Source organism: Pinus tabuliformis, chromosome X (genome assembly GCF_031772625.1).
Source record: "Pinus tabuliformis cultivar Carrire ecotype Pingquan chromosome X, CPIR1, whole genome shotgun sequence".
NCBI lineage: Eukaryota > Viridiplantae > Streptophyta > Pinopsida > Pinales > Pinaceae > Pinus > Pinus tabuliformis.
In genome coordinates this window covers 1,092,443,884-1,092,515,972 of record NC_142308.1, presented here as the reverse complement: position 1 = coordinate 1,092,515,972, position 72,089 = coordinate 1,092,443,884, and the positions used below count along the sequence as shown (strand labels likewise).

General features: G+C 38.7%; 1 pseudogene; it reads right to left on the bottom strand.

Moving 5' to 3' along the window:
* Positions 1 to 53,656: 53,656 nt before the first annotated feature.
* Positions 53,657 to 66,333, bottom strand: LOC149143633 (DNA replication licensing factor MCM7-like; annotated as a pseudogene).
* Between the last annotated feature and the right edge of the window lie 5,756 nt (positions 66,334 to 72,089).

Genomic DNA, 72,089 nt, shown 5'->3' with positions numbered 1-72,089 from the left:
TGCCAAAGCTGGAGTCCAGGGGAGTTTGGAAGAAGAAACCTCGATGATGGCAGCTAAGCATACCAAGCTATGTTTTTTATTTCAATGTTGGAAATTAAATGCACTTTGTAGTATTTCCCATGATCCCTAGGGTGGAAACAAAGCATTGAGAATCGTAGCATGGATCCTGTTTTAATAGATTTTTTTATTTCAAGCATGTATTAACACTAAAAACTTAGAGAAGGTAAGGTGGTTCACACACATATAATCATAACTGATTACACGACGTGTGTCTATACAAGGAACCATCTACTGAACATGCATGTAGAATGTGGGAGTTTGGTTGAGGAGCATGAAATAACACCTTTGGGAGCATCAAATGATTGTAATGTTACGGTGCCAGAGTACAAAAGGTGTGACACAAGGCTAGCACGGTGGTCGTGGCACAAGATGGGCGTACCATCAACACCTTGCATGTGAATCATAAGTAGTGGACACAAAGCACTGCAATGGACCACCAACATAGAGATGAAGTAAGTATTTTCGTATCTACAATAATAGAAAGGATATTCCCTGTTATGATGTGACAATGCCATCATGCACTCAACACATCACACCACATTTGTTTGCCAAGGCATGAATCATCGGGAGAGTTGAATCGTTGGTCAAATTTCAACCTCCCCAAGGTTGTGAAGCCGCATCCTAGAGTCACAGCTAGATACTCATGATTGCAACCCTGAGGTCACTAAGTCGCAGAATCCCTTGTTGCAAAAATACAATCGCTGGTGTGACTTGTGTGACTATGCGATCTGTCTCCAGGTCACAAGGTGTGCCTTCTGATGTACTACGGAATGCGACCTCAGATGTGATTATACTTTGCGACTTGCCTTTCCCTAAGTTTATACAATTAATATTGCTACTCCTCCACCCTTAAACTTGCATCACGCGAGCGACCCATATTCGTGATTGTGCCAACATACTATGGGAAGGTTGTTTAATGAATTAGAAGTGGTTCTGAGTATTTTTCAAGCACTAAACACTGGCAAAAGGGTGACATTAAACAAGGTTCATTTTGAATGGTGGCAGCACATTATTATGGTGCAATCAAAGCCACAAACCAACGTCAACATTGAGGAAAGACTACAGGAAGTACAACCTAACCAACACACGACAATGCAACCCTAGCAAGTCGAATTTCCACCTAGGTCGCATCATCACCTTTTATGCCTCAAGGAAGCAACCTACATATGCCACTTTGTTTTAATATGACCATGCAACCTTCGTGGGTCGCAAAATATCTCACATTTCTCCATCTCCCTCAAAGGTCGTGATGTCTGCAACAAGTCGTGATTTCATTAAACTTCCTCGATTCAGATTTCCAAAACTTATTGATCTATGGAGTGCAAAGATGTTGTAGCTACAACTGGGTCACGAAGGTGCCATGGTCACCACATTAAAGCCTGCATCTAGTAACAATAAAGGTATTTGTTGGAAAACTTTGGAACACAAATCAGACATCGTTGTGCACATGATTGATAAACACACTGCCATAGTGACAATCATGTAGTACCATAGTTAAAATCACTCTTGGATAGAATGACCTATGGGAAAAGGAAATATTCTCAATGTCCAAATGATGAGGAATTTAGAGAGGGGTCATAAATAGAAAAAAAATCAAGGGAGAACAAACTTCTTAATAGAGTCTTCCATTATTTGAAATACTAGAAGTTACATCACTGGTTTCACGTGTGCGAGGTCATCTCTCTGGTCTACTATAATGCTTGGATTATGAATGAATCTCTGTCGCATTTTTAAGAAACCTTTGTAGCTTTCCAAAAGAGGATTCAATGAGGCATACCTCACGCATTAGAGTAATTGAATCCCAAAGTCGAGGGATCTATATGCCTCTTGGAACTACATTACCCCCCATAAGAGATAACAAATCTTGAGAACCTTCACCTTGTACACCAATGGGTGAGATTCGTTCAAGTTAAAGGATATGGTCAGAAATCAGATAACAGTGTGGCATTGACAGGGACTGAACATGGGTCCAAATTAGTGTTTCATTCTTACTAAGTCATTATTTTAATCTTTCTGGTATTATTCTATGACTACCAGTATGTATGTGGATAATATGGTTTGTTTGATTACAAATCGTGGGAGAAAGCAAGAATGTGACCTAGATGAAGGGAGCTAGGGTTTCCGCAGAACCCACACAAATAGGGTTTCAACGAAGAACACAATAGAAATATTTGATTGGGTGTAAGAAATGCACAATGACAGGCGCTCCAATAATTCATGTCTTCATGGTTTCACAACAGTGTCAACAACGAGATCTAGCATGGTTTATCAAAACTTTCGTTTTCTCCTTACATCCTCTCTTCTATCAATATGTAAAGGTTCTCATCCTAGTGTCAATGGTTATGTTGAGATCAATTGAGCATATACTAGGCAGTTGGCATGAGAGGGTAGTTGAGGAGGCTCAAGAGTGATGAGGGTAGCTGAAAGGGCATCATGGAAGGTTAAAGGTCACAGTAGGTGAACAAGCACCTAACCTCTATAAATGTGCCCTCCTGCATCATTAGAAATGGGAATTTAGCACTTGAGTTGAGGCTAGGATTGGAGAGGTGATTTATGCTTGAGAGCTAGAGCCACTCAACTCTTGAAATCTAGTAGAGTGAATTTTCACTGGGGCTAGGTTTTTGCATTAGGAAATGATAAGAGTAGCCCATGTTCCACTATTAGGTTTTCACGAATTGTAATATATGTACTGAAGTTGCAACAACATTATTATATGTTCTCTCTATTTGGCACTAATTCCCATGCTTACTCATGGTGGTTGTATTGGTTGTCTAATACTTCACTATATTTGTATGTGTGCTTTCATATATGCAATATGTTATGGAATGATACATAGTAGTTGCATGTATGTTTTTCTTTTGAATCTATGTTTACTTTTTCCTTTCCATGTCATTGTTCCATTGTGAACTACTTTGCAATTAACTTCTAAAATGTTCCTATTTATTGTATGTCGAATTGGGTTTTAGCTCATTTATCCCTCTCACGGCATACCTCTTATTATTGTTTTTGAGACTTGGTTGTACCTCTTTCTAAAATATGTCAATCTTGGGCTGAGTTTGTTTCAATGTCTGGTCATTTCGTTCTTGTCCCCACTCAGACACCTTCTCACTTGATAACCAAGAGCAGAAACATTTAGGGTTCTAGTCGGGCCAACATACCGGTTGGGGCTCCTATCCCAAATGGTATGAGTTATAATTGGGACTTCGCACCGGGAAGACCCCCTATTTGTTGGTGGTACATTTCAGCCCGTTGACAGTTTTATAATATTTATCTTCGAGTTTATATACCTTGGGTTTATAATATTAATCCTATGGGTTTAATATTATTCCCTTGGGTTTATAATCCCTTAGGGTTTTATTATTAATCCCTTGGGTTCATTATTCCCTTGGGTTTATAATCATGGTCAACCATGGTGAAACATCACATTGAGACAAAGATTGTCTCAATATGAAAATCAACTATGCTCAACCATCATCAACCATGGTCAATAATGGTCAACCATGGTCTAATGTCAACATTGTGACAAATATTGTCTGAAGCATGGTCAACCATGGTCCAACGTCACATTGTGACAAAGGTTGTCTCAATATGAAAATCAATCATGGTCAAACAATGACAACCATGGTCCAATGTCGCATTATGACAAAGATTGTCTCAATATGAAAATCAACCATGGTCAACCATGTTTGTTTTACCGTTTATAATATTTATCATAGGGTTTATATACCTTGCTTTATAATGTTTATCTTAGGGTTTATGATATGATTTTCTCAATATGAAAATCAATCATGGTCAACCCATGTCAATCGTGGTTAACATTGGTCAAACATCGTCAACCATAGTCAACCATGTTCAACCATAGTCCAAGGTTACAATATGAGAAAGATTGTCTCAATATGAAAGTCATTCATGTTCTATAATTGTCAAGCATGGTCAATAAACATGGTCACATTGTGACAAATATTCTCTCATGGTCCAACATCACGTTGTGACAATCATAGTCAATCATGTCATCCATGGTCCAATGTTGCATTTTGACAAAGATTGTCTCAATATGAAAATCAACGATGGTCAACCATGGTCTAAAATCTTATTGTGATAAATATTGTCTTGATACGAATATCAACCATGGTCAAGCATCATCAACCATCGTCAACCATGGTCCAACGTCACATTGTGACAAAGATTGTCTCAATATGAAAATCAAACATGGTTAACCATGGTTAATCATGGTCAACCATAGTCGACCATGGCTAACCATGGACCAACGTTGAATTATGACAATGGTTGTCTCAGTATGAAAATCAATGAGGGACAACAATGGTGAACCATGGTCCAACATCGTATTGTAACAAAGATTGTCTCAATATGTAAATCAACCATGGTCAACCATGTGTTATGTTAGTGTTTAAAATATTTATCATAGGGTTTATATACCTTTTTTTATAATATTTATCTTAGTGTTTATCATAGGATTTTCTTGATATGAAAATCAATCATGGCCAACCACAGTCAATGTCGCATTGTGACAAAGATTGTCTCAATATGAAGACCAACCATGGTCTAATTTCACATTGTGAGAAATATTGTCTCGATACGAAAATCAATCATGGTGAACCATTCTCAACCATGGTCTATCGTTACATTGTGAAAAGCATTGTCTCAATATGAAAATCAACCATAGTCAACCATGTTTATTTTAGGGTTTATAATATTTATCTTAGGGTTTATATACCTTAGGTTTAATATTATTCCCTTGGGTTTATTGGGGCTTTAGTATTAATCCCTTGGGTTTATTATTCCCTTGGGTTTATAATATCAATACCTTAGGTTTATTAATCTAAAGGTTCATATCCATAGGGTATAATATTATTCATATGGTTAATGATATTAATCCTAGGGTTTAATATAAATCGCTTGAGTATATAATCATGGTAAACCATGGTCAACCATGGTCCAACGTCACATTGTGGCAAAGATTGTCTCAATATGAAAATCAACCATGCTCAACCATTATCAACCATTGTCAATCATGGTCAAACATTGCCTAATGTCACATTATGATAAAGATTGTCTCAATAAGAAAATCAAGCATGGTCAACCATGGTACAATGTCACATTGTGACAAAGATTGTCTCAAAATTAAAATCAATCACGGTCAGCCATGGTCCAACGTCGCATTTTGACAAAGATTGTCTCAATATGAAAATCAACCATGGTCAACTATGGTCAGCCATGTTTCTTTTACCATTTATAATATTTATCATAGGGTTTATATACTTTGGTTTATAATATTTATCTTAGGGTTTATCATAGGATTTGCTCAATATGAAAATCAATCATGGTCAACCATGGTCCAATATCACATCATGGCAAAGATTGTCTCTATATGAAAATTAACCATGGTCAAACATGTTCAATATTGGTCAACCATGGTCCAACTTCGGATTGTGAAAAATATTGTCTCAATATGAAAATAAATCATGGTCAATCATGGTTAACTATTGTCAATCATCGTTAATATGAAAATCAACCATGGTCCAAGATCATATTGTGACAAATATTGTCTTAATATGAAAATCAATAGTGGTCAACCATCATCAACCATGGTCAATCATGGTCAACCATGGTCAATAATCATGGTCACATTGTTACAAAGATTGTGTCATGGCCTAATGTCACATTATGACAACCATGGTCATTTGATCCAGGTGGATATTGGTGGCCATCCGCTTATTCCACCTAGACCTCCAGTTGGTTTCCTCAGTTTCCTTGATGATAACAACATTTACTATTTTTAGCAGCTTTTCGAGTCCTAAACTTCCAGAGTTGTTTTGGCCCCCTAAAAGGCGTTTTTTTGAGATCCGAAACAAGCTCGTATTCATAAATAGGGTCTTGTCACAATCCTGTAGTACCCGGAGAGATATTTACAACGAGGTATGTAGATTTTTACTATAGATTCAACAACTTATGTGATATGCTAAAACACAAGACAAAAATCTACTCTACTCTTCAGTGGAAACCAAAATTGATTGATGAAAACAATAAACAAAAAAGGAAGGATATCAATCGCACATAACACAATATTTCTCTAGAGAAAGCGACTGCTAAAAAACCAGACTATCTATTTTTCATTAACCATAATATTTGAGAATAAAATACAATGCTTGTTCAACCCAAACAATTCCTGCACAAGTACAATCTATCTCTTTGCCTCACAAGCTAGCTGAAGCCAACACTTAGGTAATTGTGTTGCCTTCCAAGCCCTAATTCCTTGCGCAATTCCTGAGATAATTAGCCCATATTTAATTGGGAAATTGACTCTCCTTGAATGCACAATCCATCCATAGGCCCTAGAGTAATTGCATGCACCATCTGTACAACTCGAAAAATTATACAACTGATAGTACACTATCCCTGAACTCTAATATCAACTAGGTCTTCCTCTAAAATGACATGCATGAGTTATTTATGAGTGAATATTCGGTTAACTGGTGTGGTACTAAGGATGAACTGGTGCCTGTCCCCACTATTAGACCTCATTCTAGTTCCTCCAACTGTTAGAACTAGTATAACTCACTATAACTGAGTTAGACTGAGTTATCTAATTACAACTCAAAAGTACTCAACGTGGGCCCCAAAAATTTATGGATCACTCTACATGACTCTAGTTAGACTTCCAACTCAAATTTCCTAAGTCAATTAAGTAAATTTAACTTAATTAACTATTACAAGTTTCTATGAGAATAGAATTTCGATCTAATTCACAATTTAATTCAAGGACAAATTAAATTGGAATTTCTTATTGTTATTTTTAAAACTCCCTCTCAACAATAAAGGGATTATCTACTACCCTGATCCTACCTCTGTGAAACTCAAATTTGCATCTAGATAATTCTTTTATCAAAATATATGCATCCTACTCCTCCATGGGAATGTACTCCAACAACATAATTATCCTCTGCACTCAATCTCGAAGATGATGATACCGGATATCAATATTCTTGGACCGATCATGAAAAATAGATTCTCATAGAGTTTGATACAACTCTAGTTGTCACATAAATCACCTATGGATCCATCTGCTGACCAAACATACCAACAAGAATCTTCCTAATCCGGATAGCCTCACAAGTTTCTTGATTAGCATCCATGTACTCTGCTTTTGCTGAATTGAGTGCAACTGGTCTCTGTTTCTTGTTGTACCAAGAAACAATTGTTGACCCAATACTAAAGATACCGCCTAATGTGATCTTCCTATTGGATGGACTCCCTTCCCAATCTACATCAGTGAAGCCTTGAAGCTTCACTCCCTCTATCTGTATGTACCATAACCCATACTGAGTAGTGCATTTGAGGTATCTCAAGACATGTTTGAATGTCTTCCAATACAGCTTGGTCCCCTTAACCATCACTTGACTAAGCTGTTTAACTGCATAACACATGTTCGGTCGTGTGTTCACCAAATACATGAGTGAACCCACAAGCTGCTTGTAAATAGTAGCCTCCACTACTTCATGGGAATTAGCATCCTCCTTCCTCCAGTTACCTGCTAGAGGAGTCTCCATGATTTTACTACTCTCCATGTGGAACCATTTGAGTATCTCTTTGGCATACCTTCCCTAAGAGCCAAAATGTTCCTCATCACCTTTCCATACTTCCATACCCATAAAGTAGTGCATGAGCCCCAAGTCCTTCAGTTCGAACTCTCTTGCAAGATCCTCTTTACAAGACTTGATTATCTTATCATCATCTGTCAAAATCAAATCATAAACATATAAAACAATAATCAACAATTTACCTTAAACCACAATATGGTAAAGGTTTGCATCTGCTTCACTTTTGGTAAATCCCAACCCAGTGAAATAACTATCGATCCTAGTGTACCAATCGCAAGGTGCTTATTTCATCCCATACAACGCTCACTTGAGTCGGCACACATGTGAGTCTCTGTTGAAGGTCTCAAATCCTTCAGGCTTCTCAATATACACCTCTTCCTCAATCATGTCATTGAGGAATGTTTTTTTTACATCCATCTGATGTATCTTCCATCCCATCTGTGCTAATAATGCTGAAATGGATCTGATTGATGAGTACCTTTCAATAGGAGAAAAATTATCATCATAATCAATCCCCTCCCCCTAAGAAAAACCTCTAGCCACAAACCTGGCCTTGTGTTTCTCCACACTACCATATGTTGTTTGTTTTAACTTGTAAAGCCGTCTGGAACTCACTAATGACTTGTTTGTTGGTCTTGGGACCAAATCCAAAAAATTGTTCCTAACAATGGAGTCATACTCCTCAACCATGGCATCAACCAAAACTAGTTGTTGCATTGCTTCCTCAAAATACGATGGCTCGGTATCTACACATCCGCTCATCAGAGCCATTTAGCTAGTTTACCTCTCTAGTGACCTCCTTTGCCTATGTTATGATGTGGGTGCTCCCACATTATCTCTGGCATCGTGCAATAACTTGTGAGCCTCTCTGGTGCACTTTCTCCCATCTCTGGAAGACTCTACATGAGTGGGTGTCTCCACTCCCTAATCCTCTACATGTGGTTGCTCCACATCATCCTGAGTCTCATCCGTAGGAGCTAAAATATCCTCAACCACATGTAGCTGAAGCTCCCTCTCAGGGGAAAATCTCATAGTCTTCTCTTCATCGAATTTTACATTTCTACGAACCATTGTCATCCTATTAGTAGGTAGGTACACCTGATAGTTTTGGGGTGTATCAGTGTACCCCACAAATATCCCCAACTCTATTATTGGCTCAAGATTCTTCCGTGCAACATTGGTTACATGGCAGTAGACCGATGAACCAAAAATCCTCAAGTGTCCCACATCTGGGTTCTTCCTTGAAAAAACCTCTTCCAGTGTAGTCATCCCAAGAATTCGATGAGGCGTTTTTTTCTGAAAATAAATAGTTGTGTTGCATGCCTCAACCCACAAGTGTATTGGTAGGTCCTGATCATGCAACATCACTCATGACACCCCTACATTATGCTTCTATTTTTCCTTTCAACCACCCCATTCTACTATGGGTTATGAGGTGCTATCAACTCCTGTCGGATGCCTTCTGATGCACATAAGTTTTTGAACTCATTCGACACATACTCTCCATTGTTATCACTCCTAAGAGCTTTAAATTTCCTGCCAGTATCTTTATTGACAAGTGGTTTAAATTCACAAAAGTTTACAAAAGTTTGATCTTTCTTCTACATGAAGAATATCCAATACTTACAAGAAAAATAATCAACAAATATAATCTAATACATGTGCTTGGTCATGGATGCTATTGAGAATGGTCCACGCACATCTTAGTGAACTTGATCAAAGATCACCTATGCTCGTTTTTCTTTGTCATCGAAGGAAACTTTGGTGTATTTTCCCAAGGTACATCCTTTGCATGTGTCTACCTACTCTAGTGTACCATTAGGAAGACCGGTAGAAATTTGATGCATGATCTTCAAAGCGCCATGGTGCAAGTGACCCAAACTCCTGTGCCACAACTCACTAATGTCTTGGATCAGAACATTCTCTACTTTCACGCTCAAGGCAGCACAATATTCTACCTCCAACTTGTAGAGGTTCTTTACTCGAACCCCTATCCTCTTCACCTGTCCTATGGCTATGTGATGAAGGAATGCCTTTCCCTTACTAAAGATCACATCATAGCCTCTATTCTCCAACATGGCAACATATACCAAGTTCTTCTTCAAATCAAGAACATACATAACACCTCACAAAGTGTGGGGATAACCTGACTCCCTCTTAAAGGTAAGTATATTGATACTGGTAGCGTTATACCTCCCATAATCACCCATCTCGATATGCATCTGGAGATCCTTCTCCTCCAAGTTACTGGAGAGCTCTTTGTTACCAGTCATGTGGAAAGAAGCTCCACTGTCTAGGTACCATACATTACCATCATCGATGACACCATACAAGAGATGACGATAAAGTCCAGCTCGAATTGTAAAGCAAGAACCTCACCAACCGCTCCTCCTGAGGGCTTCTTACCGACCTTATTGAGCTGACACTTTGCGTCAAAATGTTCCAACTCATGATAGTGAAAGCGCTTTTCTTTTGACATGTCCTTCTTCTTACCGCCCTAACAAGAATATGATTTGGAATGAGATGCCATCCCCTTCCCTTTCTTTTCCTTACCTACTAAGGCACAATTCTCCTCCTCATCAGCCTTTGACCAAGATTTTTCTTTGGTGTTCCACTGAATCTTTTCCTCTACCAAGTCAAACCACAACGGCTCTCAACTGGTAGCTTCTCCCTCCCATTAAATGAGTCCTGGTAATTGTGCCAGCTCTTGGGAAGTCCTAGAAGAGTTAGGCTCACCATATCGTCTTCAGAAACATTAATCCTGACACTTCCAAGCTCATCTCGATAATGGGTAAACTTGGTCATGTACTTCATAATTGAGTCACCCTTCTCCATCTTGATCTTTCTAAGTTTTCCTTGAGTGCCAACTTCCTATGGTCACTATTATTTTAAAATAGGTATGACGTTGCGTATGGAGTGTCCTTACCATGGAGACTCGAGACAATGTGATATCAAACTCCTTCTAGGATAATCCTTCTCACTTTTTCCACACACTTTCTCCATTCAGCCAGATCTTTAACATCATATGTTGGAGGATTAGGAATGTCATGATCTATGAATTCCTTAAGGCCATTATCTTCCAGCACTACCTCTATATTGTCCTTCCAAGATATGTAATTCTAGTTGCCCTCCAGGGCATACTCAAGTCTCAAACCATAGAATGACATATCGCTGACTCTCAAGTATGAAATTGCAAATTCAATTTCACCTGCACAAAAAACTCGAGTTCTCCTCTTCTATACTATCTTCAACTCCATACCATGTAGATTTTTACTATAGATTCAGCAGCTTTTGTGATATGATAAAACACAAGACAAGAATCTACTCTACTCTTCAATGGCAACCAAAATTGATCGATGAAAACAATAAGAAGAAGAGGAAAAATATCAATTTCACATAACACAATATTTCTATAGGGAAAGCAACTATTAAAAACCCTGATTATCTATATTTCATTAACCAAAAGATTTGAGAAGAAAATATAACGCTTGTTCAACCCGAACAATTCCTGCACAAGTACAATCTATCTCTCTGCCTCACAAGCCAACACATATGCAATTCTACTTCCTTCCAAGCCCCTACATCCTTGCGCAATTCCTAGGAGAATTAGCCCATATTTAATTGGGAAATCCACTCACCATAACTGTGCAATCCATCATTGGACCTCACTGATTGCATGCACCATTTCTACAACTCCAAAAATTATACGACTGATAGTACACTATCCCTGAACTTTAATCCCAACTGGTTCTTCCTCTGAACTGACATGTATGAGTTATTTACGAGTGAATCTTCAGTTAACTGGTGTGGTACTGAGGATGCACTAGTGTCTGTCCCCACTACTAGGCCTCCTACTAATTCCTCCAATAGTTAAAACTAGTTTAACTGACTATAACTTAGTTAGACTGAGTTATCTAATCACAACTCAAAATAACTCAACCTAGGCCCCTAAAATTTAGGGATCACTCTAAATGACTCTAGATAGACTTCCAACTCGAATTTCCTAAGTCAATTAAGTCAATTTCACTTAATTAACTATTACAATATGCTATGAGAATAAAATTTTGATTTAATTCACAATTTAAATGAAGGAAAAAATAAATTTTAATTTCTTGTTTCTATTTTAACAAGGTATAGTACGCTCCAAAAGGAGATCATATGACCAATTTTGACCTCAGGAAGTTGGCTACCCAACTAACTCGAATGGGGTCCACAAACTCATGTCGTTCCACCTTTTGAAGTTAGGGTTTTGGTTGTTTAGGGTTTCCCTTTGTTGTTCAATAATAAAAAATTCCCTTGAACCTCATTGTAACACAGTTCAGACGCATGTAGCTGCCACATCTCTTCTCAGAGGTAAGCTACCATCACCTGAGCTAGTTTATTTATATTATGTATGTAAGCATATTTTAGTTCTTTGATGTTAATGAAATGAAGTTTTACTTCTTCTACATCTCTATGTTTATGTTTATATCTGTGTTCTGTTGCGTTCCTCCATAAGTCTAGATCAATGGTATCAGAGCATTCTTTTCTTTCTCTATTTTTCATTGCATGTACCCAATGAGGTCAGTATATAAGGAGTTAGGGCTCGAACTGGTTGAACCTTAGCAAGACCATCCTCACGGACCTCGACAGCCTCCCATGGTAGAAGAAAAGAACGACAAGGGAGCAGGAGATCCTTTCAAAATATAACTCGAAGAATCCCTTATGTGACAAAGGAATACTTTAGCGGCTAGCTACCCAGGTGACACATCTTCATCCAGCAGCCATTTTGGAGGCGCCACTCCCTTTAAGGTAAAAGTCAACTTTGAAATCCCCATATTTGAAGGCTAGATAGATGCAGACACCATTTATAGATGGTTAAATCTATTGGATGGATATTTTTTGGTTCATTACTTTTTCAATCGGAACATATTAATTTTGCACTCCTCAAAGTTGCCGCCCATGTCAAGGACTAGCGGAAAACCTACTGTGAACAGAAGGACGAGAGGGAACCCTCATTGTTTTTAGTCACACCCACTTGGAATTCTTTTTGAGATGCCATCAAGAAACAATATTACCCCGTCGGGAGCTATGAACATAAATACATAAAGTGGACCATGCTGCTGCAGACAAGGGACCAAGATGTGCCACAATTCACAAATATTTTTCATACCCTTCACATGAAGTTGGGTATCAAGGATTCTAAGTAGCATTTGGTACTCAAGTACTGCAATTGTCTACACAAGTACATCTAGGACGAGATGGAGTTCATGTACATTTCCTCTCTTGGCGCTTCCTATCGATACGTTTTCAATATCGAGTATAAATTTAACCATAAGAAGCAAGAATTTGGATTTGTGAATCCAAAGTAAGGGAAAGGCACCCCAAATCATAGAACAAAGGAAAAATCCAAGGTGGAGTGACCCAAGACAACCCGTTAAAGCTACAAGAAAAGAACAACACCACAAAGACAAACAAGGACACAATAAAATGGTATGAGTTCCATAAGAGCCCCACTCACAACACAAGTGAGTGTCAAGCCAAGAAATGACTAGTGGCTAAGCTGAAGGCTTCTATATCAGATGCACGTTCTGACTCTCAATTAGAACCTAACAAGAGGAATGACAAAGGGAAGAATATTATTGATGTGAAGCCCAGTTCCTCTGTTTCCACAAACAAGATCTAGAACATTAAGCCCAAAGATCCAAAGGAGGGGGAATGACTCTTCCACTCACGATTGTGGGTGAAGGGTTCTCCGTTGTAGTTTATTTTTTATAGTGGAAGCCAAAAGAAGCTCATTTTAGCAGAGGTTGTGATGCAGTTGGGCCTACCGACCACACCACATTCATATTCATACACCATCGGGTGGCTTCACCAAGGACGAGATATCTGCGTCAGCCAGTAGTGTCATCTTCCCTACAGCATCAAGCCCTTCAGAGATGAGGTACTTTGTGATGTTTCTCCTCTTGAATTTTGTGATGTATTATTAGGCCAACCATACTTGTGGAATTTTCATGCTTTGTATGAATCTATACCTCGTACTATGATTATTAATTTGGGGAATAAATTATACAGAATATTGGAGATAGCATTGAATATTTCCATATCTTTGATCTTTGCAAAGCAGTAACATCACTTCCTAGACCAAGAAATTTTTATCCTTATGATTCTCCCTTAGGGCAAGAAGAATATTGTGGCTACATCCACAGCCCCTAAACAAGGCTCCTCCTCACGGTAGCAACAAATGGACAAGGTTGTGGAGGAGTACAAGGACACCTTCACCTCATCCATAGGGGTACCCCTACACTATCAAGTCAAGCACTCCATCGATCTGACCTCGAGCGGGCCACTACCCAACGGATCTATCTATCGATGCTATGTTGTGGAGAATGATGAAATCAAGAGGCAGATTTAGGAGTTGTTGCAAAAATGGAACATCATGCAAATTTCATCACCCTGTGGGAGTCTGACCATGTTGGTACAGATGAAGGATAAGACCTGGAGACTCTCTATTCACTATCAGAGGCTGAATAATATCACTGCCTAGATTACGTATCCAATCCCATGGATTGATGAAATTTTGGACTAGCTCAAGGGGGCTAAATATTTTAGCAAGGTTGACTTGAAGTCTAGTTATCACCAAGTACCAATCGAACCCTCCGATGTAGGGAAGACTTCCTTCAAATCCAAGGAGGGCCTTCTTGAATGCTTGGTCATGCCTTTCAGGTTGATGAATTCTCCTGCAACCTTCATGCGGATGATAGATGACATCTTTTGACCCTTAACTAACTCGTTCATGGAAGTGTACCTAAACGACATCTTGATATTCAACCGGAGTTGGGAAGAATACATACACCATATCCGACTGGTCCTCCAAACCCTGCGATAGCATAAATTGTGTGCCAATTTGGAGAAATGGACTTTTGGTATGACCCAGGCTTAATATCTAGGGTACATCATTGATGAGTGGGGTGTGCATGTGGACTCAACAAAGATACAAGTTATTTGGGATTGGCTAGCCCCAACCACTCTAACAATGCTCCACATCTTTTTAGGTCTTACCAATTTCTTTCACAGGTTCATGTTCGAATTCTCTCATATCACTTGGCATCTTAGTCAAGTCACCAAGGGCAGAGCGAAAGAAAATTTCTTTTGGTCTGAATCTCAACAAAAGGTTTTTTCAAGTTGAAGAATCGCCTCTTCTCTTCACCAATGCTCATATTACTAGACCTACAACAACCTTTCGAAATTGAGACAAATGCCTCTGACTATGCTATTGGTGCAATTCTTACTTAGCAGGGGCATCCGATTGCATATCACAGTGAGACATTTTCAAATACAATCTGAAAGTATCCCACTTATGACAAAGAGTTGTATTCCTTTGTGTAGGTTTTCCGACAATGGAAGCATTACATTTTGGGGAAGGAAACACTCATCCACATAGAGCACCGACCCTGCAGTTCATATAGGCACACAGAAAGTTACATAATGATCATCATTACAAATGGTACACATATATGGAATAGTTCCATTTAAACATCAAGTACAAGAAGGGAAGCACCAATAATGTTACATATTGTCTCAATCGACCACCGGTTATGGCACTGACTACTATGCTAAATTCTTGTGGACATGAGACTTTGGGGTGGCCACATCTTTACAAGAGCGATCCATAATTCAACAACAAATCCTGAAAGGCAAGCAATTTCCATATTTTCACCTCCAGGGTGCACTGTTATGCCACCTGGGACAACTTTGTGTTCCTTTAAGCGAGCATGCTAATATGATTTTGGAGGCACACTACAATTGGGTCGTTGGACATTTTGGATTAGAGAAAATAGTGTTAGTGATGTAGAAGTATTTTAATTGGCCGAACCTTCGATAAGATCTTTGGAAGTAAATTAGACCCTGTACTGCTTGTGTCATTTCCAAACCGACAATCAAGAAGAAAGGCCTATATACTCCTTTGCCTACTCTTAGTCAGCCTTGAGAATCCATCTCCACAGATTACATTTCAGACCTTCCTTCTACTAAGCATGGCAACAACTTCATTTTTGTGGTCATCGATAGATTCTCTAAGATGACCATTCTAGCAGCTTACAAGAAAAGCATCACAACAGAAGCCACTGCTAAGATCTTCTTTGACTGAGTGTGAGTACACTTTGGGATCCCACTGTCCATTATCTCAGATTGGGACAGTAGATTCTTGAGTACATTTTGTTCAAACCTCTGGTCGATGTTGGATACCAAGTTCATTAAGTCCACGGTCTTCCACCCTCAAACTGATGGCCAAAGAGAGGGCTTCAACAAGATGATCGTGAACATTTTTCACATCTACAACTCAAATCATCCATGCACATGGGATGAAATCCTCCCCTATGTCCAACAGAACTACAACATAGCTCTCCATAGCTCAACTAGCCACAGCCCCTTTCAGGTGGGGTTTGGACTCTAGCGACTATGTCCCATTAATGTGGCCATACCATTTGCAACTAGTCAAGAAGATTCCACTCATGTTCAATTCGAAGATGACAAGGCTAACAACTTTATTCAACACATTCAACAAATCCTCCAGCAGGTCCATGACATATTTGACAGAGACAATGTTCATTACAAACAACATCATGATCAACATCAGGTGCCACACAAGTTCTAGGTAAGCGACACAGTTTGGTTCATTTGGAGAAGGAGTGCCTCATTGGGCCTCACTGCAAGCTTCATCCTCTTTGATATGGGTCGTACACCATAACCAAGGCCGGAGGGGACAATTACTTCGATCTTAGCATTCCACTATTCCTTAGCTTGAACCCTGTATTCAATGTGGTCCAACTATGACCATACTCTCCCCCATTATTGGACACATCCGGTGTTTCTGAGAAACTGACACCAATAGAGCTCAACCCAAGCTTCATCGAACAGTCCAAAACTAACAGGATCATGGAAACACATATCAATAACACTCACCAACAAAGGATCCATCTATATCAAGTTTCCAAAGCAGGAAAACTCCTTCAGGAGGAAAGGTGGTTCACCAAGGACCTAGTTCAACAGAAATTTCTTCAACTCATGGAGGATCTGCATGCAATGGGGACCATTAATTCCTAAGGTGGGAGGATTGATCCAGGTGTATATTGGTGGCCACCCACCTATTCCCCCTAAAATTCCAATCGGTTTCGTCAGTTTACGTTATTATAGCAGCATTTACTATTTTAGCAGTTTCTCGAGTCCTGAACTTCTGGAGTTGCTTTGACTGCCTAAACGACATTTTTTTTTATGTTCATAGTAAGCCCATAGTTGTAGGTAGGGTCCTACCGCAAATATTGTAGTAGTTAGAGAGATATTTCCAATGAGGTATTGTACGTGCCAAACGAAGGTCATATGACCAAGTTACGACCTCGAGAAGTTGGTTTCCCAATTAACCCCAATAGGGCCCACAAACTCTTGGCATTACATCTCTTGGGTTTAGAATTTTGGTTGTTTAGGGTTTCCCTTTGTTTTTCAATAATAAAAATACCCTTGAGCTTCATTGTAACATAGTTCATAGGCATGTAGCTGCCACATCTCCTCTCAGATATAAGCTGCCATTGCCCGAGCTAGTTTATTTCCATTTTGTATGTAGGCATATTTTAGTTCTTTGATGTTAATGAAATCAATTTTTTTTTTTGCATCTCTTTGTTTATGTTTATATCTGTGTTTTGTTGCATTCCTACATAAGTCTAGATCATGATGTGATAATTTGACTCAGTTGACTCTTCAAATGATAGATATTTATCATGTTGCAACTCTCTTGCAATACTCACTACAAGGATAATGCCTTCTAGTGGAGGTTATAACAAAGGTTTTTAGTATTATAAAATTGGCAAAATTTGTCAAAAAACATCTGCTAAAGCATCCATTTGCGATAGTGGATGTTTTAGCAGATAATTTAACGAAACTTCATCACAACTAAAAAAACTTGGGCAGTTGAAGGTTTTAGTGGATGTTTTTTTTGCGGTGTGCTTAATGGAACAAGTATCACTGGTGCGCTACATATATAAAATCATCGGGATACATAGATAACTAAAAGAAATGAGACATTGAATGCAAAGAACCCCTGTGTGTAATATATACGAGATCGGTGGTAATAAATAAAAAAAAGCCTTGGACCGTTATTATAAGGAACAACACCAGGGTATGCAAAAAATAAATGGCGTGTCAATGCTTTTATTTAAACTTGCAGCACCGATGTGTATCATTTTCATAAACGCCTCAGTGTGTTAGTTATATAAAACAACCGGTGTTGTTAGTTTTCATAATGCATTGGGGCTAGAAATAATATTTTGTACAACATGGGTGTTAGTTATATGAAAGCACTAGTTTGTTAAGAATTACAATTCACGGGGGCATTAGTTTCAAACAATACCGGTGCTTGAAGAAATAAACGCCCTAGTGCTTTTGTTTTCCGAAAAGGAACTAGTCATGAAAAAATATGTCGTCATGGTGCTTTTATATAACATAACACACCAGTGCATTTTTATGTTATGGATGCACTGGTTTTTTGTATGAGAGTTTGTCCTTTTTGGAAACATCGACTTGTGATCAAAAAATCGACACATATCTTATAAGAGTATTAATATAAATTAAAATTTTCTTAGTGCATTTGTATATTATTTTTGGATTAATTTGTTATATTATCAAATTTCACATCTCTTCATTATAATATTTAATCAATGGTGTAACATTTCATAGTGACATTGAATAACACAATAGAATAAATTAACATGTATTTAATTATAGATCAATAAGAGGCTCTTTTTCATGCAAAATGGGTTTGTTATTGGTAACCCTTTCTCTTTCAATTGGCACACTATGTCCATTGCCTTAAACAAAATGTCTGATTTTTACAGACAATTATTTGAAAAAATACAATAGGTTGCATTGATATCCAAATAGAACATCATTCTTTGCTAGAATTGTTTTCATTGATTGAGCTAATTCCATGACTTGGGTTATTTGGAGAACGTTTTGTTGATTGCATTGATTGTTTTCATCTTCTTGATCTTGTTCCATCTGCAAACATAAAAATAAAGTGTAATGAGTGTATCTACATTAGTGAGAATAATGAAAATTGAAATAAATAATATACATCAATGTAAATTGAATAGAAATATACTATAACAAGAAGTGACCCATAAACTTTGCACATGGTTTCAAAACCAAGTCTCATGCCTTGTTGCAACAAGTATTTTGCTAGCATAGTTCCATACTTTATTTCCTGCAATTTTTAGACCCCATTATAAATCATAGATTTAATATAAATGTTTTTTTTTTGTTCTATTAAATACAAACTCCAAGAAGTAAAACGAAATAGATACTTACAAATTCCACAATTAAATTTTGATATGTCAACATATACTCAACCCTTATTTAACCCAATGTCAATCAATTCCTCTGATGGCTCTTCTTTGTATGCTAGCACCTATTTGAAGACATTCAAGAATGGTTGTTGTAAAATAACTTAAAATATACAAAAATTAAATCTTGAGTTGTTATAAGGAAATATTAACAATTACTCATACACTTTGAAATCAACCCTTTTCTTCCTCGTCGTCTCATTTTATGTGTTGAATGAATTCCATTTTGTTTTCTTTTTTGCAAGAAAATACTTGAAAATTAATTTTCAATGCTAAATTATTTTTTTCATATGTACAAAGTCAATCGTGATCACATACATTTGAAGCACATTATTGTTGAGATGGCTCCTCCTATGATGCAATTATGTCCATTTCTTTGACCATATCCTTGTACACCTTTTTGGACATTCCTACCAGCATCTTTCACATATCAGCTTGTTGATAATTTGAGTTTTTTATAATCTTCCTGAAAAAAAGTGCTAAACTATTTTTAAATTGATATATGAAAACTAAATATAACAAAATCGATATTAATAAACAAATTCTTTGTAGTAATATATACACATAATTCTAGAAAATTATTTTAATTAGGAATATTCCATTTTGAAATATTCTTTTTTGTTGTTGTATTTTTTTGCTATTTCAAGTCTGACATATCTCATTAACCATTTCTCTAGAAACACGTCCTATAGTGTAGATATAATTTGGTTCGTAGAATCATTGGATTGATTTTTTTATTGTAATTGGAAAGTAAGTTTATACATTCATTCAACTAGATCCCTCATAGTTTTGTAAAAAAAATCCCCATTTCATTAACCTCCAACACCACTCTAGATGAGTTAAGGACCAAATCATCGTCATTTACATTTTCTATAATCTTTCTTTTCTTAGAACATATTGATATTTTCCTTTGTTTTTATCCTTGTAGAACATTAAACATATATAGATTAATTAAACATGTATGAATTAATATATTGTTTGAAACATGTTATCTAATATTCTTAAGTATATTATTAATGAAAATTGAAAAAAAAAGACTCATTGAATAGTATTTTCTCATTCACATGATTCATCCTTCTGCAATTTTTCTATCAGGATTTGATGCTCTTCTGCACTTAGATTAAAAATAACCTTAGCGACTTTCTTCATTTTGTGGCTCTGCATAACACACACCATCTAATACATATTAGTTAAACTTACATATAGTTCAAACATATTAATTTTGAAAAGAATTTACAAAGAACTCACCTTCTCTTCTTTTTTTGATGTGTTATCATTGTATCGATCAATATTTTTGTTACTTGACACCTTCTGAGATATTTTTTATTAATATACAACCTATACCATTCAATACATAAGCCATTAAATATATTTTACAAATAAATCAAATACTTTTCAGCAAAAAAAAGCTCTCGTAACACAAGGGCTTCACTCAATGAACCTCTGACATAGCACGTGTGTTCATGGCATACTATAAAAAACCCTTAATTTGACTACATATTGGAAAATACCTCTAAAACTCACTTTATTTAACCCCCTACCAATACTAACCCAATACATTTTCCCAATTTAAAAAACCCCTACTTTCACTAGATATTGTAGGTATCCATTTTTTCATTAACATTTTTTATACCCCTTTATATTTATATCCCTAGCATAATGACATGATGCCTCTCTTATTACCCCACATGCATTCTAAAATTCACCTTTATTCTTTTGATACACATAGTAGATGCATATTAGTATTCCCACAATGGGACTACTCAACCCACACTCAAGCACATCTCACTATGATTTGTGGCATTTAATGGTCTAATTTTGATCTGTAGATGATGTGACTATGGCCTATCCATCTCATAAACATGGACACTTTCGTGGAATTAATTAAAAAAATGTGTTCTCTATCAAGTTAAGCTCAAGGATTCTTTTCCAACAAGGATGAATGAGTGGCTCTATTTGGTCAAGACTAGTTGGCTTGGTTCACTGCTTGTATTTCCAAGGCCGAGGATTATTCAAGAAATGCAAGAACCCTATATTTAATGGAAAACAACTAAAAAACTCTATTATGTTAAGTTAATAAATGCAGTCTAATTTTTAATGTACATTCATAGCACTTCACTCCATCCCTCTCCTCATTCACAATATAATTAATTGATGAACAACTACCTGGCATTGAATTTATGGCATTACTCAAACAAATGTTTTCCCAAAATACATGGTTGTAGCTTGATATGATGCAACAGACTCATGATCTAATGTTCTAGGAAATAAACCAACATTGATTTAATTGAAGAGACCACTTGGCAACTTGGGTGATTTCTAATTTGGGCAATGTGTAGCCTTGAGGGAAAATTGCTTAGCTACATCTCATTGGATATTCCATTCTAGTTGCTTCTTGGATATTGTGCACATTCCTCATTTTGTCCTCATTATGAGGATAATCTCTATACAAATGATACCCTTCACAACCCTAACATTTGACTAGAAGCCTTTCCCATTTTCCCCAAAGATTATTCCATCTTGAATCCATTCTAGATTGGTTGACTTTGACAATGTGTTAGGATTATTTTTAATGAAAATAATTTTAATTCCCTTCTTTGTTTGATCTTGTTGGTTCTTTTATAATTCTACTTCACCCAAGTTCTAATCATACAAGTAGTTTTTCTTCTTGATTGTCTTATCAAGAGTTTTAGGCCCATCACATCAAATCTTGTCTCTATAGAATGCAAGTGACCCACTGAAGAACCTATGTATCTTTACCTATGTAATGCTCAAAAAGTACTTTCAAGCTACTCTTTGATTCTTCAAATGTGAGACATTTTCATTGAATAAGATGGTGAGTGGTGATGTTTGAACTCTAATAATACTTCTTAAGTGCATAGAGGTTTCCTTGAGACACCCTATTTGAATATGCTTTGCGTTCCCCCTGTTATCACTCTAGGAAGCTCTCCTAGGTTGTAGCTCGGAGATGCCTGATAACATATAAATCTTCAATATTGTTCTCTAAACTATTGGAATGGATGATGGTTTGGATCAAGTCAGGTGACTGCTTCAACACTGTTTTCACTCAAGACATGCATGAACACCTCAGCTTTACAAGGCTTTAGACCACTAATGCTCAATAGTTTATAGATTCAATGGATAAATGGAGAATACTGACTGTACCAGCAGATGCATACATAAACACATATGAATGGCTAGCTATAGAAAGAAAATGAAGCTTGCAAATCTAATTTATCAATGCAGAGATAAGATGACAGTTATCTGGCATTAGACACAGAAGAAAACATGAATAACCTATTCAAGTGCAAGCATAGAACAGAAGAGAAAATGGGAATTGAACATGTAACAGCAAAAGAAGCTTATATTGTTGGAATGAAGATGAGAAGCTAGAGGAGTAGAGTCTCCATAGTCTCCAAAAGTTGAACCTTTGTTACTCTGAACTTTCAAATATTTATAGGCCTTTTACAATGCTCTCGAGCCTTCTGAGGCTCGAGAGGTCTTAATCTATCCCCTCTGTCTTTAACGACTTGATGCCCTGACTAGGCACGCATGGGATCGAAGGTTTCTTCTTCTAACAACAGAGTAACTGCATTCTGGTAGTTTGTTGCGCTGTCAGGGAGCTCGCTCATGCCAGTGATGCTCCATGATCACTTCTATTGGTTTTGGTTGTGTTGCACTGTTGTCTTTCCCCTTCCAGCCTTCTGTCTCCCAGTACCTATCTCCCAGCCTCTATTATGTGATGGAATGGGTCTGTGGGCCTTTTGAAATCCTTTCAAATGCTAACAATGATTGTTTTCTATTTTACACAGAAAAACGCTGCAACACTGTGAAATCCTGTCAAGCTCTGTTTATTTCGGACTTCACAAGTCCTTAAACACTATCTATTCCTCTATCGGGTTTGCCCTCAATCGCTATCGCAAGTCACTTCGGCCTTGTTTCCAAGCTTCCCTTTCTATTTTGAAATATGTTAAAAACACTAAAAATCATGAAAAATTTGCTTTGGCAGACCTGAAATATTATATATTTTCATTTCCAAACCCCTTCGAGTCTGGGTTTTATCGCATCAGTGCTGCCCCTTTCTATTTCGTTAAATAACGAAAATACGTAAAATACATAGGAAAATGCCTTTCGGCGGATTTCAAATTTTATGCAATGCAATGTATATAACTGTTGGGTCCGGTTAATCACATCGCATATATACATGTATAAAGGCCCCGCTCTATAATGATTCCCAGATTGCAATCCACCAATGTGATTGATCGCAATCGCATATTGCTCATGCCCCGAGCCAATGGTGAGCACTCTGTTGTGTTCTCTGATAGTGATCCTGCGATGCGACGTGGGCCGTCAATCTGCGCGCTTGATCGACAGTCCACGTTGCATCGCCGATCGCCATCACAAGTTCCATACAGTCCGCCCCCAATCCACTGATTGCCTCCACCGATTGTGACCCGCCGATCAGATCTGGACCGTTGATCGGCCAGATCTGACGGCTGCTGTGCATTTCACTATTTATGCCTCCAATACTTGGTTTTTCACTATTTTTATGTGTTTTTTCCTCCCGATAGTGCTTTTCCACCATTCCAAGGGTTCTTCTCTTGTGTTGGTTTTGATATTTGGCATGATTTTATTGGCTTTTGAAGACTTAAAGAGCATATTTGGATCCATTTGGATCAGGATCCGATGTATTTATAGATGCGAGAGTAATATTTTGAAGTTTGGCTTATGGCCAAAGCGGAGCAAGAGGAGATGTGGCCGTCAGAGCTGAAACAGGGGACATTTCCACTAAAAATAATAACACTGCACCTTAGGACTAACGCTAGCTCCTTCTGGGGATGAAAGCCTCCCTGTAAGGTTTTAAGAACCACAGACCAATGCCTTTCCTGTAAAACCAAAATCAAATCTATCTCCTGGTGTTCCATTGGGCATGGAGTTTATTTTGCATAAAAAATAAAAACTGAAAAACATATTTACAATATCAAGGCTTTAAAGCCTTAAATGAAATAAAGTTTCAAGAACCGCCCATTGACTGGGCCACCAAAAACATCTTCTCCTTCTAGACTCTACAGAATAAAGGTATTGTTCTGTTGAATTTGAGTGATGACAAATGAACCTGTCCATAAGGAGTCAAACTTACCATGATTACCTTTCTTTTCCTTCAATGCATCCCATTTGAGAACCTAGTCACCAACTTGGAAATTTTCCACTTTTTCCTTCCTGTCAAAGGTTTCTTTGATCCTCTTCTGATGAATTCTTGACTTCTCAACTAGCTGCTCTCTTATCTGCTGTAATTCAACCAGGTTATTCATTCTCCTTATCATGTCATTCTCTTCATCATGTTCTTCTTGCAAGAATTTGGCCACAGGGAGAATCAACTGGATAGGAAAAACAATATCAACACCATAAACCAGCTTAAATGGAGAATTTCCTATGGACTTTTTGATGGTAACTCTGTGTTGAGGCCTCGAAAATCGCTGTCACAACAAAGGGGAAACCACCCGGTCCGGACCTTAGTACAGCTCCTTTTCCGTTTGGAATAGTGGCTCCGACTGGGGATAATGGGACCAGTTTCCCAATAATGGATAAAAGTGGGATGGATGAGTAACTTATGAGGTATGATAGTGATAAGTGAACAACTAAAACTATCAGCGAAATATATATTAACTATAATCTAATCCCGGGACTTATCAATCTTTCAAAGCGTAGCGTTTGATAATCTATGCTTTAAGGCAGGCATATAGATGACTCTAACACTAAAGCATAGACGTTTAAACCTTTTAAGATTGCTCTGCATAATTAGTTATGCAGAGCGATAATAGCAAATTACTACACATTGTCATTCATATCATTGCTACATGCATGATTAAAAGAAAGGCATATCGCAAAACATCCAATAGTGGAATGAAATGAAGATTTGCTGTTACAGCGCATACATGTATTCAACAATAGCAAAAATAATAACACAGCAATTCATATGAAAGGAAAGAGGACAGATGCAAATAAAAGTACCATGTAAGCTGCTCAACAATCCATTATATAAATCGCTATGTCGCAGTCCTTTCTTCAAACCAGAAAGCATTCCAAACAAGAGACAATAGTGCACAAATGCATAAAACAGCCTTCTCGTCAAATTAAGGACTATCGGTCGAGTTTCACAAAAGAATATAGGCTGAAGCACAGTAGTGCAAACTTCAGCCTTTAAGTCTATTACAAAATTTTACGACCCTTTCCAAAACAATGAAAGGGTCTATAAATACTAATCTAATCTAAATATCTAAGAAAAATTGAACAGCTATGAAATTGGCATCAATAAATATTTCTCCATCTTTCTTGGCGATCTGGCAGTCGGCAGCAATGCTTCATTCGGTGGGCTCTTTGCCTTTAAACCTCAACTGACATATCGCCAGCATTGGCTCTACTTCCGGTGGAGTGTTGAGACGCGACGTGAGCTGGGCATCATATGTGGCATCCTGAATGTCGGGGATTAGGCACTTGAGAGCATCAGTTAAACACTTAAGAGCCGACCTTTGAGTGTGCGGCTTAAATAGAAAGAGCCAATATGCATCGGAGGTTAAAGTATTTACTCCAGCGATTAACTTTCTTTTTTCCTCCAGTTCATGATAACTTGTTTGTTCAATCATGTTCGCCGTGGTTATGCTTCCAGGTGTGCATTGAGAGATCATGTTGGCCAAATAGAGTGTATTGTTGACCAAATCAATCATATTGTTGGCAATCATTTTACACCTTGAAGCTGCCCTTTCTGCTTTCATCATCTGAGTGCTCCATTCCGTGAAGAGTATGTCCTTGAATGGCTCATAGATCCTAGGCAAGTTTGTCGCTTTCCCCACATCAGTATCTTGCCAATCAAGATATGAGGCTATGGTTTCTTCGGTCTGATCTAGCTCATTTCTGGCTTTTTCAATTTGCTGACATACTGCTATAGATACTTCACATAATGGCTCAGCCTCAGTTAGTTGTTGGCACAAGAGTCTAACCTGAGAGATTAATGCACTATTTATTTGAGCTGCTTCTGCTCTGAAATCTTCGACTTTCTTGGTGCCTTTGATATCTTCGAGCTGTGCTAACAGTTGAGCGATTTGCTCATCCTTTGACTTCGTCATTAGCTCGTTTGCTGCTCTCAATTGTGCCAATGCCTCCGTTAATTCTTTCTGCTTCTAGATTGCGCACTGGTCAATCCTCTGTTTTTCAGTCTGCAGTTGCTGGGTTAATACATTGTTTGCTTGCTGTTGTGCCAGCAACTGCTCTTCTACCTGTGTTGCCTTGTTTCGCGCCTCGGCTACTTCTGCTTGCAATGCACAAATTTCCTGGTCCTTAGTCTTTAACAAAAGACTTACCTCTGATTCTTTATCAATAGTTGCTGCAGAATAAGCTCCCGCATACTGCGATAGCTTGGTTAGATCATCGGAGGGGTCCAATTCCCCCTTCCAGACTACATTCCCCGTGATTGTTTGTTCAGGAAAGATGGAAGGTTGATCAAGCCTTCGTCTCTTTCTTGAGCGCTTAACAACTGCTTTGTGCCTAGGGCTGTAGAAAACATCCAGGGGAGGAATATCTTCCACCTGGAGGACAATTTGATCAGAAGGGTCTATAGTAATTACCTCGACATCCTTTGAAATGGGTGGGTCGCTGGTTCCACTTAGAACCTGAGAAGAAGTGGTATCTGGTGCGTCGCTCGTCTTAGATGTGCCTGTGTCTTTGGAGCCCTCCTTTCCACTGATAATGGAATCGAATTGGTTCCATTTTTTAAGCAATTCGGGATCAATGGAGGTCTGTTTATGTTGCTCTGTCTGGGATTTGCCCCGCTCTTTTTCTTGCTCTAACCTCTGCTGCTCCTCTAACTCTTTTCGCTGATGCTCCTCTTCCAATTCCTTTTTCTGCCTATCTGCCAGTTCTTTTTTCTGTTTTTCTTCTTCTTCTTTCTTCCTTTGTTCCTCTGTCTCCTTCTGTTTTTTCTGTTCTTGATCCTTCTGCGCCTTTTGCTGTTTTTCTAACTGCTCTTTTTTCTGCCTTTCAGCTTGCTCGCTTCTTTGCCTTTCTGCCTGTAGCTTCTTTTGTCTCTCTTCCTGCTGTTTCTTTTGGTCATTAGTTGTAACAGGAGGTTGGTTTGTTTGTTGCTGACCAGGCTCGCTTGAGGAAGACGCTGGGGTTGTTGCCAATAAATCTAGAGGCAGAGTTTGCAACCTCTGTTCTCTAAGTTTATTGAACTCAGTTAATGTCTCATCATTGTATTTCATCCTAGCAAGCTCTTTGGCACCCCACAGTGTTTCGGCAGAGATGAACAGGTCATCAAATGTGTCCTCTTGATGGACGACTTTGGTTAATTTAGCCTGTTCTAGGGCATTGTAGGCAGTTTTATGTGGATCATAGAGTCTGCTTGGGAGAGTGGCTAGGGATAAAGCTTGCATCTTTGTTGCCTCTTTTTCTGCATGTTTGAAATCATGCAGAGTGAAAACACCAATTCTTAAGGGAAAAGAGGGCCAGCCCCTCTTCTTCTCTTTCTTGAGAGTTTGAGTGACACTCTCGGCCATAATCTGATAAGAAATTTCTCGGGCCAACAATTTGTTTGGAACATATAAAGGGAGAACATGCGGTCTGGCTTGGCTCCCATAAACTCTGATATAGGTGAAACACTCCTCTCCGAACCAACTTGCTACAGCTGGTAAGTCGAAGGAGGCGAGATAGGAGATTTTGGGGATAGGCCGATCAAAAATGGAATAATGAATGGGAAGCATAAAACCATTGCAAATTTGATACAAATGGTCTTTATAAGAGGACTTCCATAGTTTCCGATGATACAAATGAATGGGCGAAGGGTCTTGGGTGGTCCACCTCCAACCGAGGATGGGAAACTCAGAGTTAAAACACAATGTGTCCATAATGTAGGCACTATAATAGAATGGGGGGATTTTCCTTTCGGTGACTACAGATTTAGCTCTAAAATCCCGAACAGCTACCGTCAACTTATCAGAAAGAATGGTGGCCCAATCCATGATTATACTATTAACAGCAGCCTCCATCAGGGGAACCATTTCTATATCAAAATTGGCAGAGTCATGTAATCCCCATAGCCTACACATCATAATTCCCGCATAGCAATAGGGAGAAGCCAAAGAATCAACAGAGTACTTACCCGAGCTTTCGTGCTTGTGTTTGGTCGGGTTCTGCCTCCAATCCCGAATGGGCTCGGATGGTACTTCATTTTCAGCTGCAAACTTCTCCACGAAGTCTTTGTTGTAGATTTTCTCTGGCTCAGGCAAATGATACATTTGCCTTAGGTGCTCTGGCTTAAACGACCCGAAAATCCGTCCGTCTCTTGTGTGGAACGTTCTGTCAATGATTGGAATTTCCTCGATTGCCCATCGCACTACATCAGTGTAGGGAAGGACTTGCTCTCTGCCCGCTATTCTGTGAAGAAAAGAGTCAGCCAACTCTTTGAGAGTTGCATCGGACTTTTTGAGTGAGTGCGCAGTAGCCACTGTCACTGAAACTTCCGGTTGCTCAACTTCTAGTAAATTATATGTACCCTGCCATGTAGTCTTGTTAAGACCAGTGCACGTAGTGTCTGAAATGAGGCCTTTCTTCTTATCTGCAGCAGCTTGACCTGCTACAGGTGTAACAGCAGAGCCCGTAGCCCTCTTGGATCTTTTCCCCATCATGCTTAAGCTTCTCTCAAAAGACGAATCCTACACAATTGCAAGAGAAATCGTAACAACATAATAACAATGACGCTTCATGGCGGGATAGATATATCATTTGAAGCGTGCCAAGATTAATTTTCAAAAGTGGCTGCGGATCCAATCGCTGAGAGGATATTGCAGATGCATTAATGGTGATTTGAGGCCTGCTACCCATTAAATGTGATGATTACACCGTTATCCGGGTGAATGACTCACTTAAGCGTGCAATAGATATTCTGGCGGTTAGACACAGGTGTTCATTAATCGAAGGGGCAAAATCTTTTAAATACACACGCATTACCTTATCCCTTGCATTAACGGCATTTTGGGATTCGCGCTTTGTCAACCGGATATGAATATAAAATTAAAGCTTTAAGTAATGGCTTTTAAGACTGCCGACCACCGATGAGCGATATCGCATCGCTTCGGGGAATAGGTGCTGCACAATTATCACCAAAAGATCGTGCCGACAGCCGATAAGCGATATCGCATCGGGCTAGCGCATGGAAACAGAGGTAGGTGTATATAAAATGGTTTGGGGGTTACCGATTGTGATATCGCATCACATCGGGGGTAGGAACCGGGTGCCTTACCGAAGTGCGTGGAATTCTGCCGACGGCCGATAGCGATATCGCATCGGGTCGGGATTTAAATCATAAAGCGGTTTCACATGAGGTATCGCCGATAGCTTATCGCCGATATAGCGTCGCGTCGGGGCATGAGTTATGTGCCGTTACTTGGTGTGTATGTAACATTGCCGATCGCCGATAGCGATATCGCATCGGCGGAGACCAAAATGCCATTTGAATGCATCTCTCATGTTGTTGCGATATGCGATCTTGCGATCGCTTTATCGCAATAATAAAAGATTATTTATTATTTGAAACATTAATATCCCAAAAAGGCTTAAATACATGAAAGCTCATTTGATTATGCGGCCTTTTTTGAACATGCAAGCATTGATGCCAAAATTTTAAAAGGGACCCATTCCATATGTTAATTTTTGAAAAATAAGAATGATATGAAATGGGGGGTTGTTGTAGGGCACAACAATTGGCGATTCGCTGGAAGAACCAGTTATCTCTAAAACTAAAACAAACACTTAAGCTTTTTTGAAAATAGAAACTCAATCAGAAGGGAAAACTTCTAATTTAACTAGATATTCATGCGTTCTGAACCAAGTGAATTCTGTTAACTTCTTTCCTTTTGGTTTCAAGAAAAATAAATACATTCTAAGTTTTAAAATAGGCATTTATTGGTTTATAATGATAAAACAAAAACTTTCCCAAATCAGCTTTTATAATTAACCCCTCTGTCATAGGTAGAGCCTCTGTTGCCAGCAAACGTTTATAGTCTCGACAGGGATACCTTTTAACCATAGTATTATTCACTTTTCCATTCACATAAGATTGTAGTTAACAGAATGAAACTAAAATATGTTCCCATATTTTATTTGTTTATCTGTTTTTTTTTTTCTTTGTCATTGATAAGATAAAAAGCCATTGTCCTGGTTTGGTGGCCAGCTATTGACAACGCCATTCATTGGTAATAATTTAACTAAACAAGTCGGCTCGTGATGAGACCTCTTGTCTTGAAATTTCAAGCCATTACCCTGTTATGATAGGTAGTATTGGTAATGTCAGTCAAACTACTTTCCTATGAACATGGTAAGCAGGCTTGTAATAAGACCTCTTATCTTTAATCTTCTATATTTTAGAATTACACTTTGAGTAACCATAAACTTTAGTGAATGGGGTGAACAATTTTCTCCTTAAGAGCAAATGGATGACACGTGAAGAGTTGAAGATGCTAAAAATGGGTTAGTTTTCATCTTAAAATGAATAACCTTTGGAGACCAGTTTTGAAAACAGAAAATGATTCACAGAACTTTTACCTTTCGAGAAGAGTCTTCAAAACGTTAGGTGGTGATTTCAGAACACACAGATATCTAGTTCCCTAGAAATTATTCCTTTTGGTTGAGGGTTCTACTATCTAAAAGCAAATATTCGTATTATTTTGTGAGACAGCTTCTTCAAACCAAGCCAAAGGTCAATGGAGATACTCTACAGTTTTATTTCCTATCGATCCTACAAACTACACAAATCTACAAAGAGGAGAAGGGATCACCTTCTCAATTAAAGAATTTCTTCAAGATCAGGCCATTAACAGGGAGAGAATCTCTCAACCCTGATAAATCTTGCAATATAAAGGTTGAATGGCCTATCTTCTCACAGATCTGAAATGGTCCAAGCCACATTTTCTGAAATTTGGTATGCTTACCTTTATCTTCATGGGCCTTGTCCCATTTGAGAACTAAGTCACCAACTTGGAAGTGTTTGGAATCGGATGAGGTTAAGTCAAATGATGCTTTGATGATTTGTTGATGTTTGGCGTGAGTGATTCTGGCATTATCTCTTTCTTATTATAATTTGAGAATCTGGTCATGTCTAAGTTGGATAGAGGAAGAAGGAGTCTCTTCAATGTACTATACTAAGGCTAAAGAGGGTAGAACAAGATTGGTAGGCAATACTGCTTCTTTTCCATATACTAGGTTAAATGGGGAAGAACCTATAGAAGCCTTTTGTGTAACCCTGTCAGCCCATAATGCAAAAACTAGAGATTTGTGCCAGTTTCTATGATTCTGTTCAACAGTTCGCTTAATGATTTTGATGAGATTCTTATTAGTAGATTCTGCTAAACCATTTCCCTGGGGATAATAATTAGCAGAATATTTCAGTTTAAACCCTCTCTTAATAGCGAAATCATATATAGCATTTCCTGAGAAATAGGAAGCATTATCAAAAACGAGAGCGTTTGGGACACCAAACCTGGTAATGATGAATTGGTCTATGAACTCGATGATTGCCTCTGAATTTGCTGCCTTCAAAGGAATAGCCTCTACCCATTTGGTAAAATAATCGGTAGCAGTGAGGATATACCTGTGTTGTTTGGAAGATGGTGGAGTAATCTCTCCAATGATATCTAATCCCCATTGTTCAAATGGTTGTTCAATGTTGACAGGTTGCAGAGGGAAAGCTGATTTCCGTTGTCTTCCACTAGTGGTTTGGCAATTGAAGCATTTTCTTACGTATTCATGAGCATCTCTAAATAATGTAGGCCAATAATATCCAGCATGAATAACTTTGTGGGCTGTTGTGTCTGCTCCAAAATGTCCTCCCGCTGGCCCATCATGTAGCTCCTGTAAAACCTTTTGAGCTTCAGGTTTCTCAAGACATCTTAACAGGATAGAATCATAATTTTGTCTAAAAAGCACATCATCAATGAGAGTGAAATTCTTCGCTTTTAACCTAATGGCCCTTTTATTTTTGTAAGATAAATTTGGAGGAGCATAACCATTCTTCAAATAAAATATTAAATCTGCATATTGAGATTCAGAATCGGTGACACTTATCTGATTGATTGATTGAGTCTGATCCATATCGCTTGATTCAGGAATGTTTGATGCTCCTGCCAGTATCCTGCAAAAACCTTGGCCCCTAACAATCTTTGCTGGTTTTATTTCTAAGTCATATTCTTGAAGCGCTGTGACCCAATTGGCTCTTCTTTCACCCAGTTCTTTTTGAATTAATAGTTGCCTTACCGCTGGGAAAGGGACTATAACTTTCGTGTGAGTTTTCAAAAGAAAGGGCCTGTAATGTTTAACTGCTTTGAACACGGCAAAGGCTTGTTTCTCCACATTGGAATAATTTAGTTCAGCACCCTGAAGATTTGAGCTAAAAAATGAAATGGGTGCTTCCAAGTTGTGAGCATTTGGCTGCGTGAGAACTGCAGCATAGGATACATCGGATGCAACGGTATACAATGTAAAATGATTAGAAAAATTGGGAGTATTCAAGGCTGGGGCATTGATTATTGATTGCTTGATAACATCAAAAGCTTGCTTTTCTTCTAATCCCCACTTGAAGACTGAATTCTTCTTGATCATTGTCTGAAGTGGTAATACAATTTGAGAGAAATCTGGAACAAATCGTTTGACAAAATTAATCTGACCCAAAAATGACTGCATCGATTTTTTATTGTGTGGGAAAGGGATTTCAGAAATTTCCTTAATCCGATCAAGATCAATATAAATGCCATCTTTGGATACTATAAAGCCTAAGAGCTTTCCTTGGTCAAGAGCAAAGAAAGACTTCTTTGGGTTTAGAGAAATACCATATCTTTTGCATCGCTGAAAGATTTGATTTAAGTCATGCAAATGATTATATCTCTTTTTTGAATATACAGTAATATCGTCTAGATAGACGACTATTGATCGATTAATCAACCCTTTGAAGGCTATATCCATGGCTCTCTGGAATGTCGCTCCCGCATTTATGAGCCCAAAAGGCATTTTCTGATATGCATAAGTTCCCCATTTTGTTCTGAATGTGGTTTTAAGTTGGTCATCAGGATGAACCAAAACTTGGTTGTATCCGGAGAATCCATCAAGAAAGGACATCAATTCAGAACCTGCTACTGATTGAAGAATTTGCTCCATAGTAGGTAACGGGAAATTATCTTTCAAGCTTGCTTTATTCAGGTTCCTGAAATCAATACAGATTCGAATGTCGCCATTCTTCTTTCTGACTGGCACCATATTAGAGACCCAATTTGAATGTCGGACCGGAAAGATAATTTTGGCTTTCAAAAGCTTATTAAGCTCCGACTTTATCTGGGTCTCCAAATTTGGATGTATTTTTCTTAACTTTTGCTGAATTGGTTTCTGATCAGGAAGCATAGGGATGGTATGTTGGATAATAGATGTATCATATGTCTTTAGGTCATCATATTTCCAAGCAAAGACCTGTTTGTTTTTTCTCAATAGTTTAATAAACGCTTCGTTTTCTTCTTGGGAAAGTCCTATTCCTAAGTTGATGTTTTGAGGAGCATCGTCAGTGCCTAGATTTATTAATTCAAACCTAAGGGTGGAACTTTGAAGCTTTGCATTAATTACAGGTTTAAACCTATCTTTGATATCATAAAGGTCTTCAAGCTTCACCACGGGTTTGGGAATTGAATTTTCTTGAGGCACTTGTTTCATCTGTAGATCGTGATCATCTTCCTCAATGACTTGATTGTCATAGGATTTTTCCGAAGTTAGAAACTGCAAGATATCTTCGTCATGGTTAAATACTCTCCAATTAGTGAAATTGTCAGGAATTGAAGGCCTAAAAAGTAATTCTACAGAAAATCTATCAAGGCTGTAGTCTTTGGAAGGTAGAAGCTTAGAAGCTACATTGGCTAGTAGGTCGGCTGCTGAATTTTGTGACCTAGGAATGGAAGAAATGTTGAAGGCTGAAAAGTGTGAGGTAAGATCCTGCACTAGCGATTGATAATGCTTAAGGTGAGTCGAAAGGCAATGAATTGCATTTCTAACTTGTTTAACAATGATTTCCGAATCGCCGAACACTTTTAGATATCGCACCTCAAGGCCGATCGCTTTATATAAACCCTGGACCAAAGCTTCATATTCGGCTGTGTTATTAGTACACTCAAATTCTAACCTACAAGACAGCATTGTCTTTTCTCCTTGCGGGCTAACCAAAATGCAACCTGCTCCTGAGCCTTCACTGGACTTAGAGCCATCAAAATATAAAGACCAAAATAAAGAAGTATTAACAAAAATATCTACATTTTCCTCAGCATCATTAAAGCATCTGGATTTATCTGTTTGTGAAAAATTTTCAATCTGAGATGTAAAATGATTGACTGAAAAAGGAGATGGTTGGGCAACAAAGTTGCCAAAGAATGATTCAGACGAATAGTTCCCCAAAATATTGTTGTTGAATGCCACAGGTTGGTTTTCTTGCTCAAATTCGGTAACTGTATGGGTCATATGCTTCTCCCGATCGATCCTTATTTGATTCGGCTTTCCCTTGTAGGGAAGCCACATATGTGACCAATCTGTGGAAATATACCCATGCAATTTTTCGGACCAATCTCTGCTTAAAATCAAACCATAAAATTCAGGTATGTCGGCAATTAAGATGTCAATCCTCTGAACAATTCTGGGGTCGGCTGACAACCTGATAGTTACAGAATTAATTTCTCCCACAACTTGCACCTTAGTCCTATCCAACTGCACTATATGAATGGCAGACTTCTGGGGTTCAATGTTCAGCTTAGAGCAAACTGAAGCTGGCATTATATTAGATGAGGCCCCTTAATCAATTAAATAGTTGTGCAGGTTTCTATTATAAATCTCATAAGTCAGCAGGAAGGGTGGAGTGTGAGAATTTGATTTATCTCCGATTAAGACTGAATCGGTAATTTCAACCATACCTGCAGGAGGCTGGCCTGAATCGTTGGCAGCTCTTGCACTGGGAAGGGGAGTAGAGGGAACAGCATTTAGTTCTTTGAGAAGTAACTTTTGTTGATGCTTTAGTTTGCTAATTTAAAACATGGTTATATTTGCCTTGGTTTTCTTCATGTCATCAACAATGTTATATTCCATTGAATCGGATACCACTAGAGTCTTGGATGTTGAAGGAGAACTAGAAGTTGAAGGCTGGTTTTGGGGAACTACTACAGGTGACTTTTTTGGGGGAACTCTTTCCTTTTCTGTAGTAGCACCTGCGCTCCTCTTCTTTGAAGTTTCCTGGGCGGGTTCAGGAGTGCTTTTACTTCTTGTAGTAACCAGAAAGGCTTCTTCTTCATTCTCGGTATCAGAGTTTGGGAGTATAAAATCCCACATTCCATGGCATTCAGCTACTTCTTCTTCATCATCGGTCTGTGAAGATGTTTCCTCTTCCTCTTCTTCTTGGTCTGAATCAGCGTTAGATATAACATTGGGCGGCTTTGATTCGGTTTTCTTAAAAGTTCTAAATGGTCTTTTGTTTGAAGTTTCGGCCACCTGCTTCTTTATCTCAACCATTTCGTTAGACAATGTTTTAAGGACCTTTTGTAAACCTTCCATGTCATACGGGTCCTTCGGGGTTTTCTTCTTGGAATCTTCTTTAAACGAGACTTTTTTAGCTTTTCTATCTTCCAAAGCAGCTTTCTTTTCTAGAGCATTGATGCGCTTTTCAACAGCAAGTGCCTCTCTCATGTTTTCAGCTAAGGTAGGTTTGCCAGCCCTGTCTACAAAAATGGCTATGTTGGCAGGTAGGGCAGTGATATACCATTCACTTCGGATTTGTTCACTTGGTTTAGAAGCGGTAGGGATTTTATTCAGTAGTTTATTAAATCTGGCATTAAACTCCTTTATTGGTTCCCTGTGCTCTATTCTCAAATTGGAGAGGTCGTTTATTAAAGTTGCTAAGGACCTATCATCTCCATATTTGGTAAGAAACTGCTCTTGGCATGTGTTCCAACTGGTAATTGAACCAGAAGGTAAGGAAAAATACCAGGATCCTGCTGATCCTTATAAAGTGTAAGGGAAAAGTCTTACAACAACATCTTGCTCTGTCACTCCTTTTAGGTTAACTGCTAACATAAAGTTGTTAATGTGTTCTTCAGCCTGGGTCCCATCATCTGGATTGAATTTAGGCAGCCATTTTTCGGGATAATCGGGTAGATCATACAAGGGTGCAGGCATATTGACTGCTCCTGGCCTAGTCCATGGATCTGCCATTATGATAGCAACAGTGGTTGAGACCACTGCTGGGATTCCGGATGTATGGGAAGGGATTAAAGATGAGGAGTGAGTGTGTTGGGATATTGAGGCTTCTGATCCCTGGTGAACAACAATTTGTAATGGGGGAGTGGATGGTTGACCTCGCAGAGGAGAAAATGCAATGGAGGACGTGGATGAAAGCTCTTCACTATCAGACCCTTCAGTAATTTTCTTTGCCATTTTCCTTTTGGGTAAAGGAAACTCAGTGGGTTCAATACCGAGTTTTTCACTCTGAAGTCTGGTGAGAGGGTGAGTGAGGTTGAACTGCGAAGACGCACTGCTTTCTGATACCTCAGATTTCTGTGGTGAAATCGAGAAGCTCTGAAGTTTATGGATTAGAGACTGAACTTCAGGTGATTCAAGACTTAATTGTTCTGTGGTATGATGGGTTTGAGCAGTGGTAGTTGATTCCTCTTTTTCTTGTTTGGATACCGGCGAACCAGTATACAAATGGGAAGATCGAGGGGATTCGGAGGGCGAAGTACTCTTGGAATGGCTTATAGGTTTGGACTTATGTGCCATTCACAGTTGAGGCCCTCCTTCTAGCGCCAATTTTGTTGAGGCCTCGAAAATCCCTGTCACAACAAAGGGGAAACCACCCGGTCCGGACCTTAGTATAGCTCCTTTTCCGTTTGGAATAGTGGCTCCAACTGGGGATAATGGGACCAGTTTCCCAATAATGGATAAAAGTGGGATGGATGAGTAACTTATGAGGTATGATAGTGATAAGTGAACAACTAAAATTATCAGCGAAATATATATTAACTATAATCTAATCCCGGGACTTATCAATCTTTCAAAGCGTAGCGTTTGATAATCTATGCTTTAAGGCAGGCATATAGATGACTCTAACACTAAAGCATAGACGTTTAAACCTTTTAAGATTGCTCTGCATAATTAGTTATGCAGAGCGATAATAGCGAATTACTACACATTGTCATTCATATCATTGCTACATGCATGATTAAAAGAAAGGCATATCGCAAAACATCCAATAGTGGAATGAAATGAAGATTTGTTGTTACAGCGCATACATGTATTCAACAATAGCAAAAATAATAACACAGCAATTCATATGAAAGGAAAGAGGACAGATGCAGATAAAAGTACCATGTAAGCTGCTCAACAATCCATTATATAAATCGCTATGTCGCAGTCCTTTCTTCAAACCAGAAAGCATTCCAAACAAGAGACAATAGTGCACAAATGCATAAAACAACCTTCTCGTCAAATTAAGGACTATCGGTCGAGTTTCACAAAAGAATATAGGCTGAAGCACAGTAGTGCAAACTTCAGCCTTTAAGTCTATTACAAAATTTTACGACCCTTTCCAAAACAATGAAAGGGTCTATAAATACTAATCTAATCTAAATATCTAAGAAAAATTGAACATCTATGAAATTGGCATCAATAAATATTTCTCCATCTTTCTTGGCGATCTGGCAGTCGACAGCAATGCTTCATTCGGTGGGCTCTTTGCCTTTAAACCTCAACTGACATATCGCCAACATTGGCTCTACTTCCGGTGGAGTGTTGAGACGCGACGTGAGCTGGGCATCATATGTGGCATCCTGAATGTCGGGGATTAGGCACTTGAGAGCATCAGTTAAACACTTAAGAGCTGACCTTTGAGTGTGCGGCTTAATTAGAAAGAGCCAATATGCGTCGGAGGTTAAAGTATTTACTTCAGCGATTAACTTTCTTTTTTCCTCCAGTTCATGATAACTTGTTTGTTCAATCATGTTCGCCGTGGTTATGCTTCCAGGTGTGCATTGAGAGATCATGTTGGCCAAATAGAGTGTATTGTTGACCAAATCAATCATATTGTTGGCAATCATTTTACACCTTGAAGCTGCCCTTTCTGCTTTCATCATCTGAGTGCTCCATTCCGTGAAGAGTATGTCCTTGAATGGCTCATAGATCCTAGGCAAGTTTGCCGCTTTCCCCACATCAATATCTTGCCAATCAAGATATGAGGCTATGGTTTCTTCGGTCTGATCTAGCTCATTTCTGGCTTTTTCAATTTGCTGACATACTGCTGTAGATACTTCACATAATGGCTCAGCCTCAGTTAGTTGTTGGCACAAGAGTCTAACCTGAGAGATTAATGCACTATTTATTTGAGCTGCTTCTGCTCTGAAATCTTCGACTTTCTTGATGCCTTTGATATCTTCGAGCTGTGCTAACAGTTGAGCGATTTGCTCATCCTTTGACTTCGTCATTAGCTCGTTTGCTGCTCTCAATTGTGCCAATGCCTCCGTTAATTCTTTCTGCTTCTGGATTGCGCACTGGTCAATCCTCTGTTTTTCAGTCTGCAGTTGCTGGGTTAATACATTGTTTGCTTGTTGTTGTGCCAGCAACTGCTCTTCTACCTGTGTTGCCTTGTTTCGCGCCTCGGCTACTTCTGCTTGCAATGCACAAATTTCCTGGTCCTTAGTCTTTAACAAAAGACTTACCTCTGATGCTTTATCAATAGTCGCTGCAGAATAAGCTCCCGCATACTGCGATAGCTTGGTTAGATCATCGGAGGGGTCCAATTCCCCCTTCCAGACTACATTCCCCATGACTGTTTGTTCAGGAAAGATGGAAGGTTGATCAAACCTTTGTCTCTTTCTTGAGCGCTTAACAACTGCTTTGTGCCTAGGGCTGTAGAAAACATCCAGGGGAGGAATATCTTCCACCTGGAGGACAATTTGATCAGAAGGGTCTATAGTAATTACCTCGACATCCTTTGAAATGGGTGGGCCGCTGGTTCCACTTAGAACCTGAGAAGAAGTGGTATCTGGTGCGTCACTCGTCTTAGATGTGCCTGTGTCTTTGGAGCCCTCCTTTCCACTGATAATGGAATCGAATTGGTTCCATTATTTAAGCAATTCGGGATCAATGGAGGTCTGTTTATGTTGCTCTATCTGGGATTTTCCCCGCTCTTTTTCTTGCTCTAACCTCTGCTGCTCCTCTAACTCTTTTCGCTGATGCTCCTCTTCCAATTCCTTTTTCTGCCTATCTGCCAGTTCTTTTTCCTGTTTTTCTTCTTCTTCTTTCTTCCTTTGTTCCTCTGTCTCCTTCTGTTTTTTCTGTTCTTGATCCTTCTGCGCCTTTTGCTGTTTTTCTAACTGCTCTTTTTTCTGCCTTTCAGCTTGCTCGCTTCTTTGCCTTTCTGCCTGTAGCTTCTTTTGTCTCTCCTCCTGCTGTTTCTTTTGGTCATTAGTTGTAACAGGAGGTTGGTTTGTCTGTTGCTGACCAGGCTCGCTTGAGGAAGACGCTGGGGTTGTTGCCAATAAATCTAGAGGCAGAGTTTGCAACCTCTGTTCTCTAAGTTTATTGAACTCAGTTAATGTCTCATCATTGTATTTCATCCTAGCAAGCTCTTTGGCACCCCACAGTGTTTCGGTAGAGATGAACAGGTCATCAAATGTGTCCTCTTGATGGATGACCTTGGTTAATTTAGCCTGTTCTAGGGCATTGTAGGCAGTTTTATGTGGATCATAGAGTCTGCTTGGGAGAGTGGCTAGGGATAAAGCTTGCATTTTTGTTACCTCTTTTTCTGCATGTTTGAAATCATGCAGAGTGAAAACACCAATTCTTAAGGGAAAAGAGGGCCAGCCCCTCTTCTTCTCTTTCTTGAGAGTTTGAGTGACACTCTCGGCCATAATCTGATAAGAAATTTCTCGGGCCAACAATTTGTCTGGAACATATAAAGGGAGAACATGCGGTCTGGCTTGGCTCCCATAAACTCTGATATAGGTGAAACACTCCTCTCCGAACCAACTTGCTACAGCTGGTAAGTCGAAGGAGGCGAGATAGGAGATTTTGGGATAGGCCGATCAAAAATGGAATAATGAATGGGAAGCATAAAACCATTGCAAATTTGATACAAATGGTCTTTATAAGAGGACTTCCATAGTTTCCGATGATACAAATGAATGGGCGAAGGGTCTTGGGTGGTCCACCTCCAACCGAGGATGGGAAACTCAGAGTTAAAACACAATGTGTCCATAATGTAGGCACTATAATAGAATGGGGGGATTTTCCTTTCGGTGACTACAGATTTAGCTCTAAAATCCCGAACAGCTACCGTCAACTTATCAGAAAGAATGGTGGCCCAATCCATGATTATACTATTAACAACAGCCTCCATCAGGGGAACCATTTCTATATCAAAATTGGCAGAGTCATGTAATCCCCATAGCCTACACATCATAATTCCCGCATAGCAATAGGGAGAAGCCAAAGAATCAACGGAGTACTTACCCGAGCTTTCGTGCTTGTGTTTGGCCGGGTTCTGCCTCCAATCCCGAATGGGCTCGGATGGTACTTCATTTTCAGCTGCAAACTTCTCCACGAAGTCTTTGTTGTAGATTTTCTCTGGCTCAGGCAAATGATACATTTGCCTTAGGTGCTCTGGCTTAAACGACCCGAAAATCCGTCCGTCTCTTGTGTGGAACGTTCTGTCAATGATTGGAATTTCCTCGATTGCCCATCGCACTACATCAGTGTAGGGAAGGACTTGCTCTCTGGCTGCTATTCTGTGAAGAAAAGAGTCAGCCAACTCTTTGAGAGTTGCATCGGACTTTTTGAGTGAGTCCGCAGTAGCCACTGTCACTGAAACTTCCGGTTGCTCAGCTTCTAGTAAATTATATGTACCCTGCCATGTAGTCTTGTTAAGACCAGTGCACGTAGTGTCTGAAATGAGGCCTTTCTTCTTATCTGCAGCAACTTGACCTGCTACAGGTGTAACAGCAGAGCCCGTAGCTCTCTTGGATCTTTTCCCCATCATACTTAAGCTTCTCTCAAAAGACGAATCCTACACAATTGCAAGAGAAATCGTAACAACATAATAACAATGACGCTTCACGACGGGATAGATATATCATTTGAAGCGTGCCAAGATTAATTTTCAAAAGTGGCTGCGGATCCAATCGCTGAGAGGATATTGCAGATGCATTAATGGTGATTTGAGGCCTGCTACCCATTAAATGTGATGATTACACCGTTATCCGGGTGAATGACTCACTTAAGCGTGCAATAGATATTCTGGCGGTTAGACGCAGGTGTTCATTAATCGAAGGGGCAAAATCTTTTAAATACACACGCATTACCTTATCCCTTGCATTAACGGCTTTTTGGGATTCGTGCTTTGTCAACCGGATATGAATATAAAATTAAAGCTTTAAGTAATGGCTTTTAAGACTGCCGACCACCGATGAGCGATATCGCATCGCTTCGGGGAATAGGTGCTGCACAATTATCACCAAAAGATCGTGCCGACAGCCGATAAGCGATATCGCATCGGGCTAGCGCATGGAAACAGAGGTAGGTGCATATAAAATGGTTTGGGGGTTACCGATTGCGATATCGCATCGCATCGGGGGTAGGAACCGGGTGCCTTACCGAAGTGCGTGGAATTCTGCCGACGGCCGATAGCGATATCGCATCGGGTCGGGATTTAAATCATAAAGCGGTTTCACATGAGGTATCGCCGATAGCTTATCGCCGATATAGCGTCGCGTCGGGGCATGAGTTATGTGCCGTTACTTGGTGTGTATGTAACATTTCCGATCGCCGATAGCGATATCGCATCGGCGGAGACCAAAATGCCATTTGAATGCATCTCTCATGTTGTTGCGATATGCGATCTTGCGATCGCTTTATCGCAATAATAAAAGATTATTTATTATTTGAAACATTAATATCCCAAAAAGGCTTAAATACATGAAAGCTCATTTGATTATGCGGCCTTTTTTGAACATGCAAGCATTGATGCCAAAATTTTAAAAGGGACCCATTCCATATGTTAATTTTTGAAAAATAAGAATGATATGAAATGGGGGGTTGTTGTAGGGCACAACACTCTATCAGCCCACAGTGCAAACTTCAACTTGGAATCCTAGCTCTTTTTGTTGTCCTCCAATGGTTTTTTTATTATCCTTGCAAGACTCTTGTTAGATGATTCTACCAAGCCATTTACTTGAGGATAATATGAGGTAGAATGCACCAATTAAATGCCCATGGATTCAGTCATGTCCACGAATTCTTTTGCCTTGAAAGTTGTTGCATTATCAATGACTAGTTTGGGTGGGCAACCAAATCTAGTGAAAATATTCTCATTCAAGAACTTTATGACAACTTGATGATTAAAATTCTTAGTGGGTATAGCCTCAATCCACTTGGTGAAATAATCAGTGGCTACCAAGATCCATTTGTGTTGGCCACTGGAATGTGGGTTGATCTCACCTATAAAGTCCAAGCCCCACTGCTGGAAGGGACCATTGGTGTGTACTGGCTTCAAGGGCAGAGATTTTAGCTGTTGTCTTCCTGCAAACCTCTGACATTTGTCACAAGACTTCACAAAATAACACACATCAGAGAACAGAGTAGGCCAATAATACCTAGCTCTCAGGATCTTGTGGGCTGTGGTTTTCCAATAATGATGCCCTCCACAGATGCTAGAATGGAACTGGTGCATGACTTCCACAGATTGTCCTTTATCTAGACATCTCAAGAGGATTCCTGATGGGTCTTTCCAATAGAGAAGGTTTTCATTAATGTAGAATTTGGCTGATCTGAGCTTAATGGCTCGGGCTTGACTTGAGCTAAGCCCTGGAGGGACTTCTAGCTTTTGCAAAAAATGAACTATGCTGGAATACCATTCACAGGTGGCTAGATTTTTAGCCAAAGACTAATTCTTCTTTTGCTCTTCTGCTGCTTCCTCTGTCTGCTCATCACCTAAATTTGAACCCATGCAATTGATGTCTAACAAACTGCAATTTTCCTCAGCCATAAGTTTAGCCAAGCCCTAGCCTTTGACAAGCTTGGTGGGCTTCACCTCTATGTTGAACTCTATGAATTTTGCAATCCATTTAGCTCTCTTTCCATCAATATTTAGCTGAGTTAGAACATCTTTTACTGAGGCCGAAGGTACATATGCAATCACTTTGGAATGCAGGATATAAATTCTGAATGCCTTTAAAGATTTTATGAGAGCATAAGCTTGTTTTTCAATAAGGTCATACCTTAGTTCAACATCCCTCAGAGTTTTACTGAAAAAGGCCACAGGGTGCTCTACACCTTCATCATTTTTCTACAACAGAACTACTGCAAGTGTATCATAAGAGGCAAAAGGGAAGATATAAAACTCCTTGGTGTAATCTGGGCTGATTAGAGTGGGAGCTTGCATGATAGCTTGTTTGATGGGTTCAAAAGAGATTCTTGCAGCATCTGTCCATTTTATTTCTGATCCTTTCTTCAGCATGGAAGTGATGTGCTTCACTAGTTCTGCAAAGTTTGGAATAAACCTCCTGACAAAGTTGATCTTACCTAGGAAAGAGTGAATGTCCCTTTTTTGTCTTGGGATAGACAATGTCTAAATTGCTTGAAATCTTGTTGGATCAATCTTCACACCTTCAACAGGAACAATATGTCCCAGAAGTTTGCCTTCTTCTAGAGAAAATTGTGACTTCTTTGGGTTCACCGAAATTCCAAACTGTCTGCACTTTAGAAAGACCTTCTTCAAATGCTACGGTCCTTGTGACTGCTGGAAAAGGTTGTTATGTCATCGAGGTAAACAAGGACAAACTTGTCCTTCTCTCCCACAAAGGCTATGTCCATGGCCCTCTGAAAAGTAGCCCCAACATTCATCAGTCTAAAAGGCATATTTGAGCACATGAAAGTGCCCCAAGGAGTAGTGAAGGTGGTCTTTTCCTGATCTTATGGATGTATAGCAATCTGATTGTAACATGAAAATCAATCTAAGAAAGACATGACTCTAGCCCCTGAAAACTTTTGCATCAAGTGTTCCATCTTAAGCAGGGGGTAGTTGTCTTTTTTAGAGCACTTGTTCAGATTCCTGAAGTCAACACAAAGCCTGATTTCTCCATTCTTCTTTCTTACTACCACAATATTAGTTATCCACTTTGAATACCTCAGGGGAACTATGATCTTGGCATCCAACAGTTTCTTGATTTCCTTCTCAATTAAAGGCAATAAGAGAGGGCTGATAGGTCTTAATTTCTGCTTAAAAGGGATGGTGTTCTTCTCTACCGGAATCTTATGTTGAATGATGTTGGTGTCATAGGTCTTAAGATCACTGTATTCCCAAGCAAAAATATCAGCAAATTGTTTCATCAGGGTGCAATACTCGGAACTCTGGGCAGAAGACAAGTGAGTGGACAGATTTATGTATTTTGGATGGGCTGGACTCCCTACATTATGTTTATGAATAGCAAACTCATTTTATTTTTTGGCAGGCTTATAAGGTACATCATTATGATCAAACAGCTTCTATAGGGGCACCAATCCTTTGGGTATATGGTTACTAGGCAACTGGACAATGCTTTCGCAACCAATCTCATCCTTTAGCTTGGACTGGTTGCATTCTTCCATGGTTTCATTTTCTTGGTCGATGTGCATTTCAGAAAATTCATCAACGACTTGTAAAAACCTATTAATTTCATCATCATCTTCAAAAACTTTCCAGTATTTGACATTGTCAGGCAGAGATGGTCTATATTTCACTTGAACTTCATAAGTCAATTTAGGAGGCAAAGGAGGAATAAACGTGCTAGCAGACACAATAAGGGAATCATCACGTTGGTTCTTCATTCTCGGGATGTAAGAAATGATGAAAATATTAAAAGCGTCCTTGAGTTTCCATACCTCATCTCTCTATGCTTTCAGCCTTGGATGCTTTGCTTTGAAAGTTTTGTTGACCTGTTGAATGATAAGGTCTGTGTCTCCAAACACTTTCAGACCTTTGATGCCCATTTCTTTAGCAGTGTTTAAGCCCAATATCAAGGCTTCATACCCTGCTATGTTATTTGTGACCTGAAAAGTTAATTTGAAAGATAAATGAATGCATTCTTGTGTGGGGGACACAAGGACTACACCTACCCCTGCAGCTTCCTTAGATCAAGCTCCATCAAAGAATATGCCCTAAATTTGTGGGCCTTCTTCCTTTGTGATCTGGAAAACTGGTTTCTTAAGCTGCGTGGAGGCCAACTAGGATTCTTCAATCTGAAGAATACAAGCTCCAAAATCAGTGTCGACAGCATAAATAGGATGATTAGTGGGATTCCTTTCATCACTGATGACATAAGCCAACTGAGCTTCTCTGTATAATCTCCTATTCTCACCTCCAAAAACTGGGACAGTAGCATAGGATAGATCATTTTGCAATGTTCCACCTAATCTCTTGATCCAACCTCTGGAGAGCAACATGCCAAACTTGGGGGGTACATCTGCTACCACAATATCCATCATCATGCTTTTCATGGGCAGCTGAGACAAGGTGATGGCTAGGTCTTTGATTAATCCCAAACATTTCACTTTTCTAGAGTCAAAAGAAAACAGGTCATGATAAGGCTTGGTAATGTCAAGACCCAATTCATCCATGACAACCTTGGGCATTAGATTATGGCTGGCTCCAGTGTCCAAAAGGCAGTTGTGAATGATTTTGTCATGAATAGTCAGAGAGACATATAATGATGGTGAGTTGTCATCATAGTCTTCAATCATTAGGCTGAGAACAATAGCTGGTTTTTCATCTTGCAGATTTACATAGTCAGTGGAGGCTTGGATGGATTTAGGCTCAAGGGTGTTGAAAATGCAACAAGATGATGGAGCTTAGTGGAAATGAGTCACCTTCACTAAGTGGGCCCGCAAGCTATTTTTGGCGCAAAGTCTATTTTTAGACATATGGATCATGGTCTATGAGTTGCAGGATGCTATTTGTGGATGATTGGTCATGTTGGTAAAAATAGATGCACTTCTATTTTTAGACATATGGGCGGAGTCTATTTTTAGACTGCAAGGCTAAAAATAGAACAGTCGAATATTATTAGCTCTTAATAATATTTGGACTATAAACATTATCTTATCCTCTTGGAGCACTTCAGTTCGAGCTATGGGTGTGGCACATGCAGCTATCAGAAGGAAATATGCTTTTCTTGTGGGTCAGTTGAGCTATTGCATGCAGGACATCAGTTAGAACTCATGTGGTTGAGTTTGGTGGAGTTGATTGTGGAGTTGATGGAGTTGTGTTCAGTTTGACTTAGTTGAACTAGTTGTATTTAGTCTAACTGCAGAATACACTAGTGATGAGTGATGTGAATTAATTATTAATTAATTCACTAATTATTAACTCATAAAGCAACTGAAGAATACATCAGTTAACTCAGTGCATGGACAGTTCAGTGGAGACATGTGTTAGAGGTTGAGATTGCTATCAGTTGTGACTATAGTTGTGCATGAGATTTCCACAATCAATGGATTGAGTATTGCCAATGAGGATTGCATGGTTCAGCCAAGGGAAATACGATTTTGGATCAGCCATACTCATCCATTCTCATGCAGGATTGCGCAGTGGAGGCAGGTAAGCAACGAAGGAGATTTGAACCTATGATTGATTCAGATCTAAGCTAGTTTGTGTGTAACAGGTGGAGACAGTACTGAGTACTTGTGAGGAGTATTGTACTATGTATTGTTACATGTTCTCAATCATTATAATATACAGATAGTGTGGGGTTTTCAGCTATATTCTTTCCCCGGGTTACATACTGTGTTAATGTGCGCATGCGATTGATGTTTCATTGTTTTTAATGCTACAAAATTGATGATCAACGTAGAGGAGGTTATGTATTATGCATGTATTCCGCAATAGTGTATAATCAGGATAATCTCTATGAATCGGTGTCATATTATTCAAAATTTCTACATGGTATCGGAGCAGAGTTGATCATCAGATCTATTATTCAGAAATTGGTTACATTTTATTTCTTCAGGCAGAGTTTGTAATCGGGCCAGGTAGCCTCTGGATTCATCCTTCTTTTGGAAGGTGAGATATCCGGTAAAAGCCCATACAGTCAATCTCTATACGAGAAATAATTTGTTCTCACGAATTTTAGATTAGAAGAGGTTGAGTTTTGAGCTGGTGGAATTCGAATTTGCAGCAGTGTTTTCTTGGTGTCAAAGTTGAAATGTCTTTCAACGGATTGCGATTGGAGTATGCTCTTGAAGGCAGATCAAATTATATTGCATGGAAAGACAGGATGGAGGTGGTGTTAGATGACAATGGGTTGAAGGATTTCATAGAGGCTGAGGTCCCAAAGCCTACTGATATTGCTCACGTTGAGGCTTGGCAAAAGAAGATAGCAAAGTGTTGAAGGATTCTGTTGGATGGCGTGAAGGATCACATTGTATCCAACCTGCATGGAAAGGCTTCTCCATAATTGATGTGGAAAGAATTGACAGATCTATTCCAAAGCAAGAGCGACCAGAGGAAGTTGGCGCTCAAGGATAAACTCAGAAACATTAAGTGTGAGAATGGAGATAGTATGCCCAGGTATCTCACGAAGTTCACCCAATGCCAGGATGAGCTGGGAAGTGTGGGGGTGACTGTCGATGATGAGGACTTGGTGAGCTTGGCTCTCCTTGGAATTCCGAAGAGTTGGCCTTCCTATCAGGACTCTGTCAATGGTCGGGAGAAATTTTCGGGATGGGAGAGACTTTGGTCGGATCTTGTGCAAGAGGAGATCAGACGGAGCACCAGAGACAGTTCTTCATCCATGCATGATGAGGAGAACTGTGCCTTAGCGAGTAAGGTGAAGAAGGGGAAGGAGAAGGGTTCTCTTTCCGAATCCAGTTCTTCCAATAATGGGAAGAAGGTTGACAAGTCGAAGGTGAGATGCTTTCGTTGTCATGAGTTGGGCCATTATGCTACTAATTGCCCAAAGAAGAAATCCAAGAAGGGATCCGGGGAAGGATCTGAAGGTGAGGCACTTGCTTCACAATTTGAGTTGGATTTCACACTCTTCACATGCATGGTTTCATCCATGGTGGGAAGTGGTTGGTTTCTTGACAGTGGAGCTTCTTTCCACATGACCAGTGACAAGAGTTTGTTCAGTACTTGGAGGAGAAAGATCTCCAGATACTCATAGCGATGGGTAATGATGAGAAGTATAATGTCTCAGGTGTAGGCACGGTTATTTTTCAGAGGGAGCATGGAGCTCGCCTTACCTTGACCGAGTATGTACCAGGACTAAAGAGAAACTTGGTGTCGATCGCGAAGCTGGAAGACAGAGGATATGATGTAGTCTTCAGTAAGGGAAAGGTTTTCCTTGGACACATCATCACTAGACAGGTGAAGCAGATTGGTTTACGGGTCAAGAACCTGTATGCTCTTGAGGTTCAATATGCATGAAAAGCCTTGAGCAGCGAGGCAACTGATGGAGACTTGGTGGTTGAGAGGGAGCATATATTACCTCTCAACATGCAGAGCCAGAAGAAGTTTCAGACGATTGTGGAAGAGCCACGATTGGTGCAACAACTTCAGGAGGTTGTGGAGCAGCCACAACAAGGGAAGCTGAGAGGAGATCGAGTAGAGACATCTACTCATGTAGAGACCTCCAGTAGGGGGAAACTTCGAGCCAGGTGGGCTGAGGGATCGCATGCAGCCATACCTCCAGGTAGGAGGTGGGGTGATGTGGATTGATTGTCTCAAGGAGGAGGGGCAGGATCCTTGAGGTACCCAACCTCTTGGATGAGACCTTGCTACGGGAGCCCTGATGTGTAGTAGCAGGAACTGACTGATTGGGTAGAGACAGATGCGGATGGAGCAGCAGAGAGAGAAATAGTGTAGGGAATCCCAGGACAGCGCATAGCTAGCAGGCTGCAGCAATGCGAGAGGTACAAGTGTTTTTCATAGTGCTAGGTAGCACAAAGAAGTGTGCAATGGTGCAAGATGCATGGAGATGTTGCAGTAGCGTAGATGTCAAAGAGGGAGCACTTGTCAGCAGCAGGTAGAGCTTCAACATCAGAGTATGTTCCTAGCCCAACAAAGTGGTCAGTTGGGAGTGTTTTTGTTCCAAGTTTTGTTGGAGCAAGTGGACAGGGCAAATGTGTTGCATGCAGAACATTCCAGAGTTGCACGATAGGGGTTGCAGATAATCCATATCTTGTTGAGAGGGAGTGTTGAAAATGCAACAAGATGATGGAGCTTAGTGGAAAGGAGTCGCCTTCACTAAGTGGGCCCGCAGGCTATTTTTGGCGCAAAGTCTATTTTTAGACATATGGATCATGGTCTATGAGTTGCAGGATGCTATTTGTGGATGATTGGTCATGTTGGTAAAAATAGATGGACTTCTATTTTTAGACATATGGGTGGAGTCTATTTTTAGACTGCTAGGCTAAAAATATAACACTCGAATATTATTAGCTCTTAACAATATTTGGACTATAAACATTATCTTATCCTCTTAGAGCACTTCAGTTCGAGCTACGGATGTGGCACATGCAACTGTCAGAAGGAAATGCGCTTTTCTTGTGGGTCAGTTGAGGTATTGCATGCAGGACATCAGTTAGAACTCATGTGGTTAAGTTTGGTGGAGTTGATTGTGGAGTTGATGGAGTTGTGTTCAATTTGACTTAGTTGAACTAGTTGTATTTAGTTTAAATGCAGAATACACTAGTGATGAGTGATGTGAATTAATTATTAATTAATTCACTAATTATTAACCCATAAAGCAACTGAAGAATACATCATTTAACTCAGTGCATGGACAGTTCAGTGGAGACAGGTGTTAGAGGTTGAGATTGCTATCAATTGTGACTATAGTTGTGCATGAGATTTGCACAATCAATGGATTGAGTATTGCCAATGAGGATTGCGTGGTTCAGCCAACGAAAATACGAGTTTGGATCAGCCATACTCATCCATTCTCATGCAAGATTGCGCGGTGGAGGCAGGCAAGCAGTAGAGGAAATTTGAACCTGTGATTGATTCAGATCTGAGCTAGTTTGTGTGTAACAGGTGGAGATAGTACTGAGTACTTGTGAGGAGTATTGTACTATGTATTGTTACATGTTCTCAATCATTATAATATACATATAGTGTGGGGTTTTCAGCTATGTGCTTTCCCCGGGTTACATATTGTGTTAATGTTCGCATGCGATTGATGTTTCATTGTTTTTAATGCTTCAAAATTGATGATCAACGTAGAGGAGGTTATGTATTATGCATGTATTCCACAATAGTGTATAATCAGGATAATCTCTGTGAATAAGTGTCATATTATTCAAAATTTCTACAAAGGGCCTTGAGGATGGATCTTTTGAAGGACTCATTCTTCACTAGTTCAATCAGAGGTATAGGTATTCTTAGCTTCTGAATTTATGATTGAAAACTAAAAGGAGAAGGAGACTTGTCAAGGCCTCTTACCTCGTGAGCTGGAGCTTAGAGGATGATGGGATCAACTGTTGGTCGCTTCTTCTTATTAGCTTGTTGTACTGCAGGGAAAACAGCTCTTTGAACAGGACTTTCCTTGGCATTATTGATCTTCGACCTCAAATCATATCTGTGCCAATCTTCAGTTTGCAGAACAGCTTCACCATCCCATTCTTGGTTGATCTAGTCATTGAATAATGACTTTTCATAGGCAGCTGAGGTCAAAAAGGAGGCACTGCCTTTGTCTTCCAGACAATGGATCTCATCATCTTCTTCAAACTGCTCTTCTTCCATGACTACATTCTGGAAAGGGGTCTTCACCCTTTGGTCTTCATTGGCATCTTTACTTCTTTGCAAAATCTGCAACTACTCATTGGCTCTTCTATACGGATTTGGAATTCTAGGAGCAAAGGTATTAGGAACTCTTCCTTTCCCAGGGTGCTGCTCAACCTTTAATTTGGAGATTTCAGAGGCTAATGACTCTATCATCTTGGTCATTTTATCTATCTTGGGATCTAAAGATGATGAAGATTCGCCCCTCTGTCTCCTTCTATCAACATTTCCCTTGAGCTTCTTTGCAGCCATGATGTTTGATTCTACTTCCAAGGCTGCATCCTGCATATCAGCCAAAGTAGCACATCGCCTGTCCCTCAATAGTAGATAGAAGTCAAAATCAAAAGCACTGGCATAGGTGAGTTTAGTAGAGGTAGTGGTGGGTTTTACTTCAGCTGGTATTTTGTTGTACATGCGGTTAAACCTCTTATTAAAATCAGACAACAACTCACCATTTTCCCTCTTTAAGTTCCCAAACTCGGTGTGGTAGTAGAGTAGATCCTTCTTATCCCCACAATGCTTTAGGAATGCATCATCTAAAGCCTCAATATCTACTATAGACCTTGGGGTCAATTCTCTGAACCATTTTCTAGCCTCTCCATCTAGGCTTTGGAGAAAGACTCTCATCCACACATCATCTTCACTAATGTCCAAGTTATCAGCATAGCTATTAAATGATTCAAGATGTTCTTCAGCTGTAACGCCTTCAGTCCCAGTGAACTTAGGCCTATACTTCTGATATTCTCTAGTAGTCATGGAATTCAAAGGACTGGGCAGTACTAGAGTCCCATACCTAGCAGCTATGATTCTTTCCATTTTGGTAGGTGCTTGTGGACCTGCCATAACTGTGGTGGCTATAAGGGTACTGGAAGTCTGAATGACAGGGGGTTGAGGAGTGACTGATAAGACTAAAGCGGTATGAGGGATAGGAGGAGAGGTTTCCTTTGGGCTTGCAACAAAAGGAGAAACTAAAGAATAAGGAGCTCTATGAATCTCTGATATTTTTTCTTCACTGTTAGTATTAGATGTTATACTCTCAATACGTATTTGTTCTATTACAGGATTTTCTTGAAGAGATATAGAATATTGCTTAGAGCTACCTGAACCTGATGCTCCTTTCTACAATGCCTTTCTTTCTTTGATGATTTTTCAGGGTCAGATACTGGGTCAGCTTGTGGCTTCTGAGGATTTCTCCGAGTATGCCTCACAAACTGAGTCATAACTATCAAGTGGAGTCACCAAGAGGTTCGTCCTCCAGTAGAGTCGCCAAATAGATGATTACAACCAAAGAAGTGCCCAAACTTTGTCTATCATCAAAGTTGGATCTGTGTCATCTCCCAGGGAAGCTGAGCTTCAGTCTCCTCTCCCCAGCAATGGCACCAATTATGTTATCACTCCAGGCAGCTCTCCTAGGTTGTAACTCAGAGATGCCTGGTAACATATAAATCTTCAATATTGTTCTCTGAACTATTGGAATGGATGATGGTTTGGATCAAGTCAGATGACTGTTTCAACACTTTTTGCACTCAATACATGCATGAACACCTCAGCTTTACAAGGCTTTAGACCACTAATGCTCAGTAGTTTATAGATTCAATGGATAAATGGAGAATATTGATTGTACCAGCAAATGCATACATAAACACATATGAATGGCTAGCTACAAAAAGCAAATGAAGCTTGCAAATCTAATTTATCAATGCAGAGATAAGATGACAGTTATATGGCATTAGACACAGAATAAAACATGAATAACCTATTCGAGTGCAAGCATAGAACAGAAGAGAAAGTGGGAATTAAACATGTAACAGCGAAAGAAGCTTATATTGCTGGAATGAAGATGAGAAGCTAGAGGAGTAGAGTCTCCACAGTCTCCGAAAGTTGGACCTTTGTTACTCTGAACTTTCAAATATTTATAGGCCTTTTACAATGCTCTCGGGCCTTCTAAGGCTTGAGAGGTCTTAATCTATCCCCTCTGTCTTTAACGACTTGATGCCCTGACTAGGCACGCATGGGCTCGGAGGTTTCTTCTTCTAACAGCAGAGTAACTGCATTCTGGTAGTTTGCTACGTTGTTAGGGAGCTCACTCGCACTAGCGATGCTCCATGATCACTTCTATTGGTTTTGGCTGTGTTGCACTGTTGCCTTTCCCCTTCCGGCCTTTTGTCTCTCAGTCTCTGTCTCCCGTCCTCTGTTATGTGATGGAATGGGTCTGTGGGCCTTTTGAAATCCTTTCAAATGCTAACAATGACTGTTTTCTATTTTACATAGAAAAACGTTGCAACATTGTGAAATCCCGCCAAGCTCTGTTTATTTCAGACTTCACAAGTCCTTAAACACTGTCTATTCCTCTATCGGGTCCACCCTCAATCGCTATCGCAGGTCGCTTCGACCTTGTTTCCAAGCTTCCCTTTGTATTTTGAAATATGTTAAAAACACTAAAAATCATGAAAAATTGGCTTTAGCGGACCTGAAATATTATATATTTTCATTTATGAACCCCTTCGAGTTTGGGTTTTATTGCATCGGTGCTGCCCCTTTGTATTTCGTTAAAGAACGAAAATACGCAAAATAAATAGGAAAATGCATTTCGGTGGATTTCAAATTTTATACAATACTATGTATATAACTGTTGGGTCCGGTTAATCGCATCGCACATATACATGTATAAAGGCCCTGCTCCATAATGTTTCCCCGATTGCGATCCGCCGATGCGATTGATCGCAATCGCATATCACTCATGCCCTGGGCCAATGGTGAGCGCTCTGTTGTGTTCTTCGATAGCGATCCTGCAATGCGACGTGGGCCATCGATCTGCGCGCTTGATTGACGGTCCACGTTGCATCCCCAATCTCCATTGCAAGTTCCATACAATCTGCCCCCAATCTGTCGATTGCGACCTGCCGATCAGATTTGGACCGTTGATCAGCCAAATCTGACGGCTAATGTGCATTTCACTGTTTATGCCTCCGATACTTGGTTTTTCATTGTTTTTATGTGTTTTTGTCTCCCGGTAATGCTTTTATGCCATTCTAAGGGTTCTTCTCCTGCGCTGGTTTTGATCTTTGGCATGATTTTACTGGCTTTTGAAGACTTAAAGAGCATATTTGGACCCATTTGGATCAGGATCCAATGTATTTATAGATGTGAGAGTAATATTTTGAAGTCTGGCTTATGGCCAAAGCGGAGCAAGAGGATATGTGGCCGTCAAAGTTGAAACAAAGGACATTTCCACTAAAAATAGCAGCACTGCACCTCAGGGGCTAAAACCCCCTCTTGCCACAAACCTGATCCATTCTTCATTTTCCTCTAATTGATTTAAAATTTATATTAGTGAATCATTCTTCATTTTCCTCTAAAACTGATTTAAGTTTTATATTAGTTATGTGTTCAAATGATTTTTCTTCTCTTGAGTCCTTAGCATTCTTGTGTTATCAATGTTATAGCTCACACCTCCAACTTCAAGCTCCTCATCATTTCTACCAATTATAATGATTCAATACTTTATTTGTACTCATTAGATTCTATCTCCTCATTTCCTACACTGATATTCAAACCTTTAACTTATTCTCCATGACTGTAAGGATGATATCTATCCTCCATGTTTCTTCTCCAATATTAATCTTGAATTCTAGCCTTTAATTGTCCCTTGTGTAAATTTTACCTGCAAAGTTTTCATACAATTAATTTGTTTCATTTCCAAAATTTAGTGAAAATTTTTAGTAATATGATCATCCAATAATTTTCCACATAATAATAAATTGCCAACTTTGTCTTTTTGTGCTTTCTTAGAACATAGATTTTGGTGAAAATAAATTGGAAAAACTAGAAATTTCACTCCCATAAAGTTCTCCAACATATTGAAAAAACCAATGTTCGAGGACAAAAATAACAATGAGAAAGAGGCCCAATCCAATGACATAATGCATCAGGAGAAAATCCAATTGTACAGTACAATGACAAAAATCCAATAGTTGAGGACAATTTTGTTTGCATCAGGTTACTCCATTTATTATGTTAATCTTTCCATGGTTATTTCGCTCTAAAAAGAGTCAAACAAGTGTCCATAAATTTGGATTATCTTCATTGTAAAATAATAATTCATTTTTGTCATTTATATGACAGGAAATGTAAATAAGATTACAACAACTCTTGAGGCTTAAGAAATAGTTGAAGTTTAAGCTTAAAAGTAAGAAAGACAGGAAATTGTGTACAATAGAAACCATATAGAGTTTATCTGGAAACACATATTTTTTACATAAGTACATATAATGACACTTCATAACAGAACTCTTGGTTGTTGTCCCAGTGTCCTGTTCATGGAAGTCCACATGTAATCACTGTTCAAAATATAATTCTTGACATGTCTAACCTCGTGAGTTTTCCAAGAGGAAACTCATCCTTGAGTTTCATATCAATTCAAGGACATCTAAAAAATAAAACTCTCTTTGCTAAAAGAGTTGAACAATGAGGATATTTAATTTACAGGTATATGATACATTATTCTCTTGTTGGACATTTTAGGCATCAATAAAATTAATATCAAATATATTGGTATAAATTTTCCACACGTTCAATCTTGCATACTCTTCCCAGCACTCCTTTAGTTAATCTTAAGTGTAAGGATACATGCAAGAGACCCAATTAGATGCATTTAAACAAACCTTGATTAGGAAATTTTTCAACTAATGATATTTATCATGCTCTAAATAGTCTCTCGAGAGTACCTTTCGAGAAATCCAGTTAACCGAGGGGTCAGAAGCGGGGCGGAGCCCCCCTTCGTTGAGCCGATTGTGTAGCGGGGGAGGTTCACAGGGGTTTTGAGGGGTGCAGGTAGACCCACTCTATGGGGTTTAGGGCAGCACCCCATAAAATTTTGTTTTTGGACCCTCTATTAGGTTGGGTGGACCTACCTATGGTTTTGTGCATGATTTTTTGCACATGGTTTTAGACGCGATGGTTTTCGTTCCATGGTTTTGGACGCAATGGTTTTCGGTCCATGGTATTGGATGCTTCGGCATGTATAAATATGTATTGTAGCATTGAAAGGAACATAATGAAAAATCAAGCTGGTAGTCCCAGTTTTGGGATCCAGGGGAAAATCTCTGTGTATATGTGTTTTATGTGTTATTCTCTCGCATTGTTTATTTTCTGTATTTTAGAATTTGTATGCAGGTAATTTCTGTACGGGGTTAAAACCTACATTTGGTATCAGAGCTATTTTGGCTTCAAGGGGACACCTTTGTTTCCAAGGGGCTTCACTCGGGCCTGTGGTAGACCCTGTTCAGTGGGAGATCTGTGAGATCAATTCTAGTGGTAAAAGAAGATGGCGAGCAGTGGAAAGATAGAGATCAAGAAATTCAATGGTCAGAGTTTTGAGTTGTGGAAACTCAAGATGGAGGATTTGTTGGTGGATAAAGATCAATGGATCGCGATAGATCCAGGGACTAAATCAATGGGAGTGTTCGATGAAGAATGGAAGAAGTTAGATCAGAAGGCAAAGAGAAAAATACGATTGTGTGTCTCAGATTCAGTATTGTTGAATGTATCAAGGGAAGCTACGCCTAAGGCTTTGTGGGACACGTTGGGGACTTTGTACCAATCTAAGTCTCTGGTGAATAAACTGTTCCTACGGAAAAATGTTGTATAACCTGAGGATGAAAGATGGAGACTCGGTGATAGAGCATCTGAATGCATTTAATATTGTGGTAAGTCAATTATTATCTGTTGATATTAAAATTTCAGATGAAGATAAGTGCATCAGTTTGTTGTGTTCTCTACCAGATTCATGGGATAGTTTGGTTATTGCAATAGGTAGCAATGCAACTGCCTTGCAGTTTGATGAAATAGTCTCATCCTTGCTGACGGAGGAGATGAGACGAAAAAATATGGAGAGCCAAAATGGTGATGCCTTGTCTGTATGAGGATGGTCCTAGAACAGAAACAAAAATAAGTCATCGAGTGGAAGATCTAAATCTCCAAGAAAACCTTTAAAGGTGGTTTGCTGGAAATGTGGAAAGGAAGGGCACTACAAAAGGGACTGTAAATCTAAATCTCCTGACAAAGGAAAGGGATCTGATGATGATCCTTCTGCAGAGGCAAAAACCACCTCCGATGAAGGTGGGGGTGTGTACTTGGCTTCTTCAAGTACACATGCAGATCATGAGGCATGGTTGATTGACTTAGGTGCATCCTTTCACTTCACTCCCCATAGAGGGTGGTTCTGCGAGTATGAGAAATACGATGGTGGTCATGTCTTCTTAGGGGATGATAAGAAGGCTAGAATCGTTGGTCGCGGAAAAGTAAAGTTGAAGTTGCAAGGTGGAAGGATTAAAACACTTCTGGGTGTTCTACATATTCCTGCATTGGCCAGAAATCTGATTTCTATAAGCAAGCTACATGATGTAGGTGTAAAAACAGTGTTCGAGAAGGATACATGTAAGATGGTTCGGGGAGCAATGGTATTGATGCAGGGAGTTCGGATTGGAACTCTGTACAAGCTGCAAGGTAGCGCTGTTGTTGATCGGTGCAACAGTTCCATGGTTCCTGAAAGTGGAGAAGAAAATCTAGTGGTCTCTGGAGAGAAGACCATGTTGTGGCATCAAAGGCTTAGACATATTGGAGAGAAGGGCCTTCCAATACTTCATGGTAAAGTTATGGTAGAATGTATGAGTAATAGCTCTCCATATTTTGATTTCTGTGAAAATTGTGTATATGGGAAGTAGAATCGGGTGAGTTTCCCCTCCGGTGGTAAGTGGGTGAAACAGATATTAGAGCTTGTGCACAGTGATGTGTTTGGACCTGTGAAGGTTCCATCACTGGGTAAGTCTGTGTACTATGTATCATTTATATATGACTTCTCAAGGAATACATGGATATGTTTCCTTAAGAATAAATCTGAAGTCTTTGACAGGTTTAAAGAATTTAAGGCTCTGGTGGAAAACTAGCCAGAGAAGAAGATAAAGGTGCTGAGGACGAATAACAGTGGAGAGTTTTGCAGTAAGGAATTTGAAATATTCTATAAGAAGTGTGGTATAGCACGACATAAGACTACTCCATATACACCTCAGCAAAATGGAGTTACAAAAAGAATGAACAAGACGTTGATGGAAAGGGCAAGAAGCATGCTCAGTGGTGTCAGGATAGGACAAGAATTCTGGGCAGAGGCGGTGGAGATAACATGTTACCTGGTCAACATATCACCTTCATCAGTGTTGGAGGATAAGACTCCACAAGAGGTTTGGATTGGTAAGAAACCCTCCCTTTCACATTTGAAGGTATTTGGATGTGATGCATATGTACATGTTCCAAAGGAGAAAAGAACCAAGTTGGATAGTAAATCTGAAAAGTGCATCTTTATTGGATATAAGGATGGTTTAAAGGGTTATAAGCTTTGGAACCCAGTAACAAGGAAGGTTGTGTACAGCTGAGATGTGGTGTTTAGAGAGGTGAAAGATGTTATTCAACATGAAGTCCAACCAAAGGAACCTGAGAAGATAGAGTTTGAGCTTAAGGAGGAAGAATCATACTCTACAAGAGAGGAGGAATCAGAAGATGAAGAGCCACAAACTCCGGGTGTGAGAAGATCAGTTCAAGAAAGAAGGCAGCCGGAAAGGTATAGTCCATCTTCTTTTTGTTCAAATTTTTCTTTATCTGTTACTGATGATGATCTCGGAACTGTGAAGGAAGCAATAGATTCAGAGGATGGAAAACTCTGGAAAGAGGCCATGGTTGATGAATGGCATCTTTGCACAAAAATGAGGCTTGGGATCTGGTGGAGTTGCCGGCTGGAAGGAAACCCATTGGCAGCAAATGGGTGTCCAAGAAGAAGACAAATGCAGAAGGAAAGGTGGACAAATACAAAGCTCGGTTGGTAGCAAAAGGTTATTCCCAGGTGCCAGGAATTGATTTTGGTGATATTTTTTCTCCTGTTGCCAAGGTAGCTTCTATTAGATTACTTTTATCTGTTGCTGCTGCTTTTGATTTTGAGGTAAAAATGATGGATGTGAAGACAACATTTCTTTAGGGGATCTGGAAGAGGAGATCTACATGAAGCAACCTGAAGGTTTTGCAGTGAAAGGTAAGAAAGAAATGGTATGCAAGTTAAAGAAGTCTCTATATGGGTTAAAACAGTCACCAAGGATGTGGTATTCAGATATTTGTGTGGCTAGTTTTTGCTACCAAGGAAGACCAGGATTGGATAGAGTGTTGGATATTTGTGGCTTTATTGATGCAGGCTGGGCTGGAGATCTAGATCAGAGAAGATCTGCAAGTGGGTATGTGTTTAACCCATTTTGAGGTGCAGTCATTTGGATGAGTAAGAAACAGTCTGTAGTGGCACCATCAACTACAGAGGCAGAATACATGGCAGCCACTCATGCAAGCAAGGAAGTAGTTTGGTTGCAAAGATTGTGTTCAAGTATGGGGTTAGTACAGGGAGCTATAAGGATAGACTGTGACAGGCAAAGTGCAATTTTCTTGGCAAAGAACCCTGCATATCATTCAAAGACAAAGCACATTGATGTTCAGTATCACTTTGTGAGGGATATGATAGAAGACAAAAAGGTGTTGCTGGTAAAGGTGGACACTTTGAAGAACACTGCAGATGCATTGACAAAATCTGTGAGCTCTAAGAAGTTCTCTTGGTGTAGAGAAAAAATGGGCGTTGCAAGGCTAGAAAAATGACTAAGCTCTCTTGTGGTCCCCTGTGGAAAGAAAACAAGTGGGAGAATGTTGGGTTGTGTTATATTCTTTCCACTACTAGCCCACTTAGTTAACCAAAGGTTAGAAGGGGGGAGGAGCCCCCCCTTCGTTGTGCCGATTGCGTAGCGGGTGGGGGTCACAGGGAGTTTGAGGGGTGCAGGTAACCCCGCTCTATGGGGTCCGAGGTAGCGCCCTGGAAAATTTTGTTTTTGGACCGTATATTAGGTTGGGCAGACCTACCTATGGTTTTATGCATGATTTTTCGCACATGGTTTTGGACGTGATGGTTTTCAGTCCATGGTTTCGGACGCGATTGTTCTCAGTCCATCGTATTGGATGCTTTGGCATGTATAAATATGTATTGTAACATTGAAAGCAACATAATGAAAAATCAAGCTGCTAGTCCTGGTTTTGGGATCCAGGGGAAAATATCTGTGTATTTGTGTTTTATGTGTTATGCTCTCGCATTTTTATTTTTTGTGTTTTAGAATTCGTATGCAGGTAATTTCCATAGGGGGTTAAAACCTACAATATAATGACACTTCATAACAAAACTCTTGGTTGTTGTCCTAGTATCCTATTCATGGAAGTCCACATGTAATCACTATTCAAAATATAATTCTTGACATGTCTAACCTCGTGAGTTTTCCAAGAGGAAACTCATCCTTGAGTTTCATATCAATTCAAGGACATCTAAAAAACAAAACTCTCTTTGCTAAAAGAGTTGAACAATGAGGATATTTACTTTACAGTTATATGATACATTATTTGCTTGTTGGACATTTTAGGCATCAATAAAATGAATATCAAATATATTGGGATAAATTTGCCACACTTTCAATGTTGCATACTCTTCCCAACACTCCTTTAGTTAATCTTCAGTGTAAGGATACATGCAAGAGACCCAATTAGATGCATTTAAACAAACCTTGATTAGGAAATTTCAACTAATGATATTTATCATGCTCTAAATAGTCTATGGAGAGTACCTTTCGAGAAATCCAGTTAACCGGGGGATTAGAAGGGGGGCGAAGCCCCCCCTTCGTTGCGCCGATTGTGTAGTGGGGGGTGTCATAGGGGGTTTTAGGGGTGCAGGTAGCCCCACTCTATGGGGTTCAGGGCAGTGCTCAGGAAAATTTTGTTTTAGGACCCTATATTAGGTTGGGTGAACCTACCTATGGTTTTGTGCATGATTTTTCGCACATGGTTTTGGACGCGATGGTTTTGGGTCCATGGTTTTGGATGCGATGGTTTTTGGTCCATGGTATTGGATGCTTCAACATGTATAGATATGTATTGTAACATTAAAAGGAACATAATGAAAAATCAAGCTGGTAGTCCCAGTTTTGGGATCCAGGGGAAAATCTCTGTGTATATGTGTTTTATGTGTTATGCCCTCGCATTGTTTATTTTCTGTGTTTTAGAATTCGTATGCAGGTAATTTCTGTACAGGGTTAAAACCTACAATATAATGACACTTCATAACAGAACTCTTGGTTGTTGTCCTAGTGTCCTTTTCATGTAAGTCCACATGTAATCACTGTTCAAAATATAATTCTTGACATGTCTAACCTCGTGAGTTTTCCAAGAGGAAACTCATCCTTGAGTTTCATATCAATTTAAGGACATCTAAAAAACAAAACTCTCTTTGCTAAAAGAGTTAAACAATGAGGATATTTACTTTACAGGTATATGATACATTATTTTCTTGTTGGACATTTTAGGCATCAATAAAATTAATATCAAATATATTGGGATAAATTTGCCACACATTCAATCTTGCATACTCTTCCCAACACTCCTTTAGTTAATCTTAAGTGTAAGGATACATGCAAGAGACCCAATTAGATGCATTTAAACAAACCTTGATTAGGAAATTTCAACTAATGATATTTATCATGCTCTATATAGTCTATGGAGAGTACCTTTCAAGAAATCTAGTTCAAGGCATTAGCATAGCGTACATCCATAGTATTCATTCTCGAAGCTTCATCCCTTATGATTGAATAGATGTAAGATATGGAATCCAGACCATTTTTCTTTCTTTTTTCAGCACATAAGGAGAACTTTGACATTGCATAAGCCTAAGGGATTCATCTACATCACTTTGAGCCATTATTTCTAAGAATCTAAATCGACTTAGGGCTTGTGAGGAATAAATCCATGCAAAAGAAACAGACATAAGATTTTGTCAATAAATGGGTTTCTGAGATTAAAAGGCCAAATTTGGATTAATGTTGTTGCTTAGTCACAACTCCACTCTAGTGTTGAAAATATGATAAATTGAAAAGTCACTTTTCCTATAACTCGCACGTAACACTAGGTAATTTAAAAAGGAACAAATAAATTACGATTGAGAAGCGAAAAATTCTTAAAAGTGTTCTGCCAGTGGTGTAAGAATGTGGTGCATTACATTGTTCTTCCTCTTGTCTCATGGAATAATATGCACTGGAAATGTATTCGGTAAGGTCTTTAGGTACAAAAGGTGATACCCTTCTTTCTATTGCTATATAAGTACTAGAAAATATTAACCATCATAAGGTTAGAAACTACTCAGCATTAGAGTACAACAATTCGAGCATTAATCTCTAAAGAACAAGTGACAACAAATCACCTAAGGATGGAAGACTCGAGAGGAGTAAAGCCTAAATTTGGTGGCTCACACTTTTGATGCATGTATAACACGTGTCTTGCCATTTCCAGGTCACTATACATATCGACTTTATCAAGTATCATCCACAAAAAGTCAAAACGAGAAAGAGATTCTACCTTAAAATAATGAAAATTTATCTCAAAATAATCAACTTTACTCAAAATAGATTATTCCTTAATGTCATGAAAATTATAAAAAAAAAATCAATTGTACTTCACATATGTTCTCACTTAAATACATAAAAAAAATTATCTCAAACTAATCATATTTATTGAACAGAGATTTTTTCTTAAATTCATGAAATTTTATCTTAAAATAATCAATTGACTCAACAAACATTCTTCACTTAATTCATGAAAAATTATCTCAAAATAATCAGTTGTGCTGAACAGGGCTTGTTCCCTAACTTCGTGAATATATCTCAAAATAATATGTACTATAGATATTCTTTCTTAAAAGTTGACTTAGCATAACCTACAAGCCAAATATAAAATTTTCCAGACTTTCTAGGAAATTCTTCTAATTTCTCAACTCCTCGTATAAGTTCCCTTGGTTCCTCCAGTGCTAGTAAAAATCCTCCATTCCTTGTAGAAAATTCCTTTAATTTCTCCTGTTAACCAAAAATCCTTTAATTTTTCCATTTCATGTAAGAATTCCTACAAAAAATTGCAAAATGTAGAAGCATAGGGGGAAATTAAAGAAAATTCACATAATTTAGAAAAGAAAAATTGAAGTACCTATGTTCAAGAGAGCATGGCGCTTAGCAACGGTCATGTGAGAGGCCCATGACTCGGCATCCATAATAATTACGGAGGAATTTCAAGCGACAATGACTTTTGTTAATATAAATCCCCTGTATTTATGGGCACTTTGAAAATGAATGGCCAAGTTTGATATTCTTTGTAGGTGTTCTTCATAGATCATACCAACCCTTGTGATAATGAACAACATAGTATAAAACAAAACTCAAAATTAAAGTTCCATCACAAAAGTAGGATACAATGTACACTAAAATACTAGAAAGAAAACATGAGCCATACTCTCCTTTCAAGTGAAGAGTATATAAGGAACTGTTAATTAGCTATGGAAATAAAAGAAGGAAAAGAAATTTGAGAACACTATATATAGTTAAAGCTTAAATAAAAAACTACTAATTGAAAACAAGTAATGTAAAACAAAAATTATCTAAGAGCAAGGAAACAAAATCACGGTAAAAATAGATTAATCCTTTTTTACCAATTCGAGTTCCTAAATAGGAGAAAAATTAAGGGCACTAGGATCTTTGTACAAGTCAATATAGGAGTTTAAAGAGGTTTCAAATTTCTCCATCCTCCAATGTATCCTAATGGTTTACAGCTCCAAAAATGAAAATGTACCTCATACTTTCGATCCAAGATCCAGAACTAAAGAGCACATAACAAATTTAACAAGGAAAAGTCAGAAGAAAGGACACACAAAAGCTTTAGTTTCAAAAAAAGAAGAGATGAATGAATCCCCCAATAAGCACAACATTCCAATTACATATCTCTTCTATAAAAAACATTGATAAAACAAAATCCTTTTCTTCTATACAGGACACCTTCCATGCATCCCACTAGGTTGATGCAATTCCATGAGATCTATCTCTAGAATTCATGACATTCACAAACTCATATTCATGGTAGGACCTCATATGAATCTACCTTCAAACTAAATGATAATAGCAGTAGCGGCAACCAGAACAACTATCCATGCATTTAGAGATGTTGTTATGCCCACCTTTGCAATGTTGACAATTTGTTGCTCCATCACTTCATGAATAACAATACGGTTTGTCTCGTCCATAACACATGATTCATCACATACAAGATCCATTATTTTTGTCACTGCTCTGAAGGTGTCGAAAGATATATGTTGGTGAAACCTCTAATGCATTCAGTCTAAAATAAAACAATTTCCAACTCCAAAGAAACCAACAACTTAAACATTGGAAAGAATAAATCTCATAAACATACCAGGGCCCCACCTTCAAGGACCATTTCATTGGGTGAACGGATCCCTTTGAACAACAGCTATCAGACCAACACCACTGCTTCCTCGACCTATGGTGTAAACTCCTCGAGGTTCCACACTAATCATGTGTTTCAACAACTGACTCTTTGCAACTCCAGGATCTCCCATCAAATAGACATGCAAATCACCTCTTATTTGCAAGTAAAACATAAATGTGAGAAATAAATATAAATTTTCCTTTGTAGACAAACTCCAAAGACCAGATAAGCAAGAATAACAAGGAATTTTTCTCAGACAGTCACCAACGGGATAATCAATTTTCTCTATAACAAATCTTCAGTAAAATAATTATACCTTCATTCCATCCTTGCGTTTTCTAGTTGGGGCACCAACAAGAAGCAAAAGAAGGACTTTTTTTACATCCTCGTGTCCAAATATTTCTGGAGCTAAAGAACGTGCAAGCTTGTTGTAGATGTCCCCATCCTTAGCAAGAAGTTCTATTTTTTCTTGTTCATCACCTTGTAAAACATACCTACAAGTGTTTGAAATTAATGAATAAAATAAGAAATATAGAGAAAACATGGATCAAATAAAAAATTCACTAAATGACACGTTTTAAAAAACTTCATATGCTAGACATGTGCAACCAAAGAAAAATTGCTAATCTACCTGCATCAGATGTGGAACTTTACATATTGAACTTTACATATCTATATAATGCATACCTAATGGTATATTAACTTTGAAGACTGGCTTTTGGTGGAAGGATCCATCATATTGGTAAACCCACTTATTAAACAACTACATGCATGATGTGGCCTGAATGTATCAATGACTAATGCCCTGTAGAAGGAACTGCCAAACTTGCCTTGTGAAGTCACATTAGAGAAAGAGATGTTGCTCTATTTCTTCTACTTTCTGGCATAACACACAATGAGTGGGGCCAGCTGTCCCATGCTTCCTTAAATTATTTGCAATAGGGACTCAGGAGCTTGTTATGCACTAATATCCAGCAGAAGGAATTTACCTTAGGCAATAGTGCCTGTGGAAAGGAAGGGAGGATAGATGATGGAGATACCCCTGCTTAACAGAGTAAGAAGATGCCCCATAGCCCCTATAGTTTCTCTTGGATATGGAGATTGGAGCACATCCGAAAAGTGTCAATCTCGTAAAATATTGGTCTAAGATCAGACTTAAGTTCTAGTCAACCCATTACCCTTCATTCCATGTAGAAATATCATAGAGGGTAATCAAAGAGTGTTGATATAGCCAATCAAAAAATTCATGAATCAATTGGATCAAATGAGAACATACACCTCACTTCCTTATCAATATACTCTATTAACCTTTGAAGAACCATATCAACATTTGCATCTGACTGAATTTTTACATGGCATGCAAGTATTTCCTGACTGTAATGACCCAAATGTGCAGTTCATGCACAGTTAAGACACCAGAAATTGCACACAATCCTTATTCAAACCTTGTAGCATCAATCTCACGAGGTGCACTCACCATCAAAACTTATAGAATGTGCTTCAACATCTTTAACTTCTAGAATATTTGTCAACATATTTATAATGATCCCCAGTACAAGTACTAAGAAAAACAATGTACATATCAAATCAATTATTTTCATGCCAAGCTTTACCCAAATAATTAAGCTCCTCCAATCATGACCCCAATACTCTGAACCAAATCTCCGAGCACATGAAGATATGCCCCCTGCAAATTTATATTTAAATGTGAATGATTGTCTTTCAGCACCTTTGTTTTTTCCTCCAAGTCATGATCTAATTTGAATCTAGTATTTTGAAATTCCTACCTTCAGCATCTCTCAATCCACAGCCAAGGGTCTCCCCAACATAGTGGAATGATCAAAATGTTCATCCCTTTCTACCTCTGAAAGAAAAGGCTTCTTCAGTTCCGTTTTGTCTTGACCCGCAACAATGCATATACTGAGATCTTCATGCTTATGGCCATGGTCATGAATGTATTCAGTATTGCCCCTATGTTCTTGTGCATGTCTCTGCTTAGCCTCTTGTCGATGACCTTTTCCCTCACCATGTCTTTCCCTCCGTTGTGATTGTTGACCATCAACTGCACCTGTATTGTGAAGTATCCTATTGATAGGATCATAGATGAGAATTCCAGTGAGAAACCAAATAAACTAAATGGACAATAGTGCACCTAAAATCTCAAGACAAAAAACCCATGTCTAATGAGGTGTTGCTTCCCATCCTGATGCCCATATTGCAAAAAAGAAATTGCAAACCAACCTACTTACAATTTAGCTTAAATATCAATTGTGATTCGACAAAAACAATTAAAAACAGTCATATCGGCACCAACAAAATTGCACCAAAGAATCATTTATAAAAGACTAAAGATCTAACTCTTGAATAACACCTCTTTCAAGAATTTGGTGAAGAAGGCACGAGATCATCATTTGCGATTTGGAAAGAGGAAAAAATTGAACCAGAGCATCATCTATAAAGCACTAAAGATCCAACTCTTGAACAACACAAATCTGGTAAAGAAGGCAGGGGATCATCATTTGCAATTTGGCAAGAGGAACAATTAAAACCAGAAAAAAAATATCTATGGACTAAATATCTAACTCTTTCAAGAACCTTTTTCAAAAATTTGGTAAAAGAGAGGAAGGAATTTGGTAAAAGAGAGGAAGGAACAGTAAATTTTTTACAAATCAACAACCTCGAACCAGAATTTGGTAAAGGAGAGACATGAACAACAATATTTTTACAAATCAGCAACCTCAACCCATAGTAACTTTTTCGAAATTAAACAACCACAACGCATTTGGTAATTTGGTAAAAGAAATCAACAACCTCAACCCATTTGGTAATTTGGTAAAGGAAAGCATGTAACAGTAATCTCTTTACAAATCAACAATCTCCACCCATGATTAGTAAGCTTTTTGCAAATCAACGACCTCAATCCCTAGTAACTAGTACTTTATGTGACATTTACCTAGAGAAACAGAGACTCTTGGGCTAGTAAAACCAAGAATCAAAACATGAAAGAAAAACAATAATCAATGTACACACTTTTAAAGAGCTTATGAGCCTTCTTCTTCCTGTTTTAAGTAATCAAGAACTGAAACAATGCCCAGAGAAATTTACCATGTGAGACAACAATTTACCCTAGAAACCCAATAACCCAATTTGAGAAAACCACCTTGAAATGGCAATGTTGAGTATTATTATCAGTGTTTTATCAATTTATAAAAAATCATAGAGTATCATGGTTGTCCAGATCATTAACAGTTTGATCTTACAGGGAAAATCAGTCTCATTGCTAATTTCTGCCAAAGAACCCCTATCTCATTTTTCTGTCTGCATTTAATAGACAGTCTCGAGTGTTTTACTGATGATAGTAAGAAGGTTAGGCATTGCCGACTCTTCAGATCCCTTCAGCTGTCCTTTTCTATTTTGTCTTCTTCAAGCGAGTGGGGTTTCCACAATTTTGTAATTGGCAAGCATGAACAAGGGTCATTTTGACATGAATGGGTGACCATAGTAGCTTTCCAACTCGAAGCCGTTGTTGAGTATGTGGCCAGAGCATGGGTCACTTTTACACCAAGGGGTGACCATAATAGTTTGCAACTTGAGGCCATGGCTGAGGATGTGGCCAGCATAGGCATGGGTCACTTTACATGGAGTGACCATAGTAGCTTTGCAACTTGAGACTGATGCTTACAACAAAAGCTTCATAATAGCATTTGAACTTTGAGGTCATTGATTACAACATGAGCTTATAGGCCATCTCAACATCTCAAGGTATCTAGGTAGCCAATTTCCATACTTTAAGTTCTCCCATTCCATCACCAGTGAAAAATAATCCATTGGGTCCAATCTGAAATGCTCGCACTTCATTTCTTGAAAATGCTCTACCTCATTCATGAAACCTGAGACATCAACAATAAAAGTTATTATAACCCCGAAAAAATAGCCAATAGAACATTTGGGAAAAACATGAATGATGGTCTTTACATCAATTACAAAACTAACATTGTAAATCCAATTATTGGATGCAAGATTTTGTAAATCCAATGAGTGCATGCAGGATTTTGTAAATCCAACTAGTGCCTGAAGTATTTTTAAAACCAGAAGAAAATGACCCTCAAATAGCCCAAACGCATTTCAAAATCCAACCCGCTGCCATTCTCATAAAAAAAACAAATAAACCAGATATACCTGCTACCAATCTTAGAAAAACAAATAATATGAAATCACCATCGGTGCCTGTAATGTCCTCTTCTAATTAAAATTTCCCAAGGGAAGATGAAGTAGCCTATCTAACCCAGTAGGCTATAGTCATTTGTTTACTCTAAAATATCTGTTGGAAGGAATCTTCCACCAATATACAAACTACATGTGTGTATGATGAACTCACAAGGTAACGCACGAGAAATATTGACCAAGGGCACAAGAAATCCAGAAAATTTGTTGAATAGTGGTAACAAATGGAAACAACACTAGAATAAGGAAAAAAAAAATCCTAAATGAGCATTAATACACAGTCATATTACGAGAAGAAAGAAACAAAAGGATCACAATGCTAAAATACAAGAGGCCCTGTACCTTAATTTCATCTTCTTCAACTAAAATATCAACATCAGGGCCACAAAGAGCCTATAATGAAGCTTCAAAATCTGACTTCTTGCCTATTTTAGCCTACTCCCAACATGAACAGATGTTAGATAATATTTTCCTTTTACATAACATAGCACACGAAATTTCTCTAGCTTATGTAGTTCATATCATTTACTGCAAGAATTCAAGATTTCTAAAATCTTACCAGCCATCTTGGAGATTCTGGGATAATGGAGAGACCAATAAGCAACAGAACACTGGGAACTAGCTCTGCATCACATCCCAGGAGCTATTGGTTTTAATATTTTGAGAAAAATACAATAAATTTGTAAACCCTTCTTACTAATCACATACCTATAACTTCTAGAAGCCTCCATGAAACAAACCCAAATAAATATGCCAACATTATGCCAATAGTAATTGAAAGTTGTTCCACAGAAAAGAGACTTTGGTTAGTTACAATTAAGATTTCTAGGGCTTTAGAAGTCACTTACATCCATGCAAATATGGCTCCTTAGAAAACCATGATGAAGCTATATTCCCAAGGTGAAAAACATAAGAATTTAAGAATAGGAAACTCACATGATTTACAGTACCAAGAGCTCCCCACAAGTGCTTCAGAGCTATCTCAACTATATATATTGGTACCTTGATTTACCACAACACATGAATAACATGAGAGGCTTGACAACATTACTGCAGTACCTAACTTATGAAAGGTTTTGGAGGAGGAAGGGCAAATGAGGGAGTGGGATGCTTGTTGTGAAAGGTATGGCTCACATTCCAAAGCCTGCCAACAATCTATCTGCATACAATAATAAATAATTCTGCTACAAGGAAAACATGACAGCAATAAATCAGAATTAATTTATGTTCTTTGGTTGTTCCTCATCTTCTTCTCCCATTGATAACCTGCCTCGCTCATCAAAGCATATTTTTTACTTCTAGTTATGTTCCCGGGAGAGATCATAGGTATATTTTGTATGAAATTTTATGGAAAGTGGCCACTAAGTGGCCTTCTTTCCTTTTTGGAGGTGATATGGCATGCTATAAGAACTTTTCTATGTATTTTCCTTTTCCAAACCATGAAATAGAAACTTATGCATTCTTTCTTTGGAAAAATAAAATCAATTAAAATTTTCATACCATTCACCCTATCAAATTCCTGTCAATCCAAAAGTTGAAAAAAAAATAGATACCATTCACCTTAAAATACCCCTTGGATCAGACACACACATTGTAAGGCCCATCAAACACATATATATCAATGTAGTCAAAAACAAGAAAGCAAAGTTTCATCACCCTTCCAATCTACTAGAATCACATATCTCAATAAAGTTTCAAATAAATTAAAAACAAACTACCATCACATGCCCAAAATCTGTTACAGATAGTAACTAATTTTAATATCGTTTAGTGAAAGCACTGAAAGGAAATGTCCAAAAGATGATTGAGGACTCAATTGTCAATAATAACCAAGTGCAATTAAACTGTTGTAGACCCCGTGCGTATGGAAAAAATATAAATACTTCCAAAAAGACTTTGATGGCACATTTGAACTATAGACTATGATTTATATGTCCAATTTAAAAAATAGGAAAGCCAAATACCACATAAACAGTCAAAATAAATTGCACTTCATGTGTTAGACGATGCAAACACAACTCTAGCTTACAGAAATATTCACAACAAGTGGTGGCCAATGTAATTTACTATGTTACTTAGGAAAGAGACAGGATGCCTAATGTCACTATTTGGATTTGGTTCAACACTAAGTGGAAGAGGAATTGGAAGAGAACAATCATCAAAGTGTCTATCAGAAAATGATTGACTTAAACAAATGGAAATTCATATTAATTTCAACAAAACAATCACCTTCTAAGCACTTTAAAATAAAAATAAAAATTTGTAATGTGCTTCTTGACACCTTGAAGATCTTGACATTTGAAATATCACTTGGGATAAAAAATCACAATGGTGAACTAACATGTAAATGATCATTTCACTGAGTTTCATAGTCCCTAGTTGACCCTGGTGTAGGACCTTTCAACACCACCAACAAGGCCATGGCTAGGTAATTTGTCAATTTTGTGAGTAACATTGGGTGGCATAAGCCATGGTTAATGGTCATGATAGTGTGGTGATCCCTAGTTGATATGGTGATGGTTGACTTGACCATGATGCCTCTTGCATGCCACAACACTCAACCACTAGCTAACCCACCAAGCTAAAATTTTCTAGAATTAGACACCAGATGTTAACCTTTTTTCATTTTGGTTTATTAGCATGATACATGCACATGTCACATATATTATACCCCAGGCTATAAGAGCACCTCACTTTCCTCTATGCAAATAGAGTGAATGACATGAACCATAATTTTACGAACTCGCAACAAATACGATTGTTCTCACATTATAAAAAGAAGCTCTAACACACCAAATGCATCAAAGGATGGTCTGAAAACAAATGTAACAAAACCAAGGACACCCAACATGTTGAGATAAGCATAACCTTGGTTCCCAATATGCTCCTACATGAGCATACCAGAAAAGACAATACATAATCATATTTAAAATGTAAAAATATCATGCAACGAAGAATGCAAAAGTTCCCACAAGTCTATAAAGTTCAAACAAATTCTAAACTAAGAATTATTTTAGTTCAGGCGAGTTTCAAGAGAACCCTCTAAAGGAAACAAACAAGTAATATTGATAATGTGCATTTTGACACCTATAGAGCACCTTGACTAGCCTCAAGATCAGCAAGGAGAAATTTCAATCCTTTTCCTCTATGAGATTTTGCTAACTCTTGATATGTAGCTCTGAATTCCTCTCCACTGTCTGTAGTAAAATTAAAAAAACAAGGCCTTGGCATCTAGGTTGTTGAAGAATTTGATTACGTGAGGATGACTATCAGGGTCCTTAGTCAAAACTGATACAAGGGGCATACTAGCTTCTTTGACAAACTTCTCTAATGAATCAACATTGAAATCCTGAGAGTTAGAATATCACTCATCAAAAGGCTTAAAAAACTGAACAAATGGTAGGTTTATTGCAGAATCCTTCAAAGGAAGGATTTTAGCATCAGATGTATGACCAAAATCATAATTTGAACGTAATGTCTTTGTAACAGTATTGAAATTGGTATATTCCTCTCCCTCAAAGTTTGAGAACACTCCAACTATAAATACTTTCTTGTCACCAA